At 38.9% G+C, this 72,089-nt stretch overlaps 1 long non-coding RNA gene across 3 annotated transcripts; it reads left to right on the forward strand.

Moving 5' to 3' along the window:
• The first annotated feature begins 14,171 nt into the window (after positions 1–14,171).
• Positions 14,172–41,177, forward strand: LOC136287635 (uncharacterized). Of its 3 annotated transcripts, none has more exons than XR_010720226.1 (3): positions 14,172–14,274; positions 36,342–36,419; positions 41,073–41,177. It is a non-coding gene; the product is annotated as an uncharacterized lncRNA (long non-coding RNA). The 3 variants fall into 3 exon arrangements; XR_010720225.1 differs by lacking the exon at positions 41,073–41,177 and adding an exon at positions 39,091–39,717; XR_010720227.1 differs by lacking the exons at positions 14,172–14,274; positions 41,073–41,177 and adding exons at positions 31,762–31,813; positions 39,091–39,717.
• The last annotated feature ends 30,912 nt before the right edge of the window (positions 41,178–72,089 follow it).

Here is a 72,089-nt window from a genome sequence, read left to right on the forward strand (position 1 = left end):
CAAACTGATGGTGAACCTTGCTGGATCCCATTATCAAGAGAAATGGCATTGAGTAAGTCCATGGAAACTAAGGCAAGGCTCAATTTACTGCAGTTAGTTCAAGTAGAATTATAAAAATACTCCTACCTCCTCATTTAATTCAATATTTCTGTAGTAAAAAGCTGATGGATCAATTTATGGGGTTTTTCTCAAGAATTTTTTTCCCCCTAAAGTTAATACTGTGTAGAGTAAACAAGAAGCTGCCCTTTTAGTGTAAGGAATGGAGAGAAAGGAGTGAGTTGATTCTTTCTGATATTACACACCTCATTTACTTAGGACCCTTGTGAATTAAATCCTGTCCTGTAGCATATTGCATCTCTAGGAAAAGAAAAGGGTAAATGAGTTTTTTGTCTCAATAAAGCTAGTTTATGCCCCATAACAACACTGTAGTGGGCTATGGCTTTAAATGCAAAACTTCTCTTAGAAATGGACCATATTGTACCCTACAGGTAGGTAACTCTTTTTCTGTAACTGGTTGCCTTTTAAACTTGAGTTCAGTACAACAACGTATTAATGCCCCACAACCTCAGCCTATTTCCCGAATTAAGGTTTGTATTAAAATAGGAGTCATTCCTAGTGATTTTATTTTTATAATTTCCTCCTGTCTTTTATTCAGATAGTAGCTGACGCTGGTAATGACTCAGGAGGTAATTTAGGACTAGGTTAGTGATGTTAAGTTTGTCACTTCACCTCCATCTCTGGTCATCAATTTCATAACCTAGCAGGATAGCAGATTTCAGACTGTGAATAATAATATGATTATTATTGAACCCTCTGTAATTACTTCTCTTAACAGATGACTTGGTGCTTAATTAGCAAGTAATTTGGAATCAGCTCACAGGGTAAGTTATATTTCATATAACTCTTCTTAGAGAGCCTCTCAGAAAGATATTTTTCTGCCTTTAAAAAGAACCCCAATCTGTGCCACCTAAAATCAGGTATTGATTGGCAATTAGCTCTGAGGAGGCTTTGGGAATAATTGCAGTGCACAAAATGCCACAGCCTTTGAAAAAAAAAAAAATCTCATGGAGTGATAACTTTGATGTCATAATTATGATCATCTAACTAGCAGCGGACAGCAGGGAGAGGCCAGGCTCCAGCTGTGTCTGCAAGCTGGTGCTGGTACATACCTGCCAGCTGCATGGGAATGAAGTTTTACAAACACTCCATCACTGTCTCATGGACCTTTCTCCGAGGTCTTCCAGGTTCCTAAGTGGCACAGCTCCTGCCACTGTCCAAAAAAGAGGCAAGTATTAGCAAAGTCAATGACCAAACTGATTGCCTAGGGCCCTTAAAAACATTGCTGAATCCAGCAGTATTTAGCAAAAGCTCAGCATCCTTAGGCAACTTCATTTTCTTGTCTCATGATTTTAACTCTCAGAGGTGTGAAGTTCAGTTTTAATTTTTTCTCTTTTGAGATGAATAATAGGGTATAATTGGAGAGTGATTTATCTTAAAATGCTTGTAATTCTCACATTAAAATTGTTCTGTTCACAGTGAAGGGAAAAAAAAGCAGTCACTCTCTGAACTGCCTAAACTAAGCCTCAGAGCATTTGGTGATCCTCTGGAAATGCTGCTCTGTGAAAGCATCTGGAGTCTCAGGGGATTACTGGAGTGGTTTGAGAATCCTCAGAAATGTCCCCTAGTTCAAGCACAGTTTATACTACACTGGCCTGTAAACATGATGCTGTCTAGTTACAGATAGGGTGTTCTGGAAACCCCAGAGCAGACCCACTGCTGTCACCTGGCCCTGGCAGGAGGCAGGGAAAGGTCTTTGCTTTTGTAATTTGGACCTGTGAACTCATCCAGTGATTAGAAAACTAAATTTTGCCAAATGCTGGAATTAAAATCACAGTGATAGAAGCCAAGTTTCTCTAAAATTAGTTGACCTGCCAGAAAGATATGACTTGGAAAACTAGACTGGAAGCACATGCTGTTCTTTGGTTCTACTCCACAGTTTTGGGGTCCTTATTATTTTATTTTTTTTTGTCCTTAATTGTTTCTTTTTCAAGTGAAAACAAGGCAGATTGTTTATATCATGCATATATATTACATCTTCAGTTTAAAATCTCCTATCAAAAAGGTGAATGTGGTATTGTGGGAATATTTTTGCACACTTTTCATGTTTGCCAGTACACATCAAAAAATTGATTTCTTCTCATTTTGAGGTAATAAGTCCAATGTGTGCACTACATACTGGTCTTCCATCTAAACTTAGCGTGTTTGGTTGCCATGTGTTAGAGATGCTGCTTTGGGACTAGGCTCTCATGTATGTATAGTTTATTCAAATTCAAGTTAGACTTCTAAAATGGTTTTGATTAGCTCCCAATGCTTTTAGATACTCTTGCATATCAGTAGATGTGGTTTAAGTTTAGAAAAGGCTCAAGTAACCTTACCTGTTTCATCAGTTTCTATTATTGTGTCTTGATTTGGTCCCTGGTTTCAGAGAGACATTTCTAGGCCAGCACTCAGACTACTAATGTTGTTCAAGCAGTCAAGGCTATGGTTAAAAATCTAAATAATTACTTTGATAGATCTGCCATGATTCCAAGGCTACCAGCATCATCCCTAATGTACTGGTATTTGTACTTAGGGAAAAAAAGAAGGATTTCAGATTTGGAATATCTTTGCACCTCAGTCAGGTGTAAAAGAGAATTGAAAGTAAAAAGAATTGCATTTGTCCAAACCCCTCTTCCCACAGAAACTCCTGCGCACGTTTCCTAGGGTGTGTCAGGTGGGTGGGTCTCTGCTCAGCATCACCACTGTGCTCACCCAGGGGTTGTTTGTCTCGTTTTTCAGTTTGCTGCACTTTATATCACTGCTTGGTGAGAGGCCACCATTATAGGCCTGACCCGAATACTGGAGTTATGAAGAAGAAAAAAGTCACTCTGATGGAGGATAGATAGTGACAAAGCCTTTATTCTCCTGTCCACACCGTCAGCTGAGAGGGCCCTGCTATCAGTAGTAACTGAGCCTTGAATTGCACGTTTTCAGTGCTGCAGGCGGGAGGTGGGCTTGGGTTACAAAGCTGAGTCTCACATCAATTAAAGTCTGTGTGCACAGCAGCTGCATTCAGAAAGGTGGAAGAGATTTAATCTTCACCTTTCACCTTGGGTCAAAATACAAGGTTACCAAGACAGACTTATTAAAAATGGATTGTTTCTGCCAATTTAATGTTAAAAGTTTGCAGTTATTACAAAGCACTTTAGTATTTGCTCCCTTTGTTAAAGAAACTCGAAGTTAAATAGCAAAGAAGTAATAAAATTCTTGAAAGAAACAAATAAATGTTTATGTTGGACTTCCAAAGTCTGCAGCAGTTTTAGTCTTTCTTCTTGATAAAAATCAGAGAATTATTCTCTACTATGTCTTATTTGTGGGTACTTGGATTATTCTGATAAGTATAAATAGTCTCCTAGGACTGAAAACTGAAGGCATTCTTAGCTTAAATGCAGTGGAAGTGAGATTTTATTTTAGTACAAATAATTATTTAAGAAGCAAACCGTATCTGAAGCCCTGACTTCTTAGCTGTATCTCAGAAATCGTATGTCCAATTTCAACTCACCACTGAAGTCTTTGGCACCTTTCATTGTTTTCCAAAGGAGCCTGAATGAAGCCCGAATGGGAATTTGTTGCTGATCTGTGTTCCCAGGATGCACTAAAGATAAACAAGATATGATTAATCACATTGCTATCTCACTGCCTTTTAGAGTTGCGATTTGTTTGTGTTTTGAATTTGAGGACAAACATCTCCGCGTGCAAATAAGCAAATCCCTACAGTCTTTGTGTTTCTCTGTGCATCTAAGTGATTTCCCCAGAGAGATAAATACAGATATTTTTCTGTAGTTTGATACAGCCTGTTTTCCAAAGTTTTATTGAGAAATATGTAACTCCAGGAATATATATGAATTCTAAAGAAGGGGTCAAAACCTGTGTTTCATATGGGTAGGGGTTTGTCACTGCTAAAAATCAATGGAATCTTTGTCATTGAGTTGGAAGGGTATGAATGAACAGCCTGAGAACAAGGGAAACTTACTGTCATTATTTTACAGAAATTCTGTCGTTCCAGTTTTGCGTCATTAAGCTCAGGTTGAGTAAATCTGTCAGAATAGAAAAAGCAAACTGTGCTGCTAGCAAACCTTACTCTTTAAGGAGAATATTTGGAGTGAGAACTCAGCCAAGAAATTTAAATTTTGGAGAGGAATTCTCACCTAATGCAGGGGTTGAACATGCAATTTGGTGCATCTGTGCTGGGTTCTGTGTCACTCACACAGCAATTGTATCCCTTTGAAAAAGTGGTACTGAGTGCACACTAGTCCTCTGTACAAAGAGTGTGCACTTCATGGCTTGTGTGCATTGCTTGAGTTACAGCTGAATAGGACTTTTTAATATATTCCAGATATGTTAGGCAACAACTGAAGAAATATGTGAAGCATGCTCTACTCTTTGTTCGAAAACACATGTATTTTATTTATAATGTGGAAAATGTACAGTCATCACAATAGTTACACTCTGACATTTAGCTTTTATTTTATTAAAACAATACCTTTATTAAAATTATAGCAGTACTTTTAATGAATTTTCTATTTAAATTATGATGAGTCTAGAGTTTGAATGATACAGAGTGATATTGGTCATCACTTGCATATTAAAAAAAGGTTCTTCTCAGTGTTTCCAGCTCTGGAACAAGTAATAGGGAGCCCTAGATCCCTGGTGCCATATCATGGCTTTCATTTAAAAAAACAAAGCAAAACAAAAAACAAACAAACTCTTATTGTATACATATCTAAATAAAGGGTTTTTTTAAATGAACTGAATGGAACTGTCAGAGCATCTCTCTACTGGGGCTTTCTGGGTGGAGGGCAGAGGTGCTGCTCCAGTCCTGACCTTCTGGGGAGTTAAGGTCAGAAAGGCAGATATTTTTTTGTTTGTTTGTGCAGAAAGTATGTTAAGTACCAAACTTTGAAAGCCTTTAGTTAAGCTGATAATACTTTAAAATATTTGTGCCCAAAATCTGAAAGTCTTTATATATAACATTTGAAAATCTAACCACTACTGCCTGGTAATTTATTAATCTAGGAAGTCAAGGGTATTGCAGATCAGAATACCAGAAGTAGAGGTAGAAATGGATGTAGCTGTTGCCTTTCTGGGTTTGAGGGGGTTTTCCTTTGTTTTATTTTGTTTTCAAGTATCTCATCATCTGTAGTGCATGTCTGTTTTGCTTCTGGTGAGGGGAATAATGAAAACTGGCACCATTTGACTGCATTTGTCCTTCATTTCCTACATTTATATTATTATACAAATGTGATGATTTTGATCAGACTTTTACCAGGGCTTTTCTCTTCCAGCTCAGAATTTCTACTGATAGAGATTTCAGAAGTCCTTTATTCACTAGTGTTGCCTCATCTGTGGAAACTTAGTCAAGTCTTTAGTCCAAATCAGACAGATGAGAGCACTGACCACCAGGTTTTTAACTGGGACTACATCAGACTCCCCTGAGTTTTTGGTTTTTTGCATAAAACTTTTTAAGGCCTTCTTTTTCATCCCAACAGGGAATAGGAAAAGATTTTCCTTGAAAGCTGAAAAAATTTCATGGTACAGAAACACCTCTTCATATCCATATGTAATCCAGAATTGAGTTTGTCAGTGCAGTCTGAGTTCTGTCTTTGATCTCTAAAAGAGAAAGGCAGCCCATGAAAACGCTCTTGAACAAAAAGAGCATAAGCAGGCTTAAAATACCACTTTCTGATGGAGCGTATCCCACAAAATTTAGGGCCCAGCGAGTTTAGCAGGGAGACTTATGCTGCAGTAAAGGAACAATTTCAAAGCTCTGAAATTTGATTTCATTTTTAATCTAACCCTTATCTGAATTTCTTTGCTGGATTTCCAGTCTCATTATCCAGTAATTGGTATTTTGTTTCCTGAGAAGTATGGCAGAAGAAATCATTTTGTTGGCAAAGATGTATACATCCAGTGAGCTTCTCTGCAGAGATCTTTTAATTTGAAGAACACCTCAAGTTATCCCGGATGATTCTTGCTTAGGAAAAAATGGGCAGAGAGATAAATAATGCTCTGCCTGTCTCCAAGTCATGGAGAGGTGTGTGCCAACCATATTCCTTACCTCACCTGGGAGGCAGTTTTGAGGGCTCCCATCTTTTATAAAAATTATGAGAGCTCAGTTTCCTGGCTGCACTCGGTGTTCAGGGCCCTGGAGCAGAAGACTGCTGTGCCACTGTAGAAGCTGGTGCATCTGAGGCATTTTCAGAGCTCTCTGGAAAACCCAAATGATTCTCTCTGATGATTCTTAATGAACCCCATGGGATAGTGTCTACCAGTAGGGAAAATAAGTTCTATGTATCTTAACGTGGATATTTTGCCACCAGATTGTAAGAAAAAAATGGCATAATTATTAAAAAAACCCAACCATTAGAGCACACACTGAATGTCCTACTAGCTCAGCAAGGAGCAATGGGAATTTGGATGACCTGAGATGGCTTAGTTGTTATCTGCCTTTTGCTCTGATTTTATTCACGGAAAACTTGTTTTCCTCTCAGTGCACCACAAATAACCAGTCACCTAAAACATTAAGTAATGAAATTCAAATGTACTGAGTTAATCACTGGAAAAGTGCTTCATCTGAAAACTCCACAGGGAATCACATTTCAGAACACAAGTGTCCTTGTACAGTATGCATTTCCTCTTTGGTTCACAGGTTTGCTCATGCAGAGATTTAGAGTAATATTGAATTACTGCCTGAAGCCATGCCTGACTATCTTTTTCATTAATTACCTTCCATGGCTTTGGGACAGATTAACTGATAAATATATGAATCCCTAGTGCAGTAACCTTTTCTGTGTACTTAGAATTACTGATAGGCGTGTAATCTCAGAATCTGTGAAAAACTTTTTTTTTCTTTCTTCCTATAGATTACTACTGAGCTTTTGCTATCTGAGTTGCCCATTCATGCTGCTGTATTGTCTTTGCTAAAAGATTCTGCTAACCAACAACTAGGACCTCTACAACAGTCCACAAGGAAGATTGGTATGGCTTTTCAGAAAATACGTGTTTCTCTTTTTTTCATATGTTAGGGTGAAAGATGGGTAAAACTCCATAATACCTGTGTTAGCTTTTCTGGGCAGCAGATGCTTTAGAGTAGTCTAAGAAATGCAAATGAAACAACTGATTTTCTGTTTTGGTTTTTTGTTGTTGTTGTTGTTGTTGTTGTTGTTTTGTTTTGCTTTTTTTTCCTGCATTTTTATCTTTCCTTAGCAAAACATGTCAGGAACTGGTCATTCTGGAAGGCTAATCACAATGTTAAAAAAAAAAGCCTAGCCCCAGCTGCAGCTGAGTTTTATGTTTCTCAAAGCTGTCCTTCAGCAAACTATCAGCCTGAAGTTATTTGACCAGTGTACCACCTCCTCTGTGCAAAAACTACTCAGATTGTTTAAATTTTTAAATTCAGTGAGAAGCGCTTCAAGATACTCCTTCTGGGCATGGGGAGCTGTTGTATTTTTTTGCTTTAATTATGTCTTGTGGGTATTCTTACTGCATAATCTAGCTAGTGATCTAGTTAGACAATATTGTTGAACAGCAGCCTCACTGGGGTTGCTTGAAATTTCCCACATGTAATCCCAAAAGCATTGCTTTAGGTGACCATTGCAAGCCAAAGAATTACTTAACCACAGCCTGAAGAACTCAAATAAAGCCAGTATTGTAAAGCATATATACAAAATTAATTGAACTAATGTACTTGAATACTTGCTTCTAAAGCCTTTGCATTGATGCATGTTAGAAATTGTTAGTAATATGAGGTAAGCACATCTGTTTATGGGAAGTTATTCCAAGTGAACAAAACTTTTCATGGAAGTCATCTTCAGTTGAGGTCAGTTCAGATATATTCACATTCACAGTATTGGATCTGAGTTAAAATTACACTTTTAAAGTTTTAAATGACAAAAAGAAGTATACGGGGGGTAGCACAATCAGAGCCTTTGTGATTTGTTAATCTTCTATGACACTGATATGGAATTCCCTTCAGCAAGAGATATTTTAAAAATTACCAATAAGGCTCTGTATGCCTGAAAAATATGGGAGCTGCATTGCTAGTCTGTAGCTCCTTAGGGTGGAGAAAGCCTTGGTTTGCATGCCCAAGTAAGCAAGTCAATTTTATAGCAACTTCTATCCTCCTGAGCCTGAGCACTCTTATTGCTAAGCATCCATAAAATTTATGCCTAGAGTAATTTTTCTTCCATCTGTTCAGCTTGAGTGGAGAACATTTGTTAAACCGTGTTTGTAGGGATGTTCACAGTGAAATGCATGCCCACCCTGATGTTAGGCTGGTTAACTGGTCTTTTTAAACACAAAGCTGATATTGTTAGATGGCACAGAGCTTGAACAAGTACAAATATGAGACATCACAGTTTTTTCTTTTCTTATATACTTCAGTGTTCTTTCCCATTGTTGTTCTAAGAAGAGCTAACAAGACTAACTGCCCACTCAGAATAATTAGTAGTTGAAGTCCACCTGTCAATTGCTTAAAGTTAGAGTAAATCCAGTCTTTGCAGTCTGATACTTTTTCAGATTCAAGAAGCCAGAGCCATGCAAACACTAAAAGTAATTATGTCTCCTTCTCCTCCTGTTCTTCCTTTTTTCCCCCCCTTTTCTTTCTCATGCTAGTTATTATAGAAAAGAGTTGACTTGAGTTTCACAGAGTCTGCCAAAAAGCCTCTGGCATTCCCTGGGGGATTGAATTTTACATTCTTCAGCAAACAATGTCTGTCTCCAGAAATACAAGAGGAAAACACTCTTTTTCTTTTTAATCTAATATCAGTATCTAAGCCTAATGGAGCTCTTTTTTTTTTTTTTTTTTTTCATGCCTGGGGAACACCATGTGTTGATATTAGTATGTGCCTTTTCATTTGTTATCTTTAGGCAGCTGTTAAAGTGTAAACAAGTTGTTTTTCTCTTCAGTGTTATAAAAAGGGTCTTTACTTATCCAAAAACTCCACTGCTATTGTACTTATTGGGCTATGATAGCACCAGTGAAAAAACATTATTGAATGCAGCAAATGTTTGGTTTATTTCAAAGCCTTTCAAAAGTACAAATCAACTGTTTCTTTTCAGCCTTTTCCTTGCTAGTAGAAAACTAAAGCAAATCAGTTACAAGGAGATAGTAACATAAGAGGTTGTAATTTTTTTCAAGTATAGTAAAGAAGGGATTTCATATTTCTGACAGTGATTTTACATATAAAATTCATGTACAGTCTAGAATTTTAAAAGGGATATTGGTTGAGCATATTAAAGGAGGTCTAATTTCTCAAAAGAGCAGGAAGTACAAAACTATTCATTTCAAGGCAAGGCGAGATGTAATCTGACCTTTTGGGATTATTTATATACAGCATATATACAAATTTCCCCTCTTTCTCTGCATTACCCCAGTTCTATATTTCCCTGCCAGACCACAAAGACTTTCCAAACATTAAAAAAAAAAAGGGGGGGGGGGGTAGGGGAGAAGAGTGGTTTTAAACATTCTGCATACAGACAGCAGCAGCAATGTCTGCATGTGTGCTAGAGAGAGAGTGCACCAGGTGACTTTCAGGACTGAGGCTGTTTACCATCTCCCCTGGCTGTAACCCATTTCCAGCAAAACTACTGCCACCAGACATGAGTAAATTGCTAAGACCACTCCTTGAAATGTACAGGATGTATACATCTTGCAATCCCCTTTGGACTCTCTTAGGAAAACTCCGCAACTAGGAAAACTATCATGTTTCCAAACTATTCCTTACAGCTCTCCAGATTTTTTATTTGCTTTGATTCCTTTCACATTTTTAGCTAGAGTTTCACTTGATATGCAACTTTAAAGTAATGATATTTGCCTAGAAAGCCATGGTGCACACAAAAGGATGTGTACAAAGGCATGTTTTAGGACTGAACTTCAACTTATGCATGTCCTTTAGTTAGATGCATATAAAGTGTGGCTCAGGAGCCTTCTGGCAACTGAAGTCCAACAAGTGGCTTACTCAGCCTGGCACTGTTTAAAACCACCAAAGGACTGTGCAGAGCTCTATGCAAGCAATTTGCCCCCCATCTGGTGGGCAGAGGCTTCTGAAACAGAGGGCACTTCTGGGTGTCTCCTCTCTTCCACAAGATTTGTTCATAAAATCGCTTTTGTTCTGTACAGATTTTTATTCTGTACTCTCCAGTGTCCAGTTTGAATTCTTTCAGTAGGACATTCAGCATTGGTGCCCTTCACCACAGCGTTGTCCTGTCCATGCTCATGTGGATGTCTCTCCTGGAATGAATGACTGTTCACACACTTGTTTTATGCTTATTTTGGAGAATAAAGGGTTTAAAGAACTGCGCCTTATGATGCAGTCAAAGGCAGCTCTTTAATGAAACAAACTCCCTGAAGAAGCTTTGTGTCCTGCAGGTTGCTAGAAGGTGGTAGGGAAAAACATTACACCAGCTGCAAACCTCTTAGGATCTCCCAACTCTTGAGGCAGAGTGTGTGTATGTGTGTATTTGGGGTGTAGGGGAAATAAAACTTCCTGCCAGGGTCTACCACAGAAGTGAGAGTAAAAAAAACACTGTAAGGCTCAAATGAACCCCCTGAACAGAGGTGTGATTTGTCACAGGATCTGCCCTTTGCTAATGAACTAGCTGTTCTTCTTTTGGTCACCTGAGATGTTTCCTGTGCTTAAACCTTCCTGGGTCTCTTCATGTGCCCTGCTGGAAACCCTATGAGTTTCACTTGCTATATATTCTACTCAGTAGAAGATATTTAGGATGCTTTAGGAGAGCAAAATAACATGCCCTGGTGAAGTAGGAGCTATTTTAAATATCAGAAATATAGGTGTACTGCTATAATTTTAGCATGAATTTGTTGCAGCATCAGGTACAAAAATGTGTTGATTTTTTTCCCCCCCCTAAAGCGATGTTGTTTTTTCCCCCCACATAGCAAGGCCTCGTCAACTGGGCATTGTTTGCCTCTTGAAGGTATAACAAAAAATAGTCCTGAAATTCTCCCTATATTGCAAACTGTTAATGAGATGGATAACACTCACTCAATATGAAAACTACTAAAACTGTAGATGTTTAAAAGGCACTTAATCACTATATTTTCTGGAACTCATCCTGTTTGCCATTTTAGAAAGAGTTATGGAGTGCAGGTTTAGCAGATGCCAAGCTGTCCTGCACAGAGCTGACCAGTCCAGCTTGTTCCTGCATGCCCAGTTCAGTTCTTCCGAGATTTTACAACCTCAGAGTAGTGCTGCAGAAACCAAGCAGGCCAAGTGATTTAATACATAATTTTCTCCCCTCTGAGCCTCTGTGGATTTCATCCCACAGTAGAGGGCACTGTGCAGTTGGAGTTCATCCTCTCAAGTATAAACTCTTGGTTTCCTGTAGGCACAGAGATTCCAGGGTGCTCTTCAAGTTTATAATTTTAGCTCTGCTTGCTGCTTATGCTTAATTGACGTAGTTATACTTTACTCCAGCTCTTGCTTTGGTTCCTAATGGATTATTTTTTGTACTCTTTGTCTCCTCTGCTGCCATGCATTGTTGTTGAACTGCACTGTTCCACCCCAGATATGGCTATATTTTAGTGGTCAGCCAATGGATTGCCATATCAAGTATTTAGCTAAATGTTTTGCAGATCTTTCTGTATGCAAAGAGCTCCATTGAGACTAAGAGGATATTATTATTCACAATGTGGTGACTAGTTTCACACATGGCTGAAGCAAAATAAATCATCAGTGTTTTTAACAAAACAGTGAGTAGACCTCTTGTTGACCACAGCATATTTGTGGTCAGCAAAGAAAGAGTCTTTTATAGCTATTAATGTGCTGCCAAGGTGCTTTAGCTGAGATTTTTGCCCTAAGGGAGGTGGGCTTCCCATACCACATATTCATGTTTCTCTGCTAGGCCCCTTTCCACAGCCCTACCCTTACAAAGTGATTTGTTACGAAAATCCAGTCCTGAAGAAGGAAACAGGTTACTGAAAGAACTGGTGCAGATGAATATTGCTCAGATGATGAATCTGAAAAGAAAGTAAGCAATGCCCTTGACTGTTCAAATAGTACTTTTTAGTTCTGAGCAGATGCATGCAAAAAAGCCTAGTGATATGTCAGCATTACTGTTATGCACAGAATTATAAAACCTGAAGGTTTGAAGAAAGCCCAAGTGGTAGATATCCAGCATCACACTGATACTCCAGGTGTTTGTGCTTCCATTTCTGAGCATTTAAAATGGTGTTCAAATGTTTTTTAATTGGTCTGTTATTACACAGTGAAGGGAATGGCATTGGTCAGATGTGGGATCATCTCATTTAATACCTGTCCATTTGTACTTGACTTCCTTGTAACAACTTGGGGAAAAACACAGTGATTTCTTATGCTGAGGGTCCTGCTGAGCAGTGACAGAACCAGGGCTAGTTCTTCTGTGCTTCCTGCCATCACTGTGCAGAAGTTAACATGAGCTGTTCAGCCATTTGGACAACTGAAAGTCCTACCAGAAATTCTGAATGCTTTTCCAGTCAAAAAGCAGAAAGTTTGAACACATTGATATGCTGTTTCAAGGGCACAAATGAAATGTGGTTTCTAGTAAGAACAGCAAGAAGGAAAGATCTAAAGCAGCACATAAAGAGAAGAGTCATGGGCGGTATGAGAAGAAGGGAAGGAATATAAAATAGGAAAACTATTCTCCATAGCATATCATTATGTAAACCAAAAGCAGAACCTTTGCTTTAAAGGCTTACATTTGACTAAAACATGTTTCTTGACATACCATTTACAAAAGGGCCTAATCTGATCTCAGTCCAGTGTAAAAAGAAACAGCTCCACTGAACACATTGAAAGCTCAATGAATTCATGGGAGGGAAAACTTCTGTGAAATAAGCAGGGTCCTCCTTTCAAACATATCTAAACTATCTTAAGCTCTCCAGATGAAGTTCTAAAGTTGTGTTTCCACAAACAAGAAAAATGAAAATTGCAAATAGTTTAATGAAAACATTTCTCAGCTTCTTGTGTATTGATAAATAAACTTGGATTATATGTGTAAGGCATACAGAGTGCACGCTCTATGTTTACTTTGCTGTCCAGCTTTCAGTTTTCACATGAAACAAATGGTTTCTGCCATCTCTAAACTGCATTAAAAGCATCCAATGTCTGATATTTTTTTAAAGATACTACATTCTTCATGACTGTTAGTCCTGAAGTATTCTGTATTCTACCTATGCTGGCCAGATACAATCTAATTTAGACATGATGTGACTGAGTCATCATTCCCACAAAGATGTATCCAGATTAGTGTACTTGATCTCTTTTTTAGGACTGTTACAGCTCACAAAAAGTTATTGAATAGAAAAATTTCTGTCTGAGTAAATGCATGTGTAGAAACACATTTGGTATTTCTCTTAAAAACTTCATGCTGCATCTGTGTCCTCTACAGGTGGTTATGTCATGTATGGCATATGAGGTGCTGGCAATTCTCTAGAGAAACAGGAATTGATTATCTTCTTAAAAATGAAATTCAGCTGAAGTAATCAGATCAGATTTGATTTCCTGTCACCTGTGAAAAACATGCAAGTTTCACAAACTGTAAACTACAGTAAAGCCTAAAAGCTCTTTTCCCTTAAACTTCCTGGAATTCTATCTGTGCCCGCAGGTACTGTAATGCCCATCATCATCTTCATCATCCTGGGTTTCTTTCTTTTCAGCTTTGGAGATAAGTACAGAATGTTAAAATGGACTTAATTTGGTAATGGTTAATTGCAGAGTTCCTGCTGAAGCAATTGTATTGGTTGCTATTGATCAGAAATTATATACGATAATAGGAGAGCAGATAATATTTGATAATATTTTTCTGTGGAGGAAATGTTATCCTTTTTGTTGCAATACCAACTTCATGTAAATGTAATTATTTAGCTCTGTTATAAAAAAATGTGAGATGGTTTTATGGACTATAGTTTTCATGTATAAGCAGATCCAAGCGCCAATTTATGCCAATTCCTTTATCAATCATGCTGCTTTCTCCTTTCTTCTACACTAAAGTGGAAATTTTTTGAGTTTTTGTAGAAGCTGCCACACTTTTTTTTGCAGGACAACAACGAGGATGTCTTGGGGAGTACTCTGAAGTTAGTTCTGGGGACCTGGATGCCAATTTTGCTGCAGGATCTCTCTGGCATGGGACAAGCATTTTACACAACCCTGTTCCTGGGTCACTGCCTTTGAGAGGAAGGTATTGCTTTTCAGTTTCAGGAATGTTTTCTCTGTAAAAGACATTTGTAAAGGCCATGTGTTAAAGTTCTGTAGTGATCTGATGAATATTCAGCAGGATTTCTCTTCTCTTGCCTTCTCCATGTTAAAATCTTAGTACTAGGCATTAGCTGTTTCAGGGGAAACTTAGTACTGAAGGTCTCTGAGTTGTTATGACGGTTATGAAACTTGCTCACAATTACCAAAAGTGCCTCATGAGGAACATTTAGCTGAGCTGGGAAACTTCTGAAATTTGCAGAACTCACTCCCACGTGCAGCAGTTTGGGTCTTCTTCAGAGAGCAGGGCTTTCTACAGCAGTGATGCCGAGTGTCACCTTTCTCCTCCCCCTCCTCCTAGTCCTCCTCCTCTTCTGCAGGGGCTGAGCATGCCACATCCAGTGCCTTCTCCTTTGACACATGAAAAGCAATGTTGGCCACCAAGGCAATCTCATTTTATCAATAAAAGCAGAGTGAAAGGCCTTGTTAGGATATGACAAACTGACCTTTCTGTTCATAGGTACCAGGCTGCTCAAGCCAGCCACAGATATTTTAGCTGGTATTTTTGTCTAGGCCAAGCTGCTCTTGAGAAGTAAAGATTGTTTATGAAACCTCCACTGAAAGCAGGTGTTGCAGACATCCCATTAGTAACCTTTGACTTACCTTCCCCTTTGAAACTTTTCATCCCAAAGGACTGACATTTCAAAGCCCCTCTTTTTTTTGTGTCCCTCCAAGTTTGCATATTGTAAACATTTTTCTTCTCTGCTCTGATGGAACAGAGCCAAAAATCTGCACAATGGGGGAACTAGATGTTAATGAGCGGAGATTGTGGGAAAATGTGTACCGGGCTGCCCTGCCTGACCTGCATGATAATGCTACATTTAGCACATTCTTTTCCATTAGTGTAGCAGGCCTTGAAATGGTGGCAAACAACATGTATTGTGAAGGTTTGTTTTAAAGAAAGCTGCTTTCCTAGGAGAGTGGAAATAAAAAAATTATTTATTGTGTATAGCTGGCAGAAGTACAGCTGGCTCTGGAAATATTTATGCACAAACAGTGGTGTGAAATTATATATTTTTCTTCACATTTTTAGTAAAATTGCTCTGTGTGAAGGTTTACATTATGTAGAACCCACATATTACGTATGAGCTCGTACCGAATCAAGAAAGTTTGCAATCTATGGCATTTAGGCACTGATGAGAACAAAAATTGCTGTTGGACCAGTTAGGACAAAAAATATTCTCACACTCTGGCATCTTCTAAATAGAGGGGTTTTTTTCACTCTGGCTGTGTTCACTACCCCTTTTTAATGTGTTTATGTCAGTGGAGTTCTGTTTGTACAAAATGCTCCTGAAAAATTAGTTTGGCTCCTCTGAGCCAAGTTTCATTTAATCATAAAACAAAATTTATGTCTCGACCATATGAAAATCATTAAGGGCAAAAGGATTCTGAGAACATAAACAACACCATGTGACTTAGACACCCAATTGCACAGCTTGAACCTATCAAGTGGTGAACATATTAAAATGCTAGAGAACACTTACAGTCAGCATTTGGTGTGCAATGAGTAGGGAGAAATTTGTTTGCACAAAACTTCTGACTAACAAAGATGAGCACCAAAGGAATTAATAACAAAAGACTGACTATAGATAAATTCTGAGCAGAGAAAGGGATTAAATCAGTTTAAAAAGCTGTTTTTGCAAACTTTTTACCCAGCTAATTTTTAATTATCTTTTTGCATGTCCAAATTTGCTCTTTCAGTTAAGGAAAGAGTAATTTGTGTAGTAAAAATTTCATCCAAATCTGAACTGTTTACAAATGAAATTCCAGATCCTCATTGGGAAATGCTTATTTCTTCACAGTTGAAGATTCCTAAAGAGCTTTCTATGGGGAAAGAGACTTCCACTCATTACCTTAAAAACAACACTCTTATCTCCACTGTGGAGTGTATTCGGGCTCTGAGCCATATTTTGTGAAGGACAAAGCAAATTCTTTAAGAAAACATCTGCTAGATAAGAGCAGCATTCCTTAGAATAGGTTTCCTGATGAAAGAGATGCCAAAGCCTTGATTCCAAAAGTACTTATATGCTAAAACAACCACTGTCTGTGCTAGTTCTGGTTCATGCTTTCAGGAGCAATGTCAAACCCAGGCTAACACTGAAAACACAGAGTTGGTTAACAAGATGCTTTGGGGCTACACAAATCAGCTTACCTTTTGCAGAGTAAAAGGAAAGAATGAAGAGTCAATCTCATTTTCAGGAATCTTTAAGATGGCATAAAATGCATATGTGGCCAGCTGATAGGCAATCTCTATGCCAGTTAGAAAATGGGTTTCTTTTCTGCACAAACACTGTCTTTGTGCCATGAGCAGTGTGTGACTCCAGCAGCTGTGCCCTCAGAGTTGCTCAGGGAAGCTAAAGGGTGATGGCCTGAAGCCTGTGCACTAGGGAAGATGTTTATGTTCTCTTGCTCCAGCAGGAAAGGATTCACAGAAATACACTCCTAATCTATCCTGCAAAACCAGAGCACGGCTTTGAGAAAGGAAACGTGGTAAAGGGGACTGAGTACAAATTTGTTGTGTGTTCATAAAAGCCCCTTGGTATCCCAAGCCCCTTCAAGAAAAACTCTGTGCAGAGAACTTGTGGGGCTGGAAGGCTGTGCCTGAGGCCGTGGGTTTAGTAGAGTCCTTGCTGTTTATTCTGGGGAAAAAATTAGATCCAAGTGGGTATCTATTACCAAGCTGGGTGCTTTCAGTTCCCATTTTTCATGGGATGGAACATGCCTGTTGCTATAGTTCCAGGTTTCTGATGTCCCCTACTGCTCGATGTGGTGACTGCAGAAGATGCCTGTCTTGTCAAATATTTCTGCATAATGATTTGAACCAAACCTTGGCACATGGTTATGGCAAGCACCAATGTGGTGAGCTTGTCTACTGAAGCATTGTGCTCGTTCTCAGTTAAACTTTGGCTCATCTATGTTTCTCATGGAGCTGTACCTTTGTCACACGCCTTCTGCTTGTCTTCTTCTTCATTGCACTCAAGGGATGTTGTGGTCTGTGTTTTGAGAACTTCTCCAAGTAAGAATCAGGGAGTTGCACTGTAGCTGGAAACAGGAAAACAGGAACACTGGGTCTGCAGTGGAAGAGGAGGGATCAGGAAAGTTGCTTATTCTTTTCATCTTCATTCAATTCCTGCCAGGTGCTCGCTATGTGTGGTTTTGATTTAGTTTTACAGATGGAATTCTGAAATTTGTAGACCATCACATCACAGCTCATATATGACAATTATGCCCACACAGCTGATGAGTGCATCCAGCCTACCGCCTTGCTTGTCCTGCATTTATATTCTTGAAATTTTCTCCAGATTTGCTTTCAAAGCCCTCCAGAAAATATTTTTAACTTTGTTCTTTCTTCATGAATTGGTTCTTTAAGCTTCACTGTCTGAAATTTCCGTATTCTGTATGTGAGTGGCATAAGAGATTGCTTCCAGCTCAGCCAGTGCACATATGGCTTCTTCCAGTCAGTACTTACCTCTTCTTGAGCAATTATCATCATTCAGACTAAATGTTATAGGGAATCAGATAATATTGCAGATCTGGATCTTTCCTGGATTGGTTTTGTTGGGTAATAGAAGGTATTCACCCTGCTTTCCCACAAGCATTTGAGTGCTCACACTATTGAAACCTGGAAGAGTTATGAAAGTTTTCAGCAGCAGTAGTCTGCCCCCACCCATGCTCCTCTAAAGAGGTTGAATGAAGGGTTATGTAATGTTATGTTCAAATTATTTCAAGTTGTTCTTGCTAAAACTTCAGGACTCATTTGGTAAATGTGAAGTTTATTCAGAAAAACTGTATCTATTAAGAAAGGATTTGAGCACAAGATAAAACATGAATTGCGATAAGAATCAACAAGAATGTATTTAGGTATTTTTCCGTGTAAGTGTTTACACAGTTGATCTCACGTCATCTCTTTGATTCCTGTTCTGCTGTAATCTTAAAGACATTTGCTATAGATGCATTTCAAATATTTATTTGATCCCTTCTGATATCTTGCTGTCTCTAGATTTTTTAATAGAGTTCCCAAAATCTCTCTGCTAAAAACAGTATTAGTGTTCCCATTGTACAAATTATGAGGTGAATTACAGAGAGCAACTTTCCAACTTCACAAAAGAAAAACTGGGTCAATGTACTACAGTCATCCTTATTTTCCACATCACAGACTCTTCTTGAAAAGGGAGAGGTAATTTCTTTTAAGACAGTGATGTTTCACAGAGTGAATGCAGCTCTGCTCTCATGTTAAGAAATTTAAACTTTTGAAAACCCACTTGCTGCCAAAAGACTTCTCTTTCAAGACTTTTAGCTGTGGCTTATCCTCTGTTTAAAGTCTTGTCCAGCTGTGCTTTATAAATATCTCTTAACTGATAAATGAATTATTTCCTTCAGTTAAGCTCTCCATATTGCTGAGCAGAGTTTGCAAATGCACAGTTTTGCAGTAGACTGAATAGTTTTCCAAACTGGTTCTCTTGTGATTTTATATTTGGTATTTATGCCCTGTATATTTTTAACTTGCTGGCATAGTTTTGGCCCAATTTGGTGAAGTGTTGTCAATTGCTGTTGCAAGATGTAGGAAAGAATACTAGAAAATAATGTCTTGCCATTTTTAATCTAAGAAAACAGTTCTGTTGCTGATCTTGCTGGCTGTCTAACAGATGGGCCAGAGTCCCATGAGAAGACAGCCACTTCCTTGCATAATAAACAAAGAAGGAGAAGTTGTCTGCAAGCCATTAGTGTATTGTAAAGTTAGATGCAATGTCTTGATATTGTCAGAATGTGTTCCTCAAGCACATTTCTTTGACATTCTGTCATAAGTCAGACACAAGACAGCATTAAATCAAAATTAAAACTTTTAAAGGCTGCCAGTTGTTTAATTTTTCCAACAAAACAACCCTAGTAAAAATATCCTCCATTTTCTAAATGTTGATAACCAACAAATAGACAAGGATTGAGTAGGGTATTTGCTAGGAACAAGATCATTTGGCCCATGTGACACATTACCAGGGATGCAGTGGAGATTCCTGTCTAACAGTATACTAGCTTGAATTACAAACTGGTTATTGAATAGTGGAAGTGAAATGAAAATTATGAAAATCCTGGCTGGTCTTTGCATTAGAATTGGGCTTTTGTGATAGGACACCTAAGGAAAACCATAAGACCCACAATGAAATTACTGTGTTTTTCATAAGAGTATTTTCCTTTATATTCAGAAGATGTCATATTGCTTATACATAAGTCTGTTTCTGGCCACATTTCATAAGAATTTTTCCTGAAGTAGAAATTATCAACAAGGGTCATTTTCAGAAGAAATAGCTTTTGTGGTGAAATGGATTTCCCACCTTTTAAAAAAATCAATACATATAGGTTTTCCAATATTGAACTGGAAATTAGTGTTTCTTTACGGTTCTGCCAGGAAAAAAAAAAATTGCACAGCTTTCAAAATTTTTTTTTACCCAATTACTCATGGCAGTTTTGGCACCCAAAAAAGAAAAAGATAATCAGTTCCCAGATGTATAATTCTGTTTAAGCCTGTAGGACATGAAGCTGCTTAGCAGTATGCTACGTACTTAGCTGTCCTGACAGGTCTTAAGACCTTCCCACTAAAATTTCATGTTTAAGTTAGATGCAGAAATAAACTCAGTCATCTGAGAGAGGAAGAAAAAAAGTACACCCTATCTCAATAGACTGAGGTGATGATCCTTTTTTTATTTATCTAAAAACTCAAAAGCTAGAAATAAAGCCTTTCACATGGCCATTGGTAAAGTCCTTTAAGGAACTCCTGTAAACTCAAGAACTGACAAAATACAATGAATGCTACAAATACCACTGTCAACTGATTCTGTTTGACTTTTATCATAGTTTGACAACTTATATCTCTGTTTCTAGAACACATTATCAGTAGAGACAATTTCAAGAGAAGATATACTGAAATTAATGTAAGTCCCATGACACAGTTGTTTTTTTCTCAGCTTTAGACTGTAACTGGTCCAGTTGGGGGGGGGGGGGGAAGAGTAAAAAATAAAGAGAGATTTTTCAGAAAAATCAGTCATATCTGAAATTTATATTCAGATTATGTGAATGAATATACAGTCTACTACATGTCTCCTGAAGTGTTCTGGCTTTTAGGATGGTAATTGTGTATATAATACTTTCGTCACTTTGCCTCTTCTTTGTTGTTCACAGGAAAGAAAAGTGAAATTTTATTAGTTGATTAGATGGTAAAAACTCTACACATTTACAAGAAGTATAAATGCTGAAAATGCACCTTGACTTGTTCACTGCTTGTAACTTAGCCTGTTTTTTTTTTTTCCCCATATGTTGTTTTATTTCATTCCAAAGATGTAGGGAGCAAGTTACTAGATCATCCTTAGACAGATGCAGTGTTAATGTTTATGTTAACTAGTGAAATTAAATGACCCAGATGTGTTATGGGAAACCCCTGTTTAACCTGGGGTCATATGATAATTACCAGAAAGCTAATTTTAAAATATCCTCTAAATAATCTCCCATCACTGTCAATTGGTTTCTATCTTTACTTGTCACTCTTAGGAAATTAAATGAAACACGCTTCTCTATAAAGGCTATGTAACCTGTGGAAGTAATAATGCCACATTTATAAATACGACAGAGTATCGCTGAGAACATATGTCTCATTCCATTGCTCATTCATTATCATAGGAAATCGAAGTTTTTACAAAGGACCTCAGGACAGTTCTTTGGGATATAAAACAGAGCCAGGGGGCTTGAGGCAGGGTTTTGATGCTTTGAAGAACCTTTCCAGTGTATTTGAAACAGTATAAGGAATAGTAACTTTTATAGTAACTTTCCCTTAATCCTCTCTTTGAATAAAAGAGTGACATTTCAAAGGCTGAGACAGTTTTGAAAATATAACTAAGCTAAAGCCCTTTAACTTTGCATCGTGCTAATTCCGTGGGATTATACGTAACCATTGGCTAAAGTGAATAACTGGATCAAGATTTGTGCCTCTAGTTTAGCAGGACCTCTGGTTCATACTTTGAATCAAGCCAACACTGAGTATTTTTTCCCCTCATTGATCCCTGCTAGGAAGTTCCATGAAAAGCACAGGCAGCACAATACATCATTTATTTTCTTCAGGGCTCTTTAGGTCCTGGAAAAAGTGAACAAAAATATTCAGGCTGCTGTTTTTAATGAAGGTCATGGCACTGCATTTTGTATGTGTTATTTTCTTCAATAAATTTGTATCTCTTTTAGTGTGGACAGGGGAAAATAGAGCTAGAATTCATGGATTTGCTCCAAATAGGCCACAAAACAACAGTTTAGTAAAACAAATTCTTTTAAAATAATATCATTGCAACATTTATCTCCTCAATATGTAGAATAATTCCTAGTATTCCTTTATTATTTCTAATGTCTTATGTCAGAGGTAAATGATGCCTTACATCACGAAACCAAAAGAAAGGAAAACCATTGCAACCAATACTGTGATTAAAAAGTGGAATTAAAAGATCAGAATCAGTGAAGGAAACAGTCTTGCACAAGTCCTCTCAATGCATCCAAAATCTGTGACAACTTAAGTATTAAATTTACATCAAGAAATAGGCTTTGGAGCCTGGTATCAGATCCAGTGGGGTGATGATATTGCACGCCGGGTGCCAGAGCTGCTGATTGCACACCACAGCACTGCCCGTGGTTTAGGCATCTGCTTATCAGAAAACTCTGACAAAAGTGAGACTCTGGGCTCACTGATTCAACTCCCTGCCCGCGGCAGACAACTACACCACTATAATTCTTTCCATAAATCTAATGTCCCTGCTAGAAAGTTGGGCCAGAATCCCACTGCTGTGACAGTTTCAAACATGCTCCTACTTTTCAGTTGCACTGGTGGCTGTGCTGAAGTCTTTGCTGCCTATGCTACCAAGCACAGATAAAATAATTGAACACATGCACACTTGGCCTATATTTTGGGAAGTAATAAGCCAAGTTATCTTAATTTTCTCTCATAAGAGAGGCTACTTATTTCTCTTATCATCTGAATAGACCTTCTTTGTATGTTTTCCAGTCTTTTACCTTTCTTGAATGTCAGTGATGAGAATTTATATGCATGGCCTCAGGTGCATTAATACTAGGGCATGGTGCAATAGTTTCAGTAATTCCCTTTTCTAGTTTGCCTGAAGCCTTGAGAGGTTGCATTTGCTTTTTTTAAGTGCTTTTTTTTAGTGAACAAATAAAATACCATGCTCATTTTCCTCCTTTGTTGCGTAAATCACAGTCTGTGAGCTTGGAAGGGAAATTCTGTTTTTTCCTTGCTGATATATTGCTGTCCATGCAGCTGAATGCTGCTAAGATCAGTCCTGTGCAATACTCCTGCCTTCCTCTGCAGGGGAAGAGCTCCCTGGCTTCATGTGATGAGTAACTTTGAATCGAGTATTTCTATTGATTGTTTCCAAAGTCAGTAATGAAAGCATTAAATACATCCTGCTCCAGATGAATGTTTTTTAGGTGCACATCTAATAACCTTCCAGTCCTTCAGGTTTGTGCTTTGTTGTGTTTCAGGTTTGGTTTTTTTCTTTTTTTTTAAATATCATCAGTTCTTATTTGGTTTGTTATCTCTGTTGAAATACTGTAACTAACATTCACTTTCTCAGTACTATTTTTTTCCCTTGGAAACATATCTGATGATTTCTGAAAGCCAGATAATTTCCTTTTTCATATAGCAGTGTGTAGCGTACTTTTGGCATACCTTTGACAAACCTCAGGTGTGTTTTATTCTGTTTTCCTTTTATCTTGAGGGGTCTTTCATTTAACCTTACTATTTTTTCCTAGGTTCTAGTATTGAGTAATTGCTCATGATTGCAGCTGTGGTTGCTAGGACCACTTATTTCCCACTCTGGAATATAATTCTATAGGTGTGTACTATGAACACAGTGGTATGAGTTCAGCTATTTTGTACGGAGATTCCTTGCTGTTTCTTGACTTCAGGACATTTAACTCTGAGCTTTTCTTTCATTTCTGTTCATATTAATTACCTTTTCTTGTGTGCATTTGTTCAACATCATTAGACAATGAGCTGCTCTCAACAGCAATAACAAGATCTTTGTGAATAATTTCCCAAATATCATAATTAAAATCTATGCTTCATTAGGTTCTCAAGTGTTCTGTTAACTCTAGACAAGGGAAGGGATTTTCATAGTCACAGATAGGATTTAGACATCAAATCTCACCCTTTCACCTTTAGAAAGTCTTCCCATGAAAATCTATATGATTTCTAAACTATTGTTTCTCAGGAGGCAGAGAGTAACATAAGGAGCAGCCGCCTCTAACTTTTTTTCATACCTGCCATCTCTGTAACACCTCTGGCTTTTTTCTTTGGGGCTTCAGTAATTAGAGGTGTGTGAAGTTTCACACATAGAATGGAACAGGATGATTCCAGCATCTAATCAGGTCAAAGGTTAAATTCCTCTGGTGTGCAGCATTACCCTAGGCTGAATTATATCCTAGTAAACCGGAATGGTTAGACCCTTAATTAACTTGTTAATTTTGGGGTTTTTTTTTTTTTTAGTTTTGTTTTTGTTTTTCAATAGATAAGGAATCACCACATCACACAGCTGTCAATTTTATATCACTACTGACATCTTTTGCCCACGCCTGGATCGTAGGACATGTTTCTATGTTTTGTTGCAATATCTCTTTGCTTTCCTAATTGCAGGAGGGTATGTGGATGACACAAAGCATCCACAGCCTTGGATCCACTGCTGACATAAAGCAGTGTAGCTGCTTAATTGTGTGCTCTGTGAATCTGGCCCCAAATGTGGCAATCTCACTGCAAGTGGTAACCACTGGTCTAAACTGGAATGTGTAAACTGGCATGCTTGATTTAAATTGTATAAACTGGTTACGGCCTTGACCTTGCCGTGAGATTTACAAGCTCTCATCATGCAAATCAGGGTTCTTAGAAGAATCAGATGGTAAGAAAGCTTTGCAGATAAGTACACACTTGGGCAAAAGTTTTAAACAACCTCTATGTAGAATTCCACTTTGTGCCAAGTGCCTGGAGAGTTAGATACCCGTTTGTTGCGTGCTTTCAAAAGTCGATGTATTTAAAGTTCTGAAACCTTTCCTTAAGATTTATATGCACTTACAAAGGACATCCAGTGAATAGGCTTAGGAAAGCCTGGCATGCTTTCATCCTGGCTCTGGCAAAGGCTATGGATAACTGGGTCCACAGCTTGAAAATGCAACTCTCCCCCTTTTCCCAGATGAGAGTCTCAGCAGCTCTCTTTAGTTTGGCAGTCCATCATTTCTATCAAGATGAAGTTGCCTTTGGCCAAGCCTCTGGGATCTCTGCAAAGCTTTTCTCAGCCACAAATCATTTCTTCATTCAGCATGTCACTTGACATGTTTGGTGTTATAAATTAGTTCAAGAAGGTGGACACCCATTTCACCTCCTCACCAAGGCCTCAGTTCTCGTGTTTTCTGAGGTTATTTATTTTTGCTTTAGGGGACAATGCAGTTTTACTCTCTTACTGCACCATCAAGAGAACAAGTCCCTTTGAGCCAAACACCTGCTTTCCTTTAGAAAGAATGATGGGGAAATGCCTTCTGAAAAGCCTCTATTTAGCTACTTTCTTAATTTACAGAAAGTCTCTTATTACTCAGATCCCCAGAGGTTTAGTCAAAAAGTATAGTGGACCAAAGTAAAAAAGAAAAGGAGAAACAAAGTGTCACCTCTCTCTTGCCACAACAGAGACAAAACCATGGTGATGTGCCCTCAAGGTAACCAGACCTTTATTCTCTCATGAAGTCAAAATCCAGAAGCAAGTGGTCTTCACTAAGAAAACAATAGCTTGCTGGGAGGCTTTGTTGGCCAATGCTTGCAAGTTGGCAACCATTTGAGACGCACTTCATGTTACACCTCCAGTCCCCTCATCCATACACCTCCCCTCAAGTTGAGCGCAGAGATGGCTGTCCTTGTTAGAATATGCCCAGGATATTAATGGAGGCTTTGACCCGTCATGATTTCATGCTTTTGCACCACTTTCTCTTCTCTGGCAAATCAAAAGAAAGATGGCAGAAAGCCTTATTCTTAGCTAAGTGTGTTAAACACCTAAATCTTATTAAATTCCTAATTCTCATATTGGGTTTTTTTGGGAATCACACTCTCAATTCTTTTTTTTCCCCACAGGTTTTAAGGTGGCAATTAGTAGAGATAACCTGACTCTTCTGAATAGCATTGCCACAATTTCTGGGTATGCCATGTCCTTCTATCCAACTGTCTTGAGTGGTGTCTTGCAGTGCCACAGGGAAGAGCTGGTTTTGTTGATAGTGCCAGAAATTTTGTGTTACACAGTGCCAGAAATTGTAAGTGTTTGTTACATAGTGCCAGAAATTATAAGTAACAGGCCATGTTCTATGGACTAAAGAGCACAAACACGCCAAGCATATGTGCAATGGGTTTGACTACAATTTAAGCTGTTGTGACCTCGATTACTTTGTCATTGTAACAGTGCATGAAGAGCTCATTCACACACTGCAGCTGCACTGCACAACACAAACACACAGAGGAAAAGGCATTTTTTGCTACCAAATGGTTTATACCCTTTGGTCATCCTGCTTCTAGTTTATTATCTTGGTCTAATATGTGCAGAATGGTGTGTTCTAACTTGTTTCTGGTGTAACATTCTAAGGCCAGGACAGGACAAGGACATGACTGTAACAGTGACTCTAATTCCTACAGCTGCTGCTGATCTCTTCAAGCAGCGTTGTTCAGTTTTGGCCTTGGTAGATGGCCTGTGGCCCAGGAGCCACAGCACAACCCTCAGTGCTGCCTTCACACTGCTTCCTGAATCTACCTAAAATGAGTCCTCTCTGAGGCTAGATTGCTGCATCTCTTTTTGCTTTCCCTCTGGGCTGCTGTACATCCAGCTGTTGGCTGAAAAAAGGAAGGCAGCATCACCTTCAGATTAGAAGATTTTTTTTTTTCCCAACTCGATCCAGATTTGGGAATTTTTTAAAAGTCACAAGAATATCTAAAAAGAAATTACCTTAACTAATGGTGAGTTTACCCTGTGTGTTGGGGGTTTTTCCTTGCTTTTTTTTTTGTTTAGTTTTTTCTTCCCATGGTAATGAGTAAATTCTAGTCAGTCCCCGAATGTGCAAGATTCAGATGCAGGTCTCAGGTCAGGGTGAACTGGGGCAAGGACTGAGGTTTGGTTCTTCCTGCCACAGGCAACTCAACTATCCTAATCTGGAGACTGCTGACAACAGCGTGGGGAATTTTTCATGGTTTTCTCTTTTGAAAAGAGTTTAAAAAATGAAATAAAATGGTGCGTCAGCTTTCTAAATAAAATATACAGATTTTAGGAAAAAAATAATAATTTTCTGCATGAGCCGAAGATGCAGACTGACTCTAACATATATATTTTGCAGTTTAGTGGTGAGAACAGAACAGAGTTTTCATAGAAAAGCAAGGGCAAGAACCCCTGCCTTTCAGTGCCCTAAAATCTAATAAGATTCATCATTTCCAGCAATTGGGCAGAGAATGAAAAAAAAAAAAAACAAACCCAAAAAATCTTAAATCTTAATCTGGAATCCTTTAGAGATGCAGTGAAGAGCCAGAAAGTATGCTATGAGTAACAGTGTATTGGCATTGCAATTAAATGTTTAGGAAAGGACAATTATTTATGACATACATTTTCAAGCTCAGCAGAAATGAATTTTCAATTTGGTCTCAGATATCATACTGTAGTCTAGATTATGTATAATGTAAATATAATGTATAGAGTATAATGTCTCTCTTAGCTACGTACTTAGGCATTATTTCATCAGCAGCAGAGCATACTTAGAAATATTTTCCATAATGGCAACTTTGGGATTATATGTGACTTAAAACGTGAAAGTACTTCAAGCCACAATTGCACACCTAAATGGAAAAGCAACTGCAGAAGCATAATATAATATTTATAATAAGTTGCATGCAATTTTACAGGCACTCTATTTCATTTCTAGTGACCAAGCATATTTCCTCCCATGTACACACCCACTGTTGTACTAGGAAAGTGTCTTGTAGTTAGTGTCTCTCTTTCATGTGAACAAATAAACTAGGCTTTACGTAGAACTGCAAAATCATTTGTGTCTTAAAAAGAGCAAGAGTCAGATGCCTTTCATTCTGAATAAATACACACTTGGCAGGTAACACGATGGACTCTGGTGTGATACTGAGTAGCAAAAGGTCTGAAAGCCTGATGAAATGTGAAAAAAATATTTACTTTTTCCTTTACATTTTCCTTTTTAATGCCTTGAATTGAAGCTTGGCTAAAAGTTTCTAGTGAGTGTGTGAGGGTAGTCCAGAGTTTGGATCTCTGAAACATAAGGGAAATCCTTTGCATGTGCTTCTATCAGCAGAGGGAAGTCTGTGCGCTGTGGAGGTTTCTTGAGTTTTGAATCCATTTTTGTTCAGGTAACATTTTCATTTGCTCTCCAGTCGCTGGATTTGGTAAGGACTTGCCTCAGAATGGCCCAGTATGGTTTAATTTTCAAAAATTACTACATTGAGAAAAACAGTCATTCTCAAGAGCAAACACATTATCTCAGACACGAAAGACACCTTAGATTTTACTCATTTCTCACTGACATAAGGTGTAATTTAGTTGTCTGAAATGGAGTCATTCATGATGAACGTCAGAAACAGGCCCAGAAAAGCTATTTTTAACATTCACACACAGCCAAATGACATTTAATTTTTTCATATTCACTCCCCAGTGTTGTTGTATACATCCTCAGTGGCATTATTAAGTGGAGCTTTTCAAACAGATGAAGTATGTTACTTACTGTGGCTAAACTGTAATGAAAGAAGAGATGGCTGTTTGCCAGTGAATGGTGTGTAGCTTGTAGAAGCATGTAATTACATAAATCACAAACATATGCAGAAGATGTTTTCTCTTTACATTTAACTGGTGTTGCCTCGAGTTATAGCTGCTTGCAACTCTATTTAATTACCATAATTATTTTAAATGTGTATATCTGGCAATCTTTGAGCTTTATGAGAATGTTATTCATACCTTATCTGCAAAAATCTAGAGGGTCCCATTCTTCCCCAGGGGGCTGCAGTAACCAGGTTTCTCCACATTTCAGGCATAGGGTGGCTGTAATGTTTATACCTTTACTTTAAATAACAGGTTTTTAAAAAACCTGAGCCTCTGAAACTAATCAGATCTTGAAATCTCAGTAGACGCTATAATTTCCTGGTAGGAAATTAAGCATTGTACATTGTTTGTGGAAAGAAGGTACCTGGAGAGGTCCTGATTAGCTTTTTTTACCTCTTAATTTGCTGACTGTGTAAATGCTGTTTGGCCAAACAGATTGACAAGTGTCTAGAAAAGGTATTGATTGTGTTAAAATGGATACTTTTTATGGGAAATGTAAAAAAAACCTGACAGACTAGTTGGGATTTTCCAGTTCAAGCAGTGAAATAAGTTAGAGTGAAGCTTTTTTTCTCAATTCTCTTTTGCACTAGTGCAAACCCAACTCAAATAGTTGATGTTAAAGGAGTTGCCCTAGAAAACCACTGCGTAACATGGGGTTTTGTTTCTTCTCTCATTTATGTCAGTTTTGTGTTGGCTTCATGGCATTTGATATTGGTTGAGTTACCCATATACAAATGGGAGAGGACTCGAGTACTGATACAGGATGACTGGCCAATGTAGACACACCTCCGTTTGCCCTCACTAAAGTGGTGAGTACAGAATTCCTGCAGTCGCATCCATTGGAGGTGGTGAAACACCCAGGAATAAGAAATCTGATAGCTAAATAATCTCAAAAGGCCAAGCAGTGGGAACCAGAGGCAACTGTCACACATAAATGATGAAGAATTGCTGTTACAGAATCCTTGTGCACTGAAAGACCAAGAAAGGCAGGTTTTGTGAGAAAAACATCAGTTCAGCTCTGCATTTATAAAAACACATTTTTGGACAAACGAGCTCTCCCCATAATACAAAAACCAGTCAGTCAAACATCTGAATGTAAAGACAGTGAAGCTGCAAAGGGTTCATATTACACTGAAACAAGAAATAGCTATTATTAGAAAATTCAGAAGTCTAGTCCTAGATATCAGGTAAATATAAATAAATACCCAATGGCGATTCAGGTTGTGCCGACACAGTTCTTTTACTTCATTCAGTGTCAGGGAAATACAGTAATTGTTGGCACCTTGTCTCTTTTGTCAACCACCATAGTTAACCTTGCAAATGGTGCTTTCTTAAGAGCTTTTGTAAGTCAGGAGATGTTTGTTCTTTGGTTATAATGTGACATGCCAGCTGTAGATCATATGCGCAGTTTTGTGACATGGCTTAGTCTTTTCTTCCACCATCCAAGAGGCAACATACACAAAGCAGTATTGTCAGAGATGAGTTGCTGCAATCTCTTGTAGGGAAAAAAAAAAAAAAAAAGGAAGCCTCTGGAATGCCAGGGAACAATGTACTTTCCACATCAGAGACTGGTTTATTTAATAACCACAAATTATTTCAGGTAATTTGGCACCAATTTAATTGCACCCACAACAACAACAACAACAAAAAGAAGTAACAAAAGAACCACGCCTACTACCAACCCTGACAGGATGAAATGAAGGCAGAGTTTCCATTCATTAAGTTATGATTAGCCTTGCTAATACCTTGTCTATCAAATCCCATTCTGTGCTGCAGACACATGAAAGGGAAACATGTATGTGATGTTTTGAAAAGGAAGTTGATGGAAAGTGATGTTTCTCCCATGCATTAGAATGACAATAAAATCCTTCAGATGATAATGCACACTAAAACAGTCATTAAAAATACAGGTTATGAACAGCTGAAATTAAAATCAAGCCAAGACATTGTCAGTTGATGTCTTTCATTAATCCAAAGAGCAAAATTTCCGAAATTTGAGGAGCAATTAATCTCGATATTTTGTTAGATTTTATTCTGTTCTGTTTAATTTCACATATTTCCAAATCTCTGTGTGATTGAAAGGCTCTGATGGTTGCATTCACCTACCAACTCTGTAGTATCAGCATCTATATAGAGAGTGATATATGCCCTGTCAGTAGGTTACAAAGCTCTTTACTGAATAGCAGAAGAATGTGGCAACGGGAAATCCCCCTAGTTTTGCCTCTAGGAAGAATAAATCTTGGTCATTTCAAATAGTGAAACTGATCCTGGACATTTGAAAGATTTGTTTTAAAAGCTGATTCTGGAGAGCTGGTGTGAATTCCATTTAATTCATGTGTTTTGGGTTCTCTCCTGCACACTGGAGAAAATCTCCTTCTGGCCTCTCTGAAATGCTTTACCTGCAGTTGACCAAAGGTAGTGCAATAGGAAGAACAAAGCTCTTTATGTGAGAAAGCTTTTACACATCTCCTCATGAAATCAGTGTTCACTGTAGCTATTTTTACAGGGAGATTTTAACCTTCTGTGGACCTACAAGCCAATTTTTGATACAAAGTCCCTGACTACAAATAAGAAAATAATTTCATGCAAATTGAGTCAATATGATTATTCCTTAAATCTCAGAATCATTTTGTTTGTACCTGACCAAGGATTCCTTAAGATAAAACAAAAAGATCTGATTTCACGACAGAAGGAGACCACAGTCATTGTTCATTATTCTCAGACTGCCTACTGTCCATCTTTCCAGCTTTGTGACAACTGGATATTTTGGCTCTGATTGATGCATTCTCCAAAAAAGTGTATCTCAATATGCATTTCCTTTATCTTCGAGTGCACTGCAGGCAATTGCATCTGTTTGGGTTTTTTTGGTTTTTTTTCTTGTAAATCCTATTCTTTAAAAATTCTTTTTAAATTCCTTTACTTGTTTTAAATTCTTTTAAAATCCTATTCTTTAAAATCTTTTTTTAAAAAATACTATTGAAATTCCTGTATCTCTCCAGCCAGGTCTTTCAGTGACCAGCTACATAAATACTGCTGCAATGAAACAGAAATTCTCAAATCTCAAAGTTATAAGAATTTGGTACTACGGACAGTTTCAGCCTCAATTTTATTTGGTTTATAAAAGATTTCTTTTTACTGTAACTGAAATGGTTGCATGATTGAGGGAGAGAGGAGAAAAATAGATTCTGCATGCTAACAATAATAATTAGATTATAAGTGCGAGATGAAATATAATATCAGGAACTACCTAACTTCATTCAAACCCACCAGTTTGTCATAAAGCTTGCAAAACATTTGATCTTCTGTTAGAAATACATGGTAAATTCCTCATCTTAAAGTTATACCCATACATTGAGGGAACTTAGTACTTGAGACTTGAAGTGAAAGGGGCTGGATGTGGTTACAAATTGAACTGTAATGCAATCTGTGCTTTTTCAGTCAAGTTTTCCAGTGATGGTTGAGGTTGGCTAATGATTTCTTTCCTGTCCATTGCCCTAAGGATCTGCTCTGTTTCTTCAGGGCATCTTGGCAAGAGACCTGAAGATATTTAAAATCCCTAATTAAAGCCAGGTATTTCACTTCACTTTTATTTTTAAAACATGAAAAAAAAATTACTGAGCCAAAGTAAAAAACAAATATTTTCCATTTGCCATTCATTACAGATGTCAGACAGCCATAAATATAGAAATGGTCAGCTGCAGGTGTAATGCACACTCTGTTCCTATAATATTACTAAAAATGGTCTGTCTGGCTAATAAATAGCACTACCATTACACAGTAAAAGGTGAAAATTAATGTCAATGCTGCTGGTGAGTTAGTTATATTAACAACCCAATCATGTAGTATTAGCATTTATAATGGGGAACAACATAAACTTTTAAGAGCTTCTGCAAAAGCTTTTAGTCCTTTCAATGTTGGGAATTTAAAATGAGTGCTGTCCAGTCATTTTATTTCTTTAAGTTTGGGGGGAAAGGTATGTAGGAAGTTTTAAAAGAAAGTCACTGGCATCTGCATCTAAAATATAAATTAATTAAATAAATAAATAAGTAGAGTCCAACCCACATATATCCAACCCATTATTGTTTCAGATGCTCTTCTGGTGAAGCTCTCTTGCCTTCATCAAACATTCTGGCCCTTGATAAGCGTGATAACCTTTGATAGCTAACTGATAAAGAGCTGATAACCCCTTACTGATAGCAAAATCTTTTCCACACCAGAGCAAGAAGGGAGTTCAATTTTAAATGGCAGTGAGTAAAGGGAGACAATAAACAAACAAAAGACTAATTGATTTCTTCTACTTAGACACAGAGCTATGTCTGACCAACAGCACATCTGGTCCCTTGTTCTCTTGCTGCTGTTGCAAGGTACTTTGGGAAAAACTTAAGACCAGATCATATAACTAATGTTTCCTCCCTGGAGCTTCTTTCCAAATTGTGTCAACATCTGAGGGAGTTTCTGAAGTAAATGTATCTTGGCCATTTTGAGTGATAGCAGTAACAGATCTATCATCTCCATGTTGTCTAATCCTCCTCTGAATCCAATTTGGTCTCCAGTATCAGTGAATACCACAGTTTAATTGTGTGCTGTGTGAAATGCAGTGTGCTGAGAGTTACAACCTCTGCCAGGGGGGTTTGTAGGTCCCACTTGTATGTCCTCAGAGACTGTTGTGTGTAGTCCTAGAATGTCTTCCTCAATATCCTGCACATCTGGGGAGAAACCACATGCAGTGTGGCCCAAGAAGATAAGTAGGATGATGGGAATCTGCCTGATTAGTAACATATTTTGTGGGTTGCTTATACTTGAGTCAAATGTGCTAATTCCCTCTCTCTGTCTTTCGCTCGTTCTTTTAATTTTATTCTTGGCTGCAGAAAAGTCACTAAAGAAAAATGTACCTTGAAAGGCAGCTTGTTATGCTTGGCAATGCTTTATTATGCTGCTGTGCCTCTGCACCGTATTTGATCTGAACTTACTTCATAGTAGCAAGGAGATAAGGAGGAGATAAGTAGATTAAAAAGAAAATTAATTGGAAATATTTCTATTTCATTTATTGGCTGTTAGCACACATCAGAGGGTAAAAATTAGAAGACAAATGCCTATCAACTTAAAAAAAGCAAGTCTGGTCTCAAATCTAGGGCTATGAGTTCCTGTGGAAAACTTCCCAATGACATTCCTAACCTGCCTGAACAAGAGCATATGGAAGAACTGATAGTTTTTTATTCTGCTCCATACTTCTGAAATTATTGCAGTAAAATTTTTGTATTTCCCAAAGTCAAGGGCCTATGAATTTGTACTGCAACTGCATTTTTAATTGCAGTTTATCTGTACTGTGATTGGATGGATGTTGTGGTGAAGAGGAGAAGGAGGAGGGAATTGAATTATTACTTATTTATAAAGTGATGTTAAATTCTGATCTCAGTCAAGTTAACATCAAAGTTGGGAGTTCAGTGGAAGCTGATTAAAACCTAACAATATATTGTTATTGCTTGTGACTAACAAGAAAACAGGCAACTTCAAAAGTTTCTTGTCTCCAGTTCCTCACAGCAGCTTTGATCTGCTTTGGCTGGGAGCATTGCTGCCCAAGAACTATATTGTTTCCAAGTGTGGGGCCAGAAGACATGGATGCAGGTCAGGAACAGGGACCCAGCAACGCAGTACCTCTTTTCCCCCAAGTGCATGTTCATGTGGGGTTTGATCCTTACTCTCCTTAAACAAGTGGAGGAGGCAGCGGTGCCATTTTTCATGGCGGGCAGAGCACTCACTAAGAAGGCACTGTAATGAAGATCAGAATTTACTGTCTCTGGGTTTGACAGCTGGTTTGGCTGTGATTTTACAAGCCAGCTCCACTAAACCAGACAAAACTGCCCTTGGTGGTCTCTGCTTTGAGTTGCAGTTTAAAGCTATTGAATTTCCATGGTTACATTTATGCTCCCCTAGTGAAACCCAGGTGAAATGTTGCTGCCAGGAGGTATCACCTGGGAAAAAAGGACAGGTTGCACAAGGAGATAGGCTTAGAAATACCCCAGAGGAGCAAGAGTCCATATGAACTACTGCTTCTTGAATTGTCTTCTCTGATGCCTGAGATGAAGTGGGCGTCTGTCAAGAAAGCAGACTGCAGGGAAATGCCTTCTTGATTTTGCAGTGCTAATGCTACCCTGAGTTAAAACATTTGATGATTACCCATCCCTGTTCAAAGCACAAGTATCTGTGAAATTTCATTGAAGAGAATGAGACAGTGCCAAAACAGCTTTTGGCACTGTGAAAGATGAGGACAGAATATCAAGGGTGCAGATGTGATTCTATGCCTCCTTTTGTATTCTGGAGTTTGTAGCAGTCACAAAAACAATTTACTGTTCTATTTAGGAAGGAAATAGCTATAAATCATAGCTAAGGTAGTTCATAATTCCTATAAAGTGTACTTAAGAGTTATCAGTGTCCTAAACAAACTTCCACTGTAGACACTGTATGCCACAAAGGGTGCTTCCAAATTCAGTCTTCAATTATAACTGAATTGGCAGGAAACACCCCAGAGAAAACAACATTGTTCTATCTGTGTGAATTATAAGGTGTTTTCAGGATACTTTAAGAAATAGCTGCTGACTGGCTCAAAAAATAAACACAAGTTTATTGTTATGTTGGAAAGATGGGTTTTGCAAAAAGGATGTGTTAGACAATATCAACATGACTAGTGAGCTAACTTAGTATTTTTCATTGACATGTCATCTCCACATTCTTCATCTTTTCACTGACTTTTCACTATATTTCTTTTTTCTCCAGGAAAAGAGCAGGAATTTAACTTCTCTTGCTACGGAGAAAAAATGAAGAAGTTTAGCAAAATATCATTTTCTAAAATGCATTACTGAAAATAGAAATGGAAAATAGGAAAGTGGGAAAGAGAGCCATTTAAAAAGTCAGAGAGAGAAAAAAAGGAGCGGTAGAAAGGTAAAAATCAAAGGAGGGCATGGTGAAATAGTTGATATGCAGGTAAAATGTAGTAATAAAGAGGAGATTGAGACAAAAGGTAGTTATAAAGAGAAAGAGATGGAAATATCATCACAGGCAGAAATTAAAGAGAAAGTAAAAGAATGTAAAATAAAATAATAACAGGCAACGCAAGGAGAGCTAGAGAGGAAATGGGAAAATAAGGGAAGGAAAAAAGAGAGTTGTATTTAATGAACATGTGTAGCTACCTTTTATCAGAGGGACGTTGACGCAGGGAAGTCAGGTGAGTCAGGGCTACAGCATGGAGATTTAGAGGGAAAATGCCTTTTTCCCTCTAATTTTTGGAACAATCTTCAAGCTTTTTTAGCCAAGGATGAGTGTAATGAGGGCCAGAAGAGAATATTTAAAACATATAATGTGTGTTTGAAAGTGAAATGCAGATACTGGCAGCAGCCCCACCTGAGGAGGTGCCCATCAAGCATGGCAGGCACAGTGTGGGCACTGACATCCCTAAATTTTTCTGAATTCTAACCTCTGCTTCCAGCACTTATTACTTGCAGTGTTTATCCTAACTGTGGTATATTTCACAGAAAATAAAAAGGCCAGCTGGGATTGTTGGGCTGCTTTGTGGGGCTGTGGAGGGTTACAAACAATCCTAATACTCGATATTTTTGCTGGGGAGACCCATCTCTGTGGTGAAAAGGTGTGTCAATGTGAACCAGACAGCAAGCTATCTGATGTGGGAAGCCACAGGAAAATTGACTCTCTTCCCTTCATTTTAAAGCTCGTATTTTCATGACAGAAGTCAAGCATTGGTGTGGTCACTGCTTTCAAGCTGTTTTCTGTAGGCAGTTTTAGTAAGTAATATTTTAAAATGTGAAATGCAAGCTCTTCAATGAGCGTGAGCTGGTAAGAAAATTGTGTGCTGAAATGTGTAACAGTAACACCCTTGTCCCGGAGTGGGGGCACCAGGAACAAATCCTGGACAGGTTTTGCTGAGCATTAGTTAGTTACCTTTGGCTTCCAAGGGGCAGTAGCCAGAAGGTGGTTAAATTTTTACGGATTTAAATGAAAACATCTGTTTTTATCATCCATCAAATTTGAGCGTCTTACACCTTTCTTTCTTTTTTTTTTTAATTTTTTTCTTTTTATTTTGGAGGCTCGCAAGACTTAGGCTCACAGGTCCCTGCCCCAGGCTACAGCAGCCAGTGGAAGCACCAACACCAGTACCACAAAGGTAAGCCCTTGTAATGGTAGGTGAAGTCTCCTGATCAGCACAGGGAAAAATCCATAGGACACTGGAACCTCTGGGCCAAGAGGAAATCTCCATTCACATCGGAAATATTTGTGACGTGCAACTCAAACATAACAAAGGTGTGAAGACTAGAAAGGGGAAACACCTACCACAGCTCTGACAGCCAAAGCAAACAGAAAACAGCTGAGTAGCTGTTGCTTCAAAACAGCCTGTTCCTCAGTCCTTTTTGTGTTTCACTGGCATCCTCACAGACACTGACCAACATATTCAGAAAAACCCAAATGGGTTTTAAAATTAGGAAAAGAAGAAAAAAACAAAAAAAAAAAAATCTGTGGGTCAGAGATTACTTCCTGGCCCTAGATTCTCTACTACTTAAATATGTTTTGTTTTTCTTATTGCTTTTCTCTATGTTTGTTTGTTTGATAGGGGTTTTTTTGTTTCAACCTTTCCTGTTCTTTTTGTCTCAACTTTTCCAAAGTACCAAACAAAAAGTCAAAAACAAACGAAAAGTTTGTTCTACTCTTATTTTGTAAACCTTTGAGAGAAGCTGTAAAATGAAATAATTTTTTGTCTTCTTGATTTAATGCTTAAAGAGAAAATACCCAGAATTAATGTGGGCAATGATGTGATTTTTTCCAGCAGTCACATAATCATCAGGGAGATTATTACTGATGCTTGATTAAATAGCTCAAATTTACAGTGACTTTTCTGAGAAAATCTAGACAACAAATGATTCTGTCTTTACTACTCTTTCAATGTTTCTATCAGTAACCTCTTTGCTACATTTACATCTTAAAAAAAAAAAGAAAGAAGTTGAACTTGTTACATTAATCTAGGACATTAGAGAGATGATGCTTTTGAATTTGTCTACTCTCTTGAATAAGAAGCTGAAGTGTGGTTTGCTTGGCAGCTGGGTACACATCACCTAAAATCCCATGTACTCTTTGTTGCCAAGAATTGAATGCATTAAGGAGAAAAAAGTGGTCTCTCACAGAAGGGCCAGCAGTGCAAACACCCCAAGACCTCTGTCTTCTCTCCCTACCTGCCCACATCTGCAGACACATGTATGGACATACCTGGCTGCTCACATTTTGTTAGAACCTCTGCTACAGGGCCGCCACTTTCTCCAAAAAAGACTTTTCAAATAATTCAGGTACCTCATTTTTTGCATAATCTATTTAACTCCAGGTTCAAAAGTTGCTGAGCACAGACGCCTCTGAGAAGAAGTCATCATATTTATCTCATTTCATTTATTTAATTAACAAAAAGGGCACACAGATTGCATTTGGGTGCACGCTTGGAAATACCAAATTTCTTCAACTTGATTTTGCTCGGCTAAACTTAATGAAATCATGCAGATTTCCCTAACTTTGAACTCCACGTGGAGCTGTAAAAGTCATGCTTTGCTATAAAAGTTTCCTGGTCTCTCAGCCACAACCCTTTCTGGTGCACACTGGCATCTCAAACCAGTGAGCACCGAACACTGCGGGGTTGATGCAGAGAAGCATTCCCGTAAATGTTTGATTTCAGGTCTTGTTGAGGACCAGTTCCTGAAAATATAAAGCTAATCACACATTTGAACTGCTTTACCAGATCGAGACCAGGGCACAAGGGCTCGGAGATGGACACGTCCGTGCTGTGGTGACAAACGTGTAGCTGGCAATGAGGCTGGCTTCCCTCACAGGCTCCATGCTCCACTTGGCTATTTTAGGACAGGTTAGATACCAGGGCTGGGAGGAGAGGAATGGTTTATTACGTGAGAAAAAGGTCAGAAGTTTGCCTGCTTGTTCAAACCAGCCAAATCTGGTTTTAATCTATGAAAACACACCAAAACACCCTCTTGGAGAAAAAGGTATGTTGTGTTTTCCTGACCACCGTTTTCCCTGGTGGCAAGTTTCTCATTCAAAATTGTATCCACAGCTTTGTTTACGGGACTTTACAGAAGGCTTTGTATGGGTTAGAGAGGGGAAGGAATACTCCCATATGCAGAAACACTGAACCCATTAAAGAACATGAGGCTCTGTTGGTTCCCCTCCCCAGCTGCTACTAAGTTTATTTGCAGGCTGCAGCCTGGAAAAGGGGCTGTGGCCCATCTGTAGCACATATGTGGGAATTAATTTCCAGCGTAGACACAGGAGTGTGGGTCCAGCAGACCCTCCCCACACCCCCTCTCAGCTCCCCCTCCACGCTGCCTAAACTGGCGGCAGAGCGGCCGCCGAGCGCTGCCGTGTCACGGGGCAGGGGGGTCAGGGGCTCAGCTGCGCCGCTGGAGCTCCGAGGAGCCCCGGCATTCCCGCCCTCCTGCCATAACCGCGGGGTTAAACAGCGCAACGAGCTCAAAAGGGGCGACTGCCACCCCCGGAGCAAAGCTGGCAGCACGGCGGGCACTGGGGCGGGAGATCAGAGAGGGCGAGGCCGTGGTGCCCAGCGCATCTCCCGGGCCCGGGCCGCCTCCCCGGCCCGCCGCAGCGCCCGCACCCGCTGCCCGGGGCACGGCACCGAGCGGTGGTGTGAGCAAGAAGCCCCGGCGGAAACGGCAGAGCCCCAGGCTGAAACAGGCAGGGAAAGGAGATGGGATTGCTTAAATCGGCTCTTGTTCCCATATTGTCTTCTGCACAGGAGGAATAAGTTGGTTTCTTTTCATACTTTTTAGGCCTGGCTGTGAGATGTTGGGGAGCGTTGTCTTGGAGTGGGACGCGCAAAGACATCATCCTCTCTTTTAAACTTCTGTTGAAGGGAGAGGGACAATTTTAAGAAAATAGGAAAAAGGAGAGATTACTACAACTGCAATCAAAAGCATTTGAGAAGGGATTCATCCTGAGAAGGAAAGACCTAGGGTATTGGGGGCTCTTAACTCACTTGCACATATAAAAATAAACATTAAAAAAAAGAATTACTATTCCATGGTTTAAATGAATAACTAAACTAACTAAATGACACTGTTTTAAAAGAAATGATTGCATAGGAAGTGTGTGCAGGTCAAATGTCAGCAGGCAACCTAACTCTACCCTAAATGTTTTTAGACATCTTAGCAGTTTTATAAATATCCATTTCCTTGTGCATCTATCTGTTCTTCAGCTGTCCAAAAGCTAAAGTCATGTTTAAAGTAATCAGTGACCTCTGAATAAAAAACTAACAAAGTCACATGATGCTAAGAGGTGTGATATTGACACTGACTTTAAACTTCAAGTTTGTTTTTACACTAAGTTCCTTAGGGCCTCCATTTTTGGTTTGGTTTTGTTTGTTTATTTGGTTGTTTGGGGTTTTTTGTTGTTGTTTTTGTGGGTTTTTTTTTGTGGTTTTTGTTGTTGTTGTTTTAAATAAATGAGTTTTCTTTTTTCTTTCCATATCAATAAATTGTCTCTCAAGAATTTTGACCTATAATTTCTTTTGGTAGAATCCAAAGTATCTAGAAGCGATAACAAATTTGGCAAAAGTGTTTTGCTTTCCTTAAATGCGTGCAGAGATACTGAGGTCCAGTTCACAGCTGTGGGAACTGCTGCTGTGGCCCCGCATGCCACAGCATTTTCCTGGGAGGGGTAAGCTCCTCTCCCACTGCTGTCTCAGAGTGCTGGTATTCTAAAGAGCACTCCACAGACACCCATTTAAAAGTCCCAGATGTGAACAGTGGGATGTGGTAGCTGCTGGGGACATCAGTTGCTGTTTCAGGCTGCTCCAGAGAGGAGCTGGGCTTTCCAAGGCGCCAAAAGAGCTTGCTGGGAGCTCACCTCCCTCCCTCCCTCTCTCCTGCCTTCAGCTCAGTGCTTTCCTCACCACTCTCAGCTACTCCTCAGTTCTGCCTCTCCAGTTTTCCTTACCACTTTAAAAGAGAAGAACTAAGTATTTATTTAGGATGTGTATTTTTGCGAAATAGATGAAAAGGGAATGGTTTACCTTGGAGTCTGTGAGTTTGGCCTGTAAATAAGCATCTGTAATACCTGTCCCCTTTGCTGTAATAAACCAAAGTCTAGCCCTCTGGTCTTCAGAGAGAAAACCCTTATTCACTCTGCTATTAGCCACCACCTAATTTATTTCTTTTCCATGGCTATTAGTGTTGAATCAAAGTTTACTTCTGAGGCGGAGAGGAAAGATGATTTTAGTATTGGCTCTAATCATGTATTTTACCTCAAGCCACTGACACAAACATTTATTTGCTCAAGGATCACCAGAGAAGTGGTTGGAAACCACCTAAAGATTTTAATTGGAATTTGATTCACACTGATGTTCAAGAATTCAGATGATCCTTTTAGGAGAAGAAGGAAAGCCTTAAAATACTGAATTGAAAATAACATAGGCAAAACCTTTCTTGTAGTATTTACCAAAAATTTCGGTCAGGACAAACACTCCAGGGAAGCTGATTTCTCCATGTAATTGTACCACTTCTCTGCCAAATTTGGGAACTAAAAGCAAAAGAATTTGGTTTTTTTTCATTTTTAATTCAAAATGGTCCAAAGTTAAGTAATTTGACTTTCCATTCACTATTGAGGAAAGTACTATCAAGGTCTGGAGTTGACCCCAACCACAACTTGTGTGACGGCTGCAAGTTTGTGTTTCTAGGATTCCACCTCAAGTAAATACTTGCTATTTGTATGATTTTTTTTTTTTTTTTTTTTTTTTTTTTTTTTTTTTTGGTAGAGATGATGGAGTCAAAATAAATGCTTTGCTTCTGCTGTATGTATCTTGGAGCTGGGTTTTTCTATGAAGTCTGTGGAAGCTTGTTACTGTGTTAAATGCCCAGCTTTCATTAAATCCACACCTGAAGGGTAAGTAAATGAATCCTGAATTTCGCATTTGAAGGTATGTGTGCTTTTCATGGATTTATGCCAGCTAGATTTTAGATTTAAAGAAACATTGTCATAACTTTAACCACACTGTGGCTAGGCCAAACCTCAAAGATCTTGTTCCGAGGGCCACTGCCCTTTGAAGTGGCACCACTGACAGTTTTAGCTACTGTAGGTATTTATGAGGTACAAAATTATAAAGTAAACAGGCATAAAATGTTATTTTAACAGCACACAAGCATCACCAAGCTGATTATATTCTTGTGTTCCAAGCATTGGTTTACTCAATTTGATTTCTGTTTTCTCTCATCTCTTCTCTTTTTTCCTCTTTTTTTTTTTTTTTTTTTCTGTATGAACCTGTCCTGAAGAAACATAGGAGCAGTATTTGCCAACTGCAATAGGAAATCTCTAACGGCTCAGATGTATATATTTACTATGAATTGAACTCGCAGCTCTTAAGTAGTACTGTGTGTTTAGCCTGTTTACTCCCCAAAGTAGTTGGAGAATTATATGTGCATTTTCCACATTGTTTTCAGTGTTCTGCTTTGTTTGATGGTGGTTTATTAATGATACTTGTGATTTATTACTGTCACTTTATTAGATTATTTTCAAATCGGTGACAAAGCACTATGTGGATCATGCCTTGTTAGTCATAAAAGCACTCCAGAAGCCATGAAAATCAGTTAAGCTTGAACCTATTGAATGAAAGCATAGTGCTCTCTATTGATCAGTGGCTTTTAGATATGTAATGAATAGTTGTACTTTTGTAGCACTGTCAGATAGTGTTTTCCTTTGGATCTGATAAATTACACTCCTTTGTACTAGTGGTTTGAGGTTTGGCATAAAACATTCGTGTACTAGTATTTCTTTCAGGTCTAGTACTGGGGTGATCCTTACATGACCAAGGCAGATAAACGTTATAAGAAAAAATGATATTTGCTCTCCCAATACAGTTTTGACCATTGAGATAACACTGATGTAACTTTCATATGTGGCAGGAGATTGAGGGCTCAATTGCAAATGATTTGTAGAATATTTTATAGCCTGTGTCTCTCTCATATGAATACACATGTACATTAGGATTGTAACTAATTTCTTTATAAATACAGACTTATTTCTGAATTTCTTATTGAATGGGCAAACATTTAAGATTAATTTTGCATTTGTTGTTGGTTTGAGGTGTACTGTGCTTCTGTTTACAATATCAGTACTTGATTTCCTCCTTTCTTTGCAGCTTGTGCAGTCCTTTACACAAAGCTAGAGTTGGGTTGTAGGTAAAATGTTACTATTTTAATTGGATGAAGTTAAAGGCAGAGTTTGTGGTGCAGTAAGTGCAGACAAGTCTTGCATCTGTGTCATTCTCTGAAGGATATCCTTATTAATACTAATAGTCAGATCCTTTGGAGGTGTTCACTAGGAAATTGCTCTGGATTATGGTCACTTTCTCCTTCCATCCACTCCTCTCCCTTGTAAGAAAAATATTCAAAAGAATGAGCCCTATTTTATGAGCAGAACTCGGGACAATAAATTTTCAGCAACTTTTTTCTTTTTTTTTTTTTTTTTTTTCTAGATGTTTTCTAATGCTTCTGCAGCTTCCTTCAGTGTTTGCTCAGGTTATTGGTGTTTGAGTTAATTCCTATCAAACAACCCTGATTTAGGCAATAGTAGCCAAAACTTCTGGGGTCTGCTTGGCAGCACGAAAGAACAGTGACAGTAGTTTGAACATTAGCAGTGCCCTGGTGTGTAAAATAAGGAAAAGGTTCCATTGAACTCAATGTAATATTTCTTAACTGTGTTTGCAGCTACAGGCAAAACGCAGTCACACTTCCATCTAACACCCAACGTTTGGTAAAGTCCTTCTCCCAGTGTTTTTTTGCCTTTAATGCACAAAAAGATTCAGTTCCCTACTCCTCCTAAAGACAACAGCTATGAAGGCTGAGAACTGAATTTAAAAAATGCAAAAATCAGTAGAAATACAGTAAGCACAGTTTTCTCTGACTGGAAGGGCTTGCGTACAAGGAAAAGGAAGCTTTTATGGGTCTTTACATAAAGATACTTTTTTTAAGTCTCTCTGGAACATGTGTTTTGTGACTGACTCTGGAAACTCCAGTTGTAGCAGTTCTTCTCTTCCAGCCAAACACCTCAGTTGGGTTAACCAGCAGTGACAATTTTGGCACACAAATAAAAACTGTTTGCTAAGGTGGATGAACTGTGTCCTGTCTGTTGGTTTAGCTGCTGAATTCAGGATAGAATGCCTTCAGTTGATGTTTTGACTCTTAAAGTCTTTTCAGTTACTTCTGAAAGAATTAATATAATTAATTCTTATATTAAACTGATTCAAAAACTCTCTTGGCAACACTGTAACACGACCACCTAAACAGTAAATGAAAACATAGTTAAAAAGGCGCAAAGCTCAGTAACATCTGCAGTACATTAAGGAAGGTTTCAGAGCTTTAACACATGACCCAAGTGCCAGTATCCTTGCAGAATGTCTTTTACTGCAGCCTGGTTTTGCTCTGGTCTTTCTCAGAGCTGGCTTAAAGGGCAAGTAGTCTCTAATGGCCACATTAATTGACCCAACAGAATAGATTAAGGAGGGGGAAGTGATTACCATTTCAAATCACTAATTTCTATGTAAATTTTTACATTAAATGAATCTAGATCAATGTCTAACTCATTTAATAAATGTTTCTTTTTCTAAGAAGGCAACCGTAATTAAGTTAAAATATTACAGAAGTCTGGCTGAAAATATCTGGCTACAAAATATTTTGAGGTTAAGGCAAATAATTTCTTGTGTCTATGTAGCAATTCTGATAAAAAGCTCTCTCTGGTTGCTGTCATGAAAACAGAGTCACTGCACTTTAAATATCATCCCATCATTTAAATCTTTAATAATAGTTTCATTTTCTGTGGACAATACTGAAATATTGTCAATACTTAGGTGAGTCAAATAATGATACTCCCACCCAATCATGTTTTGATGAGAAAGAAGAGATCATATGCCATAGAAACCAGGTAAATTGGGCTGAAGGACAGTTTGATCAGGAAAGCTTTCCATTCATTTTCTTGCAGCTTTCAAGGTATCTGTAATCATATATCCTTACCTACTCAGAAGAATTTCATCTCTGTGACAATTTCAGAGAAACCATGTGTGTGCAGTCCCTCTCATTTATATGTGACATATTCACAGCCCATTTGAAGACTCAGTCCATCCATGCTGCCTGGAGACAGTGAGGGGCAATAACAAGCAGTGGATATTATTCTGTTGCTATTGCGTAAAATCCTACTCTGTGGCCTGTCCTGCAGGAAATAATACCCAAACAAACCCAAAGAAAAAAAAATGCAAAATAAAACCCAGAAAGAAAGGGTTTTCCCCCTTTTCCTCTATTAAGTTGTGGGGGTTTTATATCCTGACTTGGCTTCCACACTCCAAGTTAATTTTTTTTTTTTACCTAAAATGTAAAAATGGTGTGTCTGGTGGTGTGTCTGTTGTTACCTGCTCTGTGTGACTTGGAAGTTTTAGTAAAATTGAAACTCAGAAGTCTTCTTATATGTGGGAAAGGGCTTCCACTGTTGGCACTGTGACAAGACCTAACACATTGCTGGGACTTTAATAATAATAAATAGTAGCAAGATTGACAAGAGAGATGCCTGACTTGAACACAGCTCTGTGGCCTGTGCAGCATGGACTGTAAAAGCTTCTAATGCAACAGTTTGAGTAGTTGTTAGGAGATCAGTAACAGTCCAGGAAATTTACTTTATGGTTTCTCTCACTGAAAAAGTGCACTTACAGACACATAGCTTAAAAAAAAGATTTATTAGTCAGCATAACCTGATCTGGCAGAAAAATAGTATTTCTACTAATGCACTAAATTATAGAGGTAGCAAACTGTGTGTTTGATGTGTCCTGAATTACTACTCTTAAAGTAAAATACAACAAAAATTGGAATAGTGCTTCCTGAGAACCAGAAAGATGCAATTCATATTTTATATCTGGCATATATTTTCTTAGTTCTTGAACTGGGGACAAATTAGGGTCTGACAGTCTTACCCCGGGGTTAGTCAGAGCAAGACTCTCCTAAACCGCTCTGTCCTTCTGTCTCTCATACTCTTCATGCCTCATGCAGACTGCGCTTTATTCAGGGGTCCTGCTCATACACCAGCTCTGGAGAACCACCACCATCTCTAATGATGGCTTTGCTAATATTATTTTTATTAGTAGTAGTATTTGCTTGCAGGAAAGTGGAATTGTGAAGTGAAAGTAGAAAGCCTCTGCTTTCCCAGGACTAGTCTAACGAGAAGACTTTTATTGTTTCTGTGAAAATCTCTCAGCATCACCTCCATTTGGTTAAGAAAAGAGGGCAGAAAACATGAATGGGGTTTCCTTAAGAAGTTTACCACAATGCTGATGACAGATTGCAAAAACAAAAAAACCTCATCAATATTCAGGTAGATAACAAACCCACCTTTGTGAAATGATATTTTCTTTGTATAGCAATGAGAAATAATTCCATCCATAAAGCATTTACAGGAGATGTGAAACTGTAAAAGATCGGTTGAATCTTTGAATCCAGACCTCACTACTATGTTATTCCATGAGTAAAAGATATGTTAATAATGCAATGTCTATATATTCTACATGAATCCATGAAGTTTCATCTTAAAATTAGGGTTACTATTCTTGTGCTCTGTTCCAGTATCCCACTTTACTGAAGATTAGATACAATCTTATCACTTAATTTTTGTCGCACTGAACATTTTTATCATATTTTAATGGTTTTCAACACAGAAAAAGAGCCCCCCAAATACAATGGAGCCAGGACACAAAGTAACGATTATGTCCTTTAGAAAAGACATTTGTGTTGTTGACATTGGAAAGGAGAGTGCAATCTTCAGATACCCACTCCTGTATTTTGGGTAAAAACATTTAAAAGGAAAACTAGGGTTGAGCTTTCTTTGATTATTTTTGATTTTCTGTCCCAAAAAGAAAGTTCCAAAAAGGAGGCCAAATGTGTGTGCTATAAATTATTTTATAAGACGACTGTAGGTTGTATATTGCAAAACAACTAAATCAAACAAACCAGAAAGCTCTGGTATTAAGCAAATGAAAAACCTATTCCAGATGGAAAAGAGCTCAAGAGTCAGAGCAGTCCAGAGTCCAGAATGCTCTGTCAAAATTAGGTTATATTACTGTAGTCCTGAAAATGAGGTTTGGAAAAGAGGCAGAGTTAAAACAGGAATTAAACTCTGTTTGACAGGTTAAATGGAATACATTTCGTAGCTCCAAATGGCTGCACAGTACTCCTGTAATGCGTGTTTTCTCAAAGCATAATGAGAAGAGAAGGGGGAAAATTATTTCATTTATCCAGACTACAATCAATCACTTCCAGGAAAAGAAGTCTTTCATTATTTTCCAGCAGCAATAGGAGTTGTTAAGTATTTTATTTTGATGTACAAATTGCTTTATGAAAGAAAAAATGAAAAGTTATTAGAGTAACAAGATGCACAAAATTAATCTGTAGATTTTATAACTGTTCATAGTTATTCTGTTGTCTTCATTCCTCAATAAATGCCTTTTTTCTTTATTATCTCCAAAGTGCCAATAGTCATAAAAGCATAAAAGCAATAGAAAAGGTGGAGAAGTCTCTGAAGAAAAGGAATTTTTTCATCTGGTAGCAGGTCCAGCCCCTAAGCCATAAAGACCTTTCCTGAAACTTTTAGTACTCCAAAAGTATACTGAATTTTGCCAGATTACTTTCTTTTGATGGAAATTCCCTAATAGTACTGTTGGTTTCTGGATAATGGTAGAAATTATTACATAAAGTGATGGTAGACAAATGGTCAGAAAATATTCTGCACAGCTATAACATCCAAGAATTTTTCAGTGCTTAAATTTGTACTATCTTCTCTGGTCATGAGAATAATATTGCTCCTAAATTTAAAGAGCAGGAAAGCTGAATCACAGGAAAGTCAGTCTTGTTCTCATTGAAGTCAACACTACAATGCCTGGAGACGATCCTTGCTATATAGAATGGAGGACCAAACTCAGAACAGTAAGGATTTGATTTTGCTTGCCAATGTGCACTTCATTAAAAAAAAAAAAAAAAAAAAAAAAGAAAAGAAAAAAGAAAAAAGAAAAAAGAGTTAGAGAAATTATCCTTGATTTTCTAAGCATGCTGCAATGCTCTGAAAGCCTCTTTACTCAGCAAGTACAAGAACAGATTCAGTGCTTCTATCTTTCCTAGAACCTCCAGGGTCTTGGACAGAGGAAAAACCAGATGACCCCGAACCAATCCCCCCAAGTGAATAACAGAAAAAAAATTTAAAGAGCCCATGAACCAAGCAAAGCCAGGAAGTTGGTGGCTGCCCTAATTATTAGCTTCCAGGAGTCATTTAACATCCAGGAATTTCCTACAGGCGATATCGTGTCTAAATGCAAAGCTCTGTTACTTTGCAGGCTCTCTCCCCTTGCACAGGGTGCTATCACGTAAATTTGTTATCGAAGCCGCAATGGATGGATGGAGTCTCAGCTGTGCTCTTGAACGTGCCTATACAGAGCTCTCCAGCTTTGTAGATGTCAGCAAAGTCATCCCTTGTGTTACTGTTCTACTTTCAGTGGCACCTGAATCAGTCTGTTATCTAGGAAAAGCCTGGGCTCTTTAAAATAGTAAGTCAGTTCAGAAGCAGGCAGCTCTAAAGTGTCGGTTTAGGTATTATGTAGCTGTGTGTCAGTTTTATGGACATAATCCCTCAGTTTTAACTGAGCTTTTTAATTTCACCTAAAAAAGAAGCCATCTGAATTCTTCCAACCCCTTTTAATTCCCATCTCTGTGTGCAGCTTCACTTAGTGTTTCTTATAACAAAAGGCTTTTAAAGTTGATAAATGGCTGCAGAGATTTTGCTTTACTTTGTTGCTTTTCTATTTATTTAACCAAGAGCAGTTCTTTTAGTCCTGACCTCAGCCTTGTCAAATAGACTGTGTTTGTCAAACTGCTCATGCTCCCATTAACTCCTAGCTGTTTCAGTTGTCAAATTTGATGAATGGCTCAAATGCTGTGAGCATCATTAAAAGCAGGGATACTGAAGAAAGTATTATGCTATACTGAGTCCAAATACACACCATAAATAGGAAAATTCCAAGCAAAGAAAATCTTTTATTGCATAAAGGAAATTGCAAGTGGTTTAAACTAATCTCTTTTAATGCCATCTTTCATATGTGCAGGAGACAAGAAAAAGCCGCTCAGGTTTCATGGTTGGTATTATCTCTTCATAGTTAAAGAACATTAGTAGCTTTATAACCTTATTTATACAGAGTTCATGTAAGTGTTTGGGGGAACAGGCCTGCTCAGTGGGAATAAAAGCGACGGAACTGTTCCCACAGTGCTCTGTAGGTCCAGAGGGTCTGTCCCTTCCCAAAACAGAGCCTGCTGTTTCTGTAAGTCTGGGTTTCCCCTGAGTGCAACCACAGAGCCCAGCCGCTGCTGCGGTTTGCCCTACAGGGCTCGCAGGGTGCAGCCCTGCCCTTGGCTGTGCCCGGGGCACAGGGAGCACAGCTGACCTCTCTCCCAGGAGCTGCCCGGGGAGGGGAGCAGCGCCAGCTCCGGCCGGACAGCGCCTGGAGCAGCTCGGCTCCCCGGGTCTGCTCCAGTGAGCCTCAGAGCTGAGCTTGTCTGGGGCTCCGTCTGCCCTTTGCCGCACTTACAGCACAGCAAGGAGCGCAGCTCGGGATTAGTGCTGGGAAGTTGGGCAATGGCTTCGGCACAAAGAATAACTGTTGTTTTTTTGGTGTTGTTCTGGATTCTGGGCTATTTTTAACTTTTGAAGTCTACCTAAAAGCCAAAGAACTGGTGTTTGAATTTTTTTTTTTTTTTTTTTAAATGCTCGAGGCAGATGAAATTCTTCAGATGAATATTTATACGGAGATACATATATATATTTAGATGTTAAAATTATACACTTCTAGACTGGTGACACTCCTCTGCTTATTAAGGTCAAGACAGAGTTACTAGGGTATTTTTTTATTATTTTTGTTTTTAAAATTTGTAATCTAATTGCATATGCATACAGGCTGGTTCTAATATTCCCAAGTGTTACTTATGTGGAATTTTCATCATGAAAAAGTACACTGCTGCAGTCGATTTTTCCTGGGCCGCAGTACAAACCATTACAATGAGGACAGCAGGCAAACAATTACAGCAATTCTGAAACAGAATCAGAAGTAGGTCATCGAAGTTTATATTTTTCCAAACTACAGCAGCACATCAAATTTTTTTCTTATTATTAGAAGATAGGAATTATTTATTGATCTCAGGATTTTAGGAAACACAGAGGAAGCAAATAGACTTCCAGTTGTGTCAGGAACTGCATCAGCTAGGGTTTGCCTTCAGTGAGTGTAACTCTTCCTGGCTGCTTGAGCGCAAGCAATGGCAAAAATCCTCTCTCTCTGCTGTTGCAGCTAGCTCTAACTTTAGTTTTGAGGTCATCTTTCCAAAACTAAAGTTTTGTAAAGATGATGCAGGATATCGGTTACTGAACATGGGGCACCACAAAGATCAAAGATTTGCACCACAGCATAAATCTGAAGATGTTGTGAGAAGCATTGACAGTAATCAATTCATGTCAGTAATTTTTTTCCCTACCCAGATGCCGTCAGTGGCAGAGTGCAGAGGTGAGCTCTGGGCTTCCACCACTGGCGGGGAGGCTGCAAGGCGAGAAGCCTTCTCCTGCCTGCTGTGTGCACCAGGGATAGCCAAACTACCCCACACACCCACTGGCTGAGCAACAAGAGAATTTATTATTTCCTCCCAGGTGGAAAGGTGCTTCTTTTTGTCTGAACTAGATTTCTCAGGTTTGCCTGTATTTACATCACAGGGACTAGATGTGGAAAATACAAACTTAATTAATTCATTTCATCCAGACAAACCATGGAATGGTATCACTGTATATAATCATGAATGTGTGTTACTATCCTAGGGTGTGTCTGATGTTTGTTGCCTAGGGCCCTAAGTATTAATTTGATTTTCTGAATAGTTCTGGGGTTTCTTTAAATGGAGTTCACCGTTCTTTTGTTATTCACTGGGTGGTAATGTTATTAGCAAGCAAAATACTCTCATTAGAACAAATGCTTTATTTAAGCCTCAACTTATTCTTATTTCTGCCTGTAGCAGGAATTAAATATTTATTAGGCGAAACAAAATGGGAAAGCTGCAATCATTCCCTAATGAGGCTTCCTGCACTTTTAATCGTGATTTGTTGGTGTCTCTGGATTTCTGTTACTCTCAGGAGTACTGACTTCATTTGATTAGCTACATTCAAACTGAGTCTATAGGAACAGGCTCTGTATTTGCTATTGCATTCTATTGCACAGAATTATAACCATCAGGGTAGCTGCATCTCTGAATTAAATATTTGTACATACACAGGTGGGTATCAAGCCCCCAACTCACACATGCACTCCCACTAAGATCAGTGAGACCAGCCTTTATGAGAAAATCGAGTTCTGCAGGCTCAGTTGGTCTTTAATGAAACATGACCTTGACCTGGGAAAGTAGGATTGGAGATGTCAGTATCTACACACTTGTTAAAGCAGTGAAATGAGGCATTTGGCTCATAGTTCACTGAAAAGGCATCAGCGAGGTTAAAGCAAAACATAAGAAAAAGCTAGTTTGCTGTGCCCCCTTGTTCAGCAAATAAATGATACTGTCAGGAGTTTTGAAACAAGCACTTCAGCCTGTTCCTGGAAAGCATCACTGGAGAGAAAAATAATTGTCAGTAGAACTCAAGAACTGAGAGGAAAAACATTGTATAAATCAGTAACAAGTTGGCCCTCAGGCAGCCAAGCTAAAGAGGACTGATTTCCTATGGATTTCTGTCTCTCCTGCCTCACTGTCTGCTTCCCAGCTCTCGTCCATCATCAGCCCTGCCCGTCCTTCGTGCCTGCAGCGCCTGGCAGGGAGCACTGTGTCCGTGGCCAGGGCAGCACTGCTGTGTGTGCAGCCATCAGCTGTCCCTAGTTTGCACAGGACTTGTCACTACTTGACTCGCTGAGACCTCTGCCCTTCCGTAAAATGGAGTTAAAACTGGGGGGAAAGAGCAAACAGATGACAGGCAAACATTTGTATGACACAATTATATGTCGAAACCTTGTTTCCCTAAGGAACTCTGTACTTTTTAGTAGTAAGTATTTTTAGAGATTGGATATTTTGCTTATTTTGGAAAGCAAGTAGAAAGATGCATAGAAACCATCACTGAGGTGGCACTATGTTTTTTCTGAGTAAATACCCACAAAGATGTTCCAGGTTACCATATTCCACAACACACATGTCCTAACCCTGCTGTTTATACCCCTTGGGTTAAGCTGCACCCCAGACACTGAGAAACAGAAGTGCAGAAGCCCCATATCAAACCAGCCTGCTCCCCGTGTTTGGTAGTCTCCAGGATTGCTACATTAATGTCATCTAGACATGTTAATGTTTGGAAGAGAATTAGAAATTTAACAAATTACTCCTACTCAATAGAACAAAAGAACAACACCAATTTCTCTTTGAGAGTGATGCTGGTGGTGTCAGTAGGATTGCAACATGTTAATTTATCCCAGGATTTCTGAGTTGGGTGGTTCTCTTCAATAATTGTCAGATTTCTCCTGTGATGACCAATTAATTGTAGGACTAACTCAATGCAGCTATGATACCCTCAGTACCCGGCAACAGAATTGTCAGAACAAGTACACACTTTTCATTTGCTTTCCTCTGTTTTGCTTGCTTGCTTGTCACTTCAGTTTGCCTGTGAGTGTTTGCCTTTTGCTGTTGCCACTCAGAAAGAATGCTAGGGCTGGGCAGTAAATAAGGGACAAAGTATCAATTTAGATAACAATGAGTGTTTGTGTGTGTGGCTTTTAAGAAAGAAAGTTTGAAGAAATTTTGCATTGCTTGAAATTTTCTAGCTTTTAATTAACAATAAAAATTATATATTTTCATTTTTATAGAAATCAATTAAGCTATAAGTAGGGGGGATTTTTTGCTCAGTTTTGAAATTCATAAAAGTGTGACAGAAAGGAATGATTTTCCCTGACATTAAAATATTAAATCATCATCAGAACTTGCCTCTGGACTGATTTATGTATCTGATTATGTAACTGAACAGATTTATATATCTCCTGTCTTCTATTTTACTTTTGTCTCACAGGCATAATGTAAGAGCCCTACTTTTCTCACAAAATGTGCATCTCTAGTAGTGTGTATGTTGGACAAATTTAGCTAGTAAGTTACATGGGCAACAAGTCCTTGCTGGTTAGAGAGTTCTTAGTATTTCTTTCTTCATTTTTCCCTTTCCAATATATACATCCTACAAAGCATGAAAGCTTTGGAAAGAACTAGATATAACTTAATCACTTACTAATAATTTAGAAATGTTTACTTGGACCTACATTTTGTTCTTCCCTTTCTCTTTCTTTTTGTCATTTCTGGACAAAGAAAAGTATTTCTAGCAGCAGCAAAAATATTGGTATTGTTCCCCAGTGCCCAGAAATCATGTCACTGCAAAGGGTAAATGAAGTTTAGTCATATGGTGTGATCTCCAGCTCCGTAAGTCACTCACCAGAGTGACCGAGGCTGAAATTCCCTCATGTTATATCTCTCTGCTGTAAGTTATGGTGTTGTCTCTTTGCTGCAGAAGTTTTGATTTTATTCTCTAACACTACTTCCTTCTTGTCTTTTAGGTTTGTTGTCCTTCTAGTTGTGTGAATTTTCAGCCCACCCAACATTCTTCTGAGGTACCTGGTACTTGCTGCTTTTGCTTCAGCATCCTAGAAATTCACAGGTCTTCTTGACTTCTACAATACTGGAGTTATTACCCTCAGATAAACTTCAATTCTAAAGAATAATCAGCTGCTTGCAAGAATATTTCAGCTGATGTCCCTGTGATTCTGTGTTGTTATTTTGTTTTACTATTTCAAAATATCTGTTAGGTTTCAGCTCCTACAGAGTATTTAGAAACATCCTCCAGACTAGACCTTTTTCCATCTTTATAAAAGACAGTTTGTATGGCTTGCATGAAGTCATGGGATTGCTGGTTTTTGGGATGAAGACTCACTGAAGACTTAAGTGAGGCAGAGAAGCTGACTAACTCACAAAGGCTAAAGGTATCCAAAGTGTTATGGTCTAACCCATAACTGTCCTAAGAAGGAGTTAAGTATAACAAAGAGGTGGAAGTTTCCATGCCTGAATTCTTAGATTCCAAATCATCATAAATGCTTGTTTTTCCCAAAACACAAACACCCTTCTGACCTCTCTGATTTTCTGACATAAACTAAGAATCTTTTCATGATAATCAGAGTCAAGTATCAGTTCCAAAAAGCCATTGCTGTGCATTATAGGAACTTACGAAGATTAGAGAACAAAACAAAACAAGCAGTCTACCACTTTCTGGGATTAATGCTATGAAGGATTTAATGGGTGGTCCATAAGTGGACAGAATGTTGCACTAATGTGTGACTGCATGGCAATTAAACTTAATTAGGGAAGGTTTTGAAAAAGACAGAGGAAAGTAAATTATGGGAATGAAAGCAACTGTGCTATTGGGGACCACACTCTGCCACGCTGGTTCAGCGAAGTGTTGTTAAAAATGTCCCTCTTCTGTCAGGTTCTGATGCACATCCAGCAGTTTGTAAAGCCAAGCATTTTTCTCAGGAAGGGGGAATCTCTCAGGGCCACATTCTTCACCCAGTCTCTGCTGAACTTGCTAGGTTCATGAGGAGACAGCTGCGCTTCCAGGCTAAGAGCAGCAGCAGATGACCCTGAATATGTGGCCATCCGGTTTAGTTCAGCATTGCCTCTTTTCTGCCTGGAGCATCAAAGGTAATCATCAGTGTGGATTCTCACATGTGCTCTGGGGACATTTTTTTATAATTTCTCATTTTTAGTACTTTCTCAGATTTACAACTGAGCACCCCATATGGAACATCTGATTCTGGTTGAAGTGATTTTCTCTGGTGAGAAGACCTCAGTAGGCAAACCTGGAGCAGTTTCCAGGCTTCCATGCTGCATGGTTTGAGGGCGTTCCATAAAACATGATATTTCAGAGCAGAGGACTTCAGGGTTTCTGTGCTCACATTGTTTCAGAGGTGAGTGCTCTTCTTCAAGAAAGTTTTAAAGGAAACAAAACTCAAAATGCTGAAATCCTCAGTGGAGCAGATTTGCTTTTTTCTGCTCTGGACTAAGTGGTTGTTACTGCAGGCACTGTTACAGTATGCTATGTTATACTGGATTTTATTAAATTATGGAAAATAATTAAGTAGAAAAGCAGAGGAAAAATGCTACACAATCTGCAGGCAGATCTTTTTATAGCTTGAATAATGTCTGGTATTGCTTTCCACCAGGACACGGGGATGCTTTTTTTCCCTAATGAACTTTTTACATCTGAGATGAAATACTGATTCTGTGGACAATTTATTAAGAAAAGCATCAGTTTCATGTAGGGAGTTTTCAGTCCAACAGGGAATTTATATGTAGAAATCATATATGGGTATAGGGAAACACCTCATAAAAAGAATGACTACATGGTCAGCAGCTGTAATTTATGTTCATTCTCTTTTAATAAAAAAATACGTGTTCAGACCAATCTTTTATTTTTTTATTGCAGCTCAGCAAGGTACCCTCAACTGCAGCTGTTTAGCCTCCTGATTTTCTTTAGTTTGTTTCTGAATAATAGAAAGCTAAACCCAGTACTTGCGTTTTCAGTTATGAAGCTTATTCATATGAGAGAGGTGCGACAAGGACGCCTTTCTCCACTGAAAGATGCTGAAGTAGGTGTTGATAAAAACATCACACATAAAAGAGTGTTAAAATGAAAACAGAGACAAGAGGATGCTAAATAGAGAAAAGAAGCTGGTTCTGGGATTTGGTGGCTGACCATGAACAGCTGTTCACATGTAATCCAGATACATGTCCTAATGCCTAAGATCTCCAGGTTAGGTGGATATTTACTTGCACTACTCAGATAAAAATTTGCAAATGAGGTATGTGTCCATAAATCACAATATTCTTCAGGTCTAATGTTGTGGAATCTGTCAAATTAAAAATTATATTCCTAGAAAGGATGCTTTAACAAAACCTCTAGACAGGCTGTCATATTTAGCACAAAGAGCTATTTCTGAAGTGAGATCCCCTTAGCCTGCAGAACCTTACTCAGATCCCTTTCTTGCCTCCATCTCTGTAACTGGAAAGTGATGGCAATTCTCAAGAGTTGCTGGTATGTGAGGTAATGAGAAATTCCAGGGTCTGGCAGGATCTGTGGTGACAACACTTGTGAGAGGAGCTGGCGCAATCCCCTTGCATAGATTTACTCCTTAGTGATGCTGATCAGATTTTGGTGGAAGTCTGATGCAGCTATGAAGCAGCAGAACAAGCAGGTGAACAAGCCATTTCTTCACTAAAAGCCTAAACCCAGCATTTATTACTTCCTCTTAGGCCACAGAAACATCACTTGTCTGTCAGTTTGACAACAACCACTCCCTTTTCATCTTCATCTGTCTAAAACACTCTGTCCTACATCTCTTTTGCACATGATGTAAATGCTCCTTCTCCAGCAGTATTTCTGCTGTATTCCTGCTGGCACCCTCTGCAGCAGCCAGACCTCTGGGCATCTCTGACAGACTCAGAAGGGAATTTTCTGAGTCAAATTAGTAAGGGCAAAGGCCAGTATTTCTCAGTTAATGACAATAAAATTTCACCTGGATTAGCACTGGCTACTTGACAGGAACCAACAGAGCATCAAGATTTGGCCTTCTGTGATTTGGATACTTTCTAAATTATATTTTTATGTCAGAATGCTGCCATGTTGCTAGTTGGAAGCCTAGGGAAAAGCAAATTTTTACGGTCTGAGGAGAGCTGCAAGAGCAGCTGGAGCTATTCTGCCTACTCTTTCCCCACATTGCAAGCCTTCACAAAGCTTTAAAGCCAGAGAAAGTGAGATGCCAAAAAAACCACACTAACTTACCAGATGAGACCATTATTCCCAGTTTTCTGGGAGATATGTTTCAGTCTGTGTGTTCTGTATTTCTGCAAGAAATGTTTAATACTTAACAGTGAAGGAACTCAGTCTTGCTGGAATTTTTAGATTCCTTTCTAACCTGCCCTCTTTCTTTTTCTCCCCACCTCCTTCCCTTTTTTGTGGCTTTCCAGTGTAAGTGGCCACAGCAAACTCCAGTTCAGGATCCAGGAGGAATCCTTCCCCACCAGCCTAAGGAGAAAGTTGGTGACAGCCGCCGAAACGCCTTGATCACACACTCCCAGCACCCTGCCCTGCCAGCAGCAGGAGGAAAGTCAAGTTTATGTTAATAAGGTGCAGAGAGTGGCCAAAATATTTTGTGAATTTTCTGGCTCTAAAGGATAATGAAGCTACCTCTGTCTCAGTGCACTGGCACAGGAGCAAACTAAACAACTGGGAAATATGTTTCAGAGCTGAAATACAGAACACAAATTCCCTGAATTTCACACTTCCACTGGAGGCTGAGCTTTGCCTCTTTCTACATCTTTTCAAGGCTGACTGAACCCTTCTGCACAAAAAGTGGGAGGGATGGGGGAGGGCGAGCAAGCTTTTCTGCAGATTAGCTTCAGGCAGCTCTTGCCAGACCAAAAGTTACGTTGGAAAGCATTTCTTAGTTTATACCAAAACAATTAATTGTTTAATATGTAAAGTAAAACCAGAAAGTTATTCCCATAAATTTGATTTTAAGTCTGCCTTTTTATTAACTTTGAGCAAAAGAAACCTCCACACTACTGGGAGCACAGTCAGATTCTTTGGGCTCTCTTCAAAAAGCTCGCTCTTTTTGTCATTCCTCTCTGACCTCCTCCCTGCTAGTCCTGGGATGAAAAGCAAGCCAAAGATCTGCTGAGAAATGGGCCGAGCCACTGCTGACCTTTGCAAATCCAATTTCTTCAAAGCAAGAGCTAATCGACGTGTTCCCACGCTGTGTGTTGCTGAAACTTACGATGCAATTCAAGGAATGAATTCACCATGGTGCAATCTCATTTTGAATCCAGTTTTCCTGTTATGTGTCAGAGGGTGAAGGAGGCAGAGTGTGGTACAAGTTATAGAGAGCAGTCACAACCAAGTTTCACAAAGTCTATGTAATCTATCTTTAAAAGATTTTGCACTTGGGAGGGGCTCTTTCCCTTAAAATCTAAAACACATTGGCCTCCCCCCACCTCCTTCGATCGTCCTCCCCCTCAAAAACAGAGAGACATTTTGCAGTTATTTAAAACGATAATAAGCTAATGAGAGTCTGCACTGAGCAATCTCCAAACAGAAAAAAAGAAAACAAAATAGGCTCTGAGGGTTTTGTCTAATGTGTAACCAAAGTGCCTTTTGGGGAGATTCATGTGCACAGGAGCTGTAGGTGAATGAGTTTGTGCTACAGGAAGAGCTTTAAAATTCATATTCAAGATTCATATTCTTTCACTTTGCATATCTGATCTGGTATGAGCACTACTCTGATTTTACAGAAGCCAGGGTAGTCCACTCTCTGAGAAGTTTTCAAATCTCTGCTAGGTACCACCGCTGTGCCAGCAGGATCCATGCAGGAAAACCACATCAGCATTCCCAACCTAAATCCCATAATCTTGTTTCAACAGGTGCCTGCAGACTGGCCCCCTCCCTGTTTCCCAGAAGGTGCTGCCATTTGTTTCCCTGCTCCACTGGCCAGGCCCTGGCTGAGCACAGCCCTGGGCAGCCCACCGAACCCAGCGGAAGCAACAGCAGTGCTCCGTATCCTGCTGGCACGCTCCCAGCGGGGTGAGTTTGCGCAATGCTGCAACTTCTTGTCTGGGGCAAAAGGGACACAAGAGGACTCTCATTCCTCCTTTAACTTCTGTGGGGCATGTGTCATGGATAGCACATCCCAAAGAGATGCTTTCAGCAGCCAAAGAGAGCAGTTATGTCATTGCCAGCAGGTGTGCTTGGTGGCTTGGTGTGCCTCCCTTGGGATGTCACCTCCCCAGCTGGGAAGTTCTGGCATGGCAGGTAGCAGCCAAGCTGCTCCACTTTTGGGGCCTGACCACAGATCTCCCAGACTATGGTGTTCCTGCACAGTTTGGCCATATAGCAGAACCAGAGATATCATAATTTACTTTTTTAGCTCATTACCACCTCCATTGCACAAGTGTCATTACACTATGGCTGATGTAATGGCGAATCAGGTCCTTGGGCGAATGGGCTGAACTGTGCCTTGGCTGTAAACTGCAGGCTTCGTCAATGCTCTTGTTTTGTATTTGTCCCTAAGAAAGCAAATGAAAATAAATCATTGTTCTGAAGATTTATGAGAAGACTTAAAGAAGCAAGTCCTTCTTTAAACTTTATTTCTGCAGCCATGAATAGTAAATTTCTTCCATTCATGACTCGTTTTCTAACTAACCAGTTCTGAAGAACTTTCTCAGCAAGTATTGCAGTAAAAGAATTGTTTGTGGTTTTTATTGCTTTCTCAATATTTTTGTTATCCTCTTTCCCAAGACACGATTAGATTTTCCAGTTTTCTGGACATCAAATATTTTGGAGCAGAGATTGTATAAACTGGATAGGTAACAGCTGTTACCAGATAGATTTACTGGTGGAAAGAGGAGAGGGCTAATTTGTTTTATGTGTTTCCTCCCACTGCCGGCACCTTTCACTGTATCACACTGTTGCTGTCCTGTGACAGTGAGTGTCCTTGCACAGAGGGAGCCCTTGTCCACAGGGCTTGTCCCACCTAACTTTCAGTTTCACTGTTTATAAGTGACTTTTCCAAATGCCTTCTTCATAGCTCTTTTATCTGGTCCTCCAGTAGTTCGTTAGAGACAAAAAAATGAGAAAGCAGCTCTAATATTGTTAGATAATAGCACCGATTGACAGGTTTTTATTTCTAACCTTTTCAAGTCAGAAGGTCTAGTTTACTTCACCTCTGGATATCTCAGGACACTTACAGTTGGATTTATTTTTGTAAAATAAATAATTCAATTCCTCAAGAAAGGTCACAGTACCAAAGGAGAGTTTCAGCTGTATCATCTCTGGTGTGCCCTCCTATTTAACATGGGAATGAACATTTGCTTGAATCCTCTTTATTTCTTCATCTAGTGTAAAATTCCTTGTGTTCCTCTTTTAGATTGCTGACTGTTTAAAAAAGGTCATAGAGGGGAAATTGTGATTTGTAGTTTTGTAACTGGTAAAAGAGGTTATGTGCATGTATAACAACCTGATTTTTACGTATTGCTATACCAACAATATCTGATCCCATTCAGATAACAGTAAAGCAGCCTACAGCTTTGACCAGATTCAAAGAAACTAAAATGGCTTGTTCTTTTCTTTCTCATTTTAGGTTTGATCTACTTGCTTTGACATTTGCATGTTGTGTTAAGTACCTACCCTCACGTTTTTCAAGCTTCAGCAAGGGAGAGAACTTTCAATATTTATTGTTTGCAAAAGTCAATCTGATCTAAAAATTTGAGAGGGACTGGCATCTTCTCAATCTAGTCTCTTTCTTCCCCAGATTAATACTTTTGATCCTTTCCTTCTCTGAGCAACTTCAGAATCCACTGCCATTGCAGGAGAGGAGTCTCTGGCTTCATCCAGTCTGTAAGGATCCTTGGACCTTTGCAAAAAATGCTCAGATTCTCACAGAGTTTAACTCTTCTCTGCAACTGGCCTGGTGGGAGTCAGTTGGGGGAATATCACTGGGCATCTCAGCTGGGGGAATATCACTGGAGCAGATAGTCTATGTCAGTGGCTGCTGGACCACTGTCAGGAGAAAGGATCCTGTCTGGAGAGGGATAGAAGAGAATCCATATCCAGAAAATCATCTCTAATGTGAGTTTTGGTTTTAAGCCTTAATTAATTTCAAACTGTTTTCCTGCATTTCTTTCATTCACTCATTGAGTACTGCTCCATGTAGTTCAAGCAAATGACCAAGAAAAGAGAGGAAGTTCATCTAAAAGAGCCAGTTTATACAAACTGAGCTTCTGTGCAACACTCAGAGTATTTTTTTCTGCACAACCAGTGGAGAAATTGGAACACCTCTGCCAGTTTCAAGACAAAGTTTGCCATCTTTAGTGAATATTTAGGCCCCAATAAGGATCAAACTATAAAGCCAATAACAAAAATGTGGAGGAGGCTCAAGACTAGCTGGGGAGTTTGCTGAATGAACAGGGAAGTGAGGTCCTTGATTTTTCTTTGAAGAAAACAAGTTTGCTGTGTACAGTTCATACAAATAGGGAGAGAAAGAGGTGTCTGACTAATAGTGAAAGGTATGGTGAAATCTAGGTTGTAGTCTCTGCTTTACAGAAAGCCCTTTCCATATGCCAAGTTAGGAACTATGCAGGTGAATTAATGTTACCGTTATCTCTGGGTCCCCAGGCTGGGTGCAAGCACATATGGAATTAAGCACATTTAACGCTTGTACAGTGGCAAAAACTGGTGTAAAATCACACCCTTTTAAAGGTATGTTAAACAGGACAGTCTCTCACATCCAGAAGAGGGGATCTTTTTTGGCAAGTCTAAGAATCAGCAGGAGCTTGTACAAGTGGTCATACCAAGTGGTTGCCAAGCTATGAAAACAACAGGTAACTCAGGTGTGGTATCTCACAGCCTGTTTTTATCTTTAAAGTGAGGTTTGTGAGCCTGTGTGCAGGCTTGTGCAGGTTGTGTGTGTCAAGTTAAAGCTATGTTTCAATAAATCACAGAATCGCAGAACCATTTCTGTTGGAAGGGACCTTAAAGATCATCTTGTTCCAATGCCTCTGCCATGTGCAGGGACACCTTCCATTAGACCAGGTTTCTCAAAGCCCCTTGCAGGGATGGGGCACGATTTTTTTTGCTTCACTCCCCAAGCTGTTTCCACAGAAGCTGAAGGGATGTTTTCAGTGCACTATGGATAGACACTGCTGTCGTTATTTTTACTACCCTCCTTATCATGTATTTCAGGCTCTGCAGTGACAGTGATGATTAAATAAAAAATAAGAAATCATTAGCTTGACTAAGTATTTTCCACGAGGGAACATTTATTTATGGTGACACTGAAATACCATAGCAATGCTCTGAAGCAGCACAGAAACTGTGAAGTTCAATATATATATACAAGAGGACATTAAAGATCTTTGGCTCAAGAGGTTTTACTATGAAGACATAACAACACTTTTAATGTAGTTGCATCTTCATAAAAAATCTGTTAAACTGCAACTTGTGGAGGAAGTATAAAGTACAAGGCACATTAAAGTACAATAACCCTGAAAGGATAAAGTGGTCTAACCAGTGATGTACTACTTACAGGAAAAAGAATTGAGATTACTGACGGGTCAGTGCACAGAAGCAGCATTTATTATGATGGAAAAGTGTATACTGTGAATTAATTCTGTCAGTTTTGTGCTGGCCTGTTTCTCATTTTACATGGCAAATACTTTGATCCATGTTATAATGTAGGTACTTTTACAACCCTGGGAAATTTGCTGCCCCAATCTACAGATGAAATAATTTAATCATAAGTATTTCACCAGGCATTTTTCAAACCAATTTAATTAGGTTTCATTGTTTACAGCCTTTGAGTATAGCATCCAGAGATAATTTAAGAGTGCAACCTGCTTGTTGACTTGAAAGAAAATGAAAAATTGGTTAGTTGTTATTATTTAAAACTCCAAAGCGTTCAAGCTGGAATATCTGTGGGATTTTTTTCCTTTGACAGAATATCTTCTTTTTATGAATTTCTTTCTGTAATCTTGCCATTCCTGTGCTTCTAAATACATATAGTCTCATGTAGTTTAGGAAGGAATTATGGCATTACAGTGATTTTGGATGGATTTTGAGCTCTGCTATATTCCTATAACATTTCAGAATTTCCAGGGGCCTCTTAAGGGTTGTTCCAGATTTGTGGTTTTATAACACTAGCTGAATTCTTTCCCTTTATATTTTTATTCAGAGCTAATGCATTAGTCATGCAGGTCCCTAAACAGGTTAATTATCCAGTCCAGCTCTTCAGTGCTGTTTAAACTGTTGCACTTATAACTTTTCTGAATTTCATATAACATTAGATGATGGTAAATAGGTTTAAAGATAAGCTGAACTTTTAAAGATGGAAACTGCTGATGTTTTTTACTAATATCTGTATTTTTTGCATTACCAGTACTATTTGGGAAAGTTCTGATTTACAAAATATGATCTCATAGGATGTTTTATCTTATTGGCTTCATGCCATGTTACCAGAATGCAGTGCCTTCAGACAGAGGCACCCAAAGTGCATGCTTCAGCATGCAGAGAAAGAGTGCAAAGCTGGTTTTCATTTTCTAGAAACAGATCCTAGTAACAGTTTTCCTCCTGGTGAATGGCTTTTTATTGTTGGTTTTGTGCTTTTGATTGAGTTCTTTGGGTTTATGTTTTTGAGACATGGACCATATATTCACAGGAAAAGTCCAAGTTTCAGAAGCTTTCTTAAAATTGATTCAGTGCTTTTGAAATCTTTACTGGAAACCATCATTCTCAGTCTGCTCACAAATACAGCACTTATCTATAGCTCTACCTGCACAGCTCGGGAAAGATCCCTTTCAAAATGTTATGTGTTTTTCTATCCTTTCTCAGAAGGTGCTACTCTAGAACAGAAAGGATAACTGGTTTAGTATTATGCTGAGTTTTAAAAAGTACCTAAAGATCTATTTAAGAAAGTCCATCTTAAGAAATGCTATCTTGAAAATACTAAATTAAGAAATAACTCCTTCTCACTAACCTCTGTGAAGAATTTTTGGTTTTCAAGTGTCTATGTTGTTCAGTTGAACTGTTCATTCCCCTCCCATTAGTAATTTAATAACTGTATTCTTCATAGAGCAACTCAGCAGTGTGCCAAATGTTATTAGCAGAAGGGCAAAGCAAAAAAAGATTCTGATCAGAAATCAGAACCTCTTCAGTAAAAGCCTGGCTCAAATATGCACTGAATGGAGGTCAAGTTGGCAGTTTCACTTGTGGGCAGTTCATATGAAATCATTTTAAATGATCTGGGAAAACCTCTGGAGATCACCTCCTCAGTGATGTCTGTTTTTATCTTGTGCAAGAATGTATTTTTCTCGCCTTCTTTTCATCTTTATTCATCTAGCTATATGTATAAAATTAATAATTAGTAATAGATGAATACAAATACAATAATTTCTCCTTTTTTTCCCCTCTGTCCTTTATATTTTTGATCTCTTTCTCTCCCATGGCTTATTTAATTATCATTTTAGCTCTGCTGAAGGAATTGAAATACTGTTGCACTCACTTCTTGGATAATTTTTCAAACCGACAACATTTGAATGACTATAAATTAAAAACCTGTTTTTGCTGAATCTCTGGTGATTCACGCTCTTCTTATTTGCATTTAGATCCCTGTGATAATATCCTTGTAAGATATAAGATAGATTTTTCATTTCCAAGGACTAGGCAGGTTTCTGAAACTGACAGTGGAACTCAGTACAACTTGGATTATCGGGTAGCACTCAGTGAAATAGCTAGGAGCATTTAACAGCTTTGCAGAAAGGATTATTTCCATGAAAGTGTTCGACCCAGATAGGACCACGGAGTTTAGAAATCGTGTAGAAAGTCATGCCCTCACAGGATTTGGTCACTGTCTAGGTCAAGAGTTAGACGAGATTTAGACAAGGTTCATGCCTGATGCTTTGCCATCCATAGTGAAAAATTTGATATGAATTTGAGCATCTGATTATGCAGCTGGTACCAAATTAATTTGTTATTAGCCTTTTTAAGTACTGCATTTTAGAAATCTCATATTTTTCAGCCTGAATGGTGTTTCTCTGGCAACAGTTTTTATGGGATTTTAGAGCTGTGACCAACAAATAGTTTTGTTCTTGTTCCTGAAACATTTTCTGCAGTTTCTGCCAAGGCATTGACATATGTGAAGAACTGTGCAATTTTTTTTAACTCTGTGGGTTTTTTTAATTTTGTAGGACTTAGTCAATAACTATCAAGCACTGAGATAAAGTGATATTCCCTGGAAGAAAAACACCACAGTCAAGTGCATTAGAAGATGAAAAGATGATATTCAGAAATACTACACTCTTGGGAATTCTAGTAATGTCAATTTTGGAGTTCTTTTACAAGCTAGCATAGGTGATGATTTGCTTTATGTAACAGGTTCAGTGCTCAGTCTTACCTCAGGAGTGATACCCCTGAGCACAGCTGACTCCAGTCTGCCTCTCAATTTGAGGACAGTGATGGGAGTGTTATGCATGCTAGACCACACCAGCAAAGTAGTCTCTGCACCCACATGAAGCTTAGCAGAAAGAGGCTGACTTTGGCAATTTGTGTCCATCTCTCTCACTTTCATTTATAAAACCACTTGATAAAAACACATCATGTCAGGTCCCCTCAGTTTTGATAGTGATGGTTAACCTCCTAAACAGCTTGCCTTTAATGGTAATTTCCCATTTAGAGTCTAATTCATGTTCGGTGCTCAGGCAATCTGTGTTTCATGAACTACCCTGCTGACTGAGGAGGCTTCAGCTATTTTTTCTTCCAAAAATATACTTAGCCTTACCTCCCCAGCTGGACAAAGCTAGTGATGAATAATCACTCTTATCACTTTTCTGAAATATCAAAGTTGTCTCTCCTCATGGCAGAGAATTCCAAACTGTCCTGGAGAAAGCAGGTCGTGTGAATATCATTGCTGTATTCCTAATTGTTTGCTCTGGCAGTTCCCAGTGAAGCAGCTGGTTGTCTTTGGAAAGCTATGCGTGTTGTTTTGGGTTTGGACATCATGTGTCTTTAATTTTCAGCACTAGCCACAGGGATAAGTATCACAAATATCTGCTTGAAGGCCTTTTGCCCTTGGGAGCCCAATATATACTTGGCAGCCTCTCTGACAGTGGGACTGAGGGAAGAATCAAAGTTGACTCATTGCCTTATATCCCCTTGGGGAAAAGAAAGAATAAAAATGGCAATTGCTGCTTCATTCAGTTGCCTGAGGCAAGTCTTTCCTGTTTTGTAGAGAATAAACTAATGTCATTTCTAAAACAGTCTTCCTTCCCTCTGTATGAAAAAAATATTCCATCCAGTATCATACAGCTAATTCTGAGGCTTGAATTCTTCACATCCCAGTGCCATCCTGGGTGGACTTCAGAATTCCATAAACCTGCACACAACCAGAAATGGGCATTCACATCTTCCATTCAATGCCTATCTCCAGCAGAATCTACTGTCTGTCATGTTCTTCAGCTCAGCATACAGTAAACTCTAATGAAAATGAGTTTGTGCAGTGCTGAAAATGGTGCTGTACCATGAAAATGGGTTTAGGCCTGCAGGTGGAGAGAACATGGATTGTGCTTTATTTATTGTGCCCAAGCTGTTCACAGACTCTGATTTCCTACTGCATGATTCTGACCAGCCTAAATGAGCATCTTGCTATGACTTCCAGTGAAGATATGTTCATTACTCTCCCTGTGGATACAACTTCCCAAATATTCCCCACTTTCTATGCCACACTGAAGTGGAACAGTCATTAGTGTTGGTAACATCATAATACAAAGGGGAAGCCTGAGCTCCAGTGTATGCATTAGCTAAAGATTAAACAGGGTGCCAGCTCTGATTCTTTTAGAAATGTGGCTAGGCAGAGCTCCAAGCTCACACCAAGAGATGCCAAGACATTTGCTCATGTCTCCATCGCCCCTTATCTCAAGTAGTGCAACTGCCAGAAATAATTTTCCTTAATAGAAAAACTTTGTGCATTTTGCGTGTTTCTCTTTGTTATGTAAATCTGATTAGTTTATGATTTCTATTTGAAAATAGAATTCAAAACTCTTGTATTTTAGATATGAAAATCATCTTTCTTTAAGACAGCTTTTCCATTTTTCTAGGAAACCCAATCCTTTTTTTTTTTACAATCAGCACAAGAATCTTATGGAAGATGGTAGCAATTATCAACTGTTCAAGTCAATCATTTTTTTTTTCAAGTCTCCAAGTTTTGCTGTTAGTCCTGAAATTCAGTGCTATTCTAGGGAATATGTTTTTGAGTTGATGAGGGATTTGTGATACTACTTAAATACAAATGAGAATTTTAGCTGGGGAAGAAGCTCTCCAAGATGAATGGATGCATTAGCTTGGCATGGATCTGAACGTTGTCTTGCAAAACACTGCACAGGCTTTCAGTGATACAGATCCCATTCGAATCAGCTATTGTCTAACAGCTGAAAATAATTTGGCTCAAAATGGTTCTAATTATTCCTGATTTGAAAGGTAAGTTGGTACGGCTTTTTTGATGCTTCATTTGAAATATGCTTGTATATTTCTTAATTATATTAAGAAATGTATTTAATCACTGTGTCCAACACAGAGAATATTAACTTGATCTGTAAGCAAGACCCCATCTTTACACTTAAAGGAGTGTATGCCTGGACCTGATTGAACAATTAGCATTGGTTTTGCTTTGTAACGCTTTCCTTAAGTTATAAGCACCTCAGTTTTCATTAAAGTAGGATTCTATTTGCATTTTTTATGTCTGCTTCCAGTAATTTATTGGCATGCAAGTAACAAAGCTCGTAAATCAGTGTTGTGTATTTTATACAGAAGAGCCAGACAGAGGTGTGGCACAAGGTAAAGTTCTTCTATTTCTCCTTCCTTCTTCCTTTTAGCTCTGCTCCACACGAAGGTATGGAAACCATCTTGCACAACATTACACAGACATAAGTAGGCACCCCGTACTTGAGAAAGGACTGGAGTGAGAAAAACAAGTGTGATGTTAAGAGCAAAGCACAGCAGAAAATACTTTAGGAGGACCTATAAAAAGTTTAAATTGGTAAAGCATGTGTGTGGGTGGGTTAGAAAGAATAAAGCATAATTAAGTTTCTGAAGCCTCAGCAGGACTCTGAACATTGTTCGGCATGCATTGCAGTTCACTTTAAAGAAAGGTCAAGAATACCCACAACCTTAGAATGGGGACTTTTTTTTTGTAGTGTAGCATTAATTTCACCAAATGCACGAATGCTGCCCTTTCTTGGGCTTTGCGTCACCATGCTGTGGGGTACTGAGTGTGTTACAGGAACACGTGAAGGCAGAAGTTCCACCTCCTGCAAGCCAGTGACAGAACAGGGCTGTCCATATTAGGCATGGCTGAAAGTCAGAGGAAACTTTGCCATCCTGCATGACAGAGAGGCTGGGTCCCATCTTATCCTCTCAGTGGTCATAGCCCTGTCCAGGGGTCCCTGCCTGCATAGTAACACCAGGAGGGGAGTGGGTGGATGAGAGGAGGTAGTTTTGCCCTCTCTCCCTCTGAAGTATCAGGGAGCAGAGAAAAGCGTGACAATCACAGGAAAGTCTCCTTGCAGCTACTGAATAGCATTTCTAATTGCTCTATGATGTGAACAGTTTAGGTCTAGTGCCCTTGTGCCGTGGGTGACCCAGACACTGCCCTCTTCTGCTCCTCACCAATCCCTGCTCACCCTTCTCTTTCCCTGGAGCTTCCTGGGGTGACCCTGAGTGACCACCACAGTGGAAGACCCAGGCTTCTCCTTTACAAAAGCCTGTGTTGTGCCTGAGGCTGACAGAAGAAAACACCACTGTGAGCTTCATAAAGCATTTTTTTGGATGACAGCACTTCTGCAGTCCTTGGAGCAGCTCATATCTGAGCCCAGCCATGTGAGAGGCCTGGTGCACACAGTGCAGGATAGTTTGGTCTCAAAACTGAAGCCAGATAGGGAATTTGGCCCCAAATTCAAGAAGTTGCCTTTCATTTAACTCTCCTTCTCACAGTGCCCAAAGCCCAAGGTCTCTGGGAATTGGTTCTGCCCCTTGTCCAGGCCCGTGTCCCCCTCAAAACACTCTCACAGGAGCATTCAGCAGGCTCTGTCATGGTGGGGGACTCCTGCACTGGCAGATTAGTACAGCATTGTGGCTGGGAATGTCATGTACAGCAGCTATAATTGTGAAATCATGAAGAGTAATGAGGATTTGAGCTGTTATTTTTCTCATAAATACACATTCTAATGTGGAGAAAAAAACCACAGCGTTGAATGAAAATATTGTGATCTTCAGGGGGAAAAAAAAAAAAAAAAGATGTTAGCCAGAAGTGTTGTGCCTTTCCATATGGTCAAAAAAAAAAAGACCTTTTTTAAGATGGCTGCTAGCCAAGATTTCGGAAATATTTCCTTTGTGTTTCTGCTCAAAGTGATTTATGTCCAAGTAGTCTCTAGCTGGTGCTCAAATTGCAGTAATGATTTTGATTGTTTGTTTATAGTTTTATCTGAACATTTCTGCCTGCCATGTAATATATTCTGAACCAGCATAAGTGTCATTTATAGGCAACTGCTGTGCCCATATAGAGTTCATTGTTCTGTCTTGTTTCTAACTGTTCACATGTATTAGATATAAGTTTTTGGAAAGAAAAGAGAGAAAAAAAAAACGTATTCTCACCTTGCTGACCAAGAAAGTAAGTTTTCAAGGAAATTATTCTGACAGATGTGTAGAGAAGTCAGGATACTTGGGCCAAGTGGCAGGTTTTTCCATGGGAAAACTTAAAATACTTTCCCATGAAGGAGGTGAGTCCAGAGCTGCGTGTCATCAACCCAGAAACTGTGAGGCAATTGGACTGGAGGGAAGTGCAGTTGGGCCCAGCTGTGGTGAAAAAGGTCATTGTGCAGGACACTGCATGGGGAACGTGCTGCAAGACTTCAGGATTGGCCTACACGATGTCACAGAGGAGAGATTTAGTTGAGATGTTTGAGCTGAAAAGTCTGTCTGCACACCAGGCAGCTTGTTTTGCTCAGTTGAGACCCACGTGCACATTAATGGCTTGGATGTCCTTTAGGCAATTTTGCATGGCAACAGAGGAAAGGGAGAACAGATTTAAAGCAGAAAAAGAAAAGGGGGGGAAAGAAGAATTGACAGTAAAGCGAAACAATATATTTATTGAATCAAAATTCAAGAACACAATGTAGTTCATATCAATATAAGTATCCATATGACAAATTCAGCTGTTTCAGTGAAACAACACTGTTTTTTTTAAATAATAAGCTCCAACGAGTACTCCAGTGTTTTGAGAAAAGCTCAACATGTCCACCATCATTATGATAAAGCAAAATAGTTATCTATGTGGGTTGTCTTTTGCGTCTGTTTTTGCCTAGTGGAAACAAGAGAAAAGCAGCTAAGGGACAATGAAGAAATTTTACTGCTCAAAGAGAAAAACACAAGAATTTGCAAAGACTTTGGTTGTTGATATGGGTTTTTTTTCTGCCGAAAGTACCTTTCCTTTGAGTATAGGTATTTTTCTTTTCAAAAGACATCAGAGAAATTAAAACTAAAAAATATCTTATTCTCTTCTTTAGTTGGGACTCCTACAGATTCATGCACATTGGCCAACAGTCTGTTGTGATCACTGTTTCATCTGACTCAAATAGATCAGCTCGTATCATTTCACTCAGTAATTCCTTTACCAAGTTTATAACAACACACTGCTAATTACAAGGTTGTGATCTGATAGTGTTTTTACTTATGTGAGTCCCAATGACTTTAAAAGACCCACATTAGAGATTAAAATACCTTAATAATCTTAAAGTGTAACGATACCGAAAGCATGTTGAACGTACTGCTGTCACACATTCTGAGTACGAAATCCACGAGGTTTTTGTGCTGGAGGGAGGGTCTTGGAGGTGAAGGGTTGGTTCTTTCTGCAGCCTTCAATCTGCCTATAGACAGCCCTCAGGGGATCCTCACAGGCTGTTGCACAGAGAACTGTGCAATGTGGAACTTGTAATCTTAGCATCTTTGGGTTTCTTGCAAATAATTTACCAAGCATTGGAGATGTATCACGGTGAGAGAAAGAACATGAGGGTTTTTCTGAGCAACTATCATCCTTCACCTTTCAGACAGCTATAAATATGTTCTCTTTTCCAACATTACTCTGTTAAATGAAAGCCTCAAAAGCAGTTTTGTTACTGAAGGCAGGTGTGCTCACTGGCAAAACAAGGCCTGCAGCTCCAGTCTGATTTGTTTCACAAACAGAGCTCAGGGATGAGCAGGTTCAAGGAGCACCCCAGCTATCAGCAGTCAAACACTGTATCCCACATGCTAACGTTAATTTTAACAACACAGCCCTAAAATGAAATTTTTAGAAGGCACAAAGAGTACTGGGAGTGGAAAGAACAGAAGTTTTTGGTAGAGGGAAATAGCATTCACACTTTGATAGGCTCCAAAAATGCCTTTTCCAAACAGAGGTGCTTTATACTACACCATTTCTGCTGGCTGTTTGGGGGTTTTCCATTAGATGTAGGAACTTCTTGCACAGGAATAAAGGTCAGGCACTATTGTGCCTCTTTTATGATACTGACTAGCACAAATCATGTATACAAACTCAGGAAGTATTTATTTATGTGGAATACATACTTCAATAGTGGACTAAAAATCATTTAAAGATGCCTGTGATATGAATCATGCCTGAATTTCATGGATAAGTGGAAACATTATGCAGCTTACTGAGTTTTTAAAGCACTAACGAATGTGAACTATACAGCGGACTGGAGCTGGACCTTTTCACCCCTTCTAATATAAGCTGTGGCTATTTAATATTCCTCACTAGGGAGTAATGCTGACCTATAAGTCAGCAATATATTAGGCACCAGAGCCATGAACCTAGTGAGAACATAAACGAAACTGATTTTCAATTTTGGTACATTACAAAAAGGACCATTATTGTGAGGTTAGAGATGTCAAAGTTGGTGACCTGGTATAATGAAGTATTCCCTGCCACATAGTCATGCATGAAAAGTAATTGGAGGCAGTATAAACTTTTAGAGGCTTAGGACTTTTTCCCTCTTAAATTAAATATTCTTTTCCACACTATTTTTTAAAATTAAAAATATGTATTTTTTAATTAAAATATAATTTTTCTGTAAAGCATCATGAAAGAAGGAATTATGCTTCTGTAAAGTTTGCAGCTGATGGAGAAACATGTGTTTAGGAATGAGGTCACATCTTAACGCTTGGGTTACTTCCATAAGGCACTGATGAAAAGCAAGTTGCTACCTGCCAGCTAGGAATGACATTAAAATATTGTGGGAGCATGTGACCAGATTTAGAGCTTAAAATCCTGAAAGGACAGAGACAATGTCCCCTTTGAAGAACATTCCTGAAGATCACTTTACAGTTTCTGCTAAGCTTTAAAACAAAGAGTAAACTGCTTTATGTCTAAGCAGCAATGACTAAAGTTGTGCCTTCTTAGCTGCAACGTTCACATCTGAAAACCCACCCTAAAGTGTACAGAGGTCTTTCAGACATGTGTCCTAGCACTTTGTCTGGGGCATGGTCTTTTAATACTGTGAATCCCATGCTTCAGGGGTTCATTTATGGCTCCACATTCTGACTTTCTGCACTGGATTTGACCAACTTATTTCTGATGTCCTCTGGTACAGCACCATGTGAGTGGGCACAGCATCTCTCCCCAGGAACTAGACTGCAGAGGGCACTCCTATATAAGAAGGAATTGCAGTTTCCAGGCTCATTTACTTTTTGCCTTGATGATTCCTTGTAATTTTTTTTCTCTTTTAATAATTAATGACACTATTATTGCACTAAAAGGAAAATCTTATTATTCTTGACAATAGGTTTTGTTATGATTATTTAATTTCCCCCTCTCCCCAAGTTTATGCAATTACAATGGCTGTCAGTGCTCATATCATGTTCGGGTCATCAGCCTCAGAAATTAAACACACACAGAAGGACAACCTATTAATATGCCATCCCTAGGCATAACTTGAGCAGAGCAGCACAGGGAGTGCATAGATGAGGACAGAGATGCATTTTGCCATGTGCCTGGGAAGCAAGAGAAATGCTGTCTGAGGCAGATCATCCATGGAGCAATATGAAAACCCTTTTCCTTTTGCCCCAT

The sequence above is a fragment of the Chamaea fasciata genome, unplaced genomic scaffold (genome assembly GCF_029207755.1).
Source record: "Chamaea fasciata isolate MVZ Bird 193981 ecotype frontalis unplaced genomic scaffold, bChaFas1.0.hap1 SCAF_3, whole genome shotgun sequence".
NCBI lineage: Eukaryota > Metazoa > Chordata > Aves > Passeriformes > Sylviidae > Chamaea > Chamaea fasciata.